The following is a 72,089-nucleotide window of genomic DNA, read 5'->3' as shown; positions in this document are numbered from 1 at the left end:
TGTCACTCCTCATGGCATTAGCTGTAACCTCCATCCTATGTTGCGGTGAGTCCCATTCGACCGAAACCTGATGGCATTGACACAAGCATTGGTGTCAATGTTGTGAGTTTTGCAGGCCCAAGTAGTGATCTGACGTGTTGCCTTCGTGGAAGTCTTGACCTACTCCACGATCTGATATTCCTTCATGGCATGGTGGCATACGACCCCCGTGACATGCCTCAACTGTAATCCTCCGACGGTGCTAACTTGTGAACTAATCTTTAGCGTTTGTTAACATAAATGGTTTGATACTTATAGTATTACAACCATATTAATAGACCTGCTCATCAACCTTTGTTGTTGACTTGGTACTCGATTTCCCGTCGATGATGGCGTGTATCAGGTCGTGATAGAACCTCATCCAATGACTTGTTGAACTCTTACCAACGCATCTGCATCAGGATGCCATAACTCTGCTATCCATTCTGTTTGCATGGCTAAAAAATCCACGTTGGTGACCAACCAGATCTTTGATCCTTTGTTGGCATAGCTGACTTGGTGCATCCTTCATTGCGTTATCTTTGGTGCAGTCACACAAGTTCTAGTGCTTCCCATCTGGCCAGATCCCTGTCCATGAAATCCTATTGATTATTCTAGTGTGATTGTTGATGATTTGGTGCTTGGAATATATCCACCTTCCGTAGTCTTGAACAACTTAACTGCCTGCTAACCTGTAGCTGACCTTGTAGCTAACCTCCACTTTGTTGGCCTGGTGTAACGATATTTGAATTCACTTTTTAAACAATGGACTCTGTCGTGGCTTTTGATATACCCATTACATTTCGTCATATGTATTTTAAAATGCCATTTAAATGACATAATCCAATATGACATTTGTCTTTTGCATATGGTTTGTAAACTAAACATATAGTTTATAATTCTTTTAACAATGTGCTATGTTAAAAGGGTAATACAACGTTATGCCACTAAGGTTTTTACATATGCACTAATAAAAATTTAAACCATTCTCACCATTGCACTTAGGTTGGATAATAATATTTCCCACATCAAACTTTGTAGGATGGTTCATGCTCACCTTGCCTTAGCTCCATATGTTTTGGCCTTTTACTAATGCCCCATTATTTTAAAACATAATACAATGGCCATCATAGCATTAGGGTAAATGAAACTTAACTTAATGTTTTGACATCATTAACATAATTGACCCTTCTAACTTGCACCAAATATCAATGTGCCAAAACCATTAATCAACAGTTGTTTCTTACAATCATTCTTTTATAGGAGTTTGGAGATAGGATTCTACTTGATGCCACGTGTCAAGAGATGGAAAATCCGTATGACCATCCAGGCCTCTTTTACGCTTGTGCTTCATAAAATTTGATGGATGATTTCTCCATCATCCGAAGTCCAATTGAGAAAACGTAAGAAGCGTCATATTTAAAATGACAGCCACTTCAACTTGATGCTATTTTCGGGATGATATGGGATTGCCCATTTTCTAAACAAGTCGATAACAAATTGCTACATGGGACCATCTTGGTCGTTAAGCAAACTTTCGACTTAAACTACAAGATCCATTTTGGATCACACCTCCAAACAGAAATAACTTTTGGTCCTCCAAAAATTTATTACAAACATGAGTAAAAATGCATTATTTTACAAAAATCATCTAGATCCTAGTTATAGACTCTACTAGGTCTACTGAAAATTTTACAGATGCTTTTTTTTTTACATAAAGCATGAAATTTGTCCAGTTCAAATCTTGAGACTTGCCTTCGGCGGCTCCAGGTGCTTTTACTTTGTGGATGTTTATGTTGTCTCCCAAGGTAGCATCGGACATTTTCTCATCGACTGCCCTTGCAGCTTGCAATGTCAGAAAACTTGTTCTCTGGAGTTTGTGCTAGCTGCCTTTTTATTGGAATCTCTCGCACTTTATATGGAGGTTTCGAAGTCCTTGTCTGATTATAGTAATATCTTCCCTAGATGCTTCTTTACTTGCAACGCTAAATCAAATGTACGTGGTTTAGTCCTTACTGCACCCACCTTTTTTTTGAATGCCTTCTGCTTCCATCATTCTTCTACACAATGTGAATGACTACCACAAAATTTACATGGGTAAATCCTCTTTATAACTTTTGCCATAAAGTTTTGACTAGAGGACTCACCTTCTGAATCACTACTTGATTGATTCAGCTGCTTACCTTTTTGGTCCTACAACTTTTTCGGAAATAGTTTAGGATGTAGAGACCAACATCGATCTACAATGTGACCACTCTTCCCACAGTAGTCACATATCAATTGGTCGAAGCCTAAGCCTTCATACTTCAACCTCTCCTATACTATAATCGTTTGAAGTTTGCCCTAGCCTTTCTTGCCAAGACCTTTTCCTTCCTGGTAACCCATCTTCTCCATGAGCTTCATACCCATTCCTTTGGTATGCCTTTCAAATGCCCCAATTTCCTGCTCATTGGAAGACTCATTCTTCTCCAAGTCTTTTCTTGGTGAGGCGGTGCATAAGAAGTTTCATTGGAAGGTGAGGAAAAACTTCCAATAGCTTCTTCTGCCCACTGATTTTTTGGAGTCGCGGATAAAGATGAACTGTCTCCATCATCCAGATAAAGAGGGGATACCTCTTTCTTCCCTTCATTGGATGCATTGTGAGCTGATGGATTGTTTATCCTTTGACTCTTTTGCAATTCTTTAGTCTCTATCTGAAGTTTCTTCTTGTCCTTCTCCAGAGATTTCACCATCCGTCGCAAAGCATTGTTTTTCAAAGCTTCAACCGTTGTTTGGAGTTTTTTCTTGTCTTTCTCCAGAGATTCTACCATTTGTTGCAAAGCATCGTTCTCCCAATTGAGCTTATTTGAACTCTTTTCCATTATTTCACTGGATGAGAACCTGCTCTAATACCAAAATATGATCTGAAAAGTAGAAAATTAGATCGTTCTCTCAATGTGTGCAAAACTAAAAAAAATGGAACTGGTAGGTGATTGATGCACGAGAAAGCTTAAACATACATTATACTTTAAAACCGTTAAAGTAGAAGACACATAAGCATCAGTTAAAAAGATGCAACTCAATTTGTTGACGAAGTTCGTCCCTCCTGGACTACCTCTCCAAGTGTTAGGTAAACTTGACTCAGTATAGAGTCAAAGTTGACCAGGTTAAACAGTGATGGTTTTGGGGCACATGGTATTGTGCACCCATAGTATTTTGCCCGTGGTATTATCTGTAATGGAGCTTATAAAAGGTTGGAAGGACTTCATTGTAATGCAAGACCTGGAGGTGAGCGGTGAGGGCTCACTTGGTCGAATTGGCCAAGCTTTTGGCAAATGCTAATGAGATCTTATTAGGTTGGGTATTTCCTGGGATTTGGGGTTTTCCCGGATAAACATTTGTGTTTATGTGTTTATGGTTGTTGCTGGTTATTTTTATATTTATTCCTCTGAGTAATTATTTATGTTATGCAATAAATTTCTTAACAACTGGTATCGGAGCCAGATGTTGGCTTCAAAGGGATTCTTTGATGCCAGGGGTTTATAGTGCCTGATGAGATCAATGCAGCCTTTTTACAGATCTGGGTTTGAAAATAATGGTGGAACAATCGTACGCGGAAGAACCTCGAGGAGAATGTGTGGAAGATAGTGTCGTAACTGCCAAAGATCGTAGTGCATTTGCGATATTTACTGGTTTGGAACATGCTGACGAATTGTTCAGGATTCATGCGGCTATTTAAAGAAGGTCAGTAGAAGAAAATTGTTCATGCGGCTTCAAAAATTGTTCGTCTTCTGCTACGTGAGGCCATCGGTGCTGGAATATACGATATTCTCGTCGGGCTCACAGTTGGAGTGATTTGATAGAAGTTTTTGAGCAAATCAAATTGAGAGAGGATGGATCAGAATCACAGCAGCAATAAAAAAAATAAAAATTAATGAAGTCAAAATTATTGCATGTAAATGGGCATACTACTGTAAGAACTGGTAAGGCATGTGTACCCCGCGGTGATCACCAGTAAAGTCTGGTTAGACCTAGATGATAGGGGGGATGTCGGGTTAATAATACCCTGGGTAAAAACTCTGAGGGGGTTAAGGGCTAGAGTGAGTGGGATTTTCTCACTTAGCAGGTTTGGCTAGAGTTAGTCAAGGAACCCCAAGTCAAGTTTAAGGGGGGAATTGTTAGGTAAACTTGACTCAGTATAGAGTCAAAGTTGACCAGGTTAAACAGTGATGGTTTTGGGGCACATGGTATTGTGCACCCATAGTATTCTACCCGTGGTATCATATGTAATGGAGCTTATAAAAGGCTGGAAGGACTTCATTGTAATGCAAGACCTGGAGGTGAGCGGTGAAGGCTCCCTTAGTCGAATTGGCCAAGGTTTTGGCCAATGCTAATGGGATCTTATTAGGTTGGGTTTTTCCCCGGATTTGGGGTTTTCCCGGATAAAAAATTGTGTTTATGTGTTTATGGTTGTTGCTGGTTATTTTTATATTTATTCCTCTCAGTAATTATTTATGTTATGCAATAAATTTCTTAACACCAAGTCCGCTTTTATTTGAGCATCCACTGTATTAGGAAGGTGCTGAAAAATTTTCTTACAAGGGAATCCAATTGAATCATTCCGTTTGACATGGTTGGCTTTGTCTAATGAAAATTCTCTTACTCGGCTTTCTGACGACCAACTTACAACAACAAGCTTACATCAACAATCTTACCACAACAAGCGCCGAATTGGAAAAACTATGGCTGATTTCTTTACACAAAAATTGATCCAACTAATACAAGCTGGAACCATTGGATGATGTGTTAAGATGGCTCTCTGAATTGTCTTTCTTTCGCTTGTCTCTGTGCCCAATTTGGCTTCAAGATGACCAATCTATTCCAAGTAGAGCTCTTAACGCTCTTGAGGACTCTCACATTGAATATGTGATCTTCACAAGTGTGTCTTATGCTTTAAACATTCAAAGCATTTATAGAATGCAGAATGCTATTTTTAGCATAGTTTGTTTTAACAAACTTTATGTTGGCAAATGATATTTCTCGGCCCTTTATGAAAGACCATATGGTAATAAAACAAAACCCTTATCCTAAGTTTTGTTTAATGCATAGCACATTTGGATTTTAATGTCATTTGATTACTGGATCGTGCTATAGAAAATCCATTGAACTTTAATCGTTGTTCTAACTTTGGCGCATAGCAAAAAAAAACTTAACCAAAGTTTCAATCTACCATATATCATGGCACATTTCCCATGGCCCGATAGGTTATGTCACTCCTCGTGGCATTAGCTGTAACCTCCATTCCATGTTGCGGTGAGTCCCATTGGACCGAAACCTGATGGCGTTGACACAAGCATTGGCGCCCGTGTTGTGAGTTTGTTGCAGGCCTCGAGAAGTGCTCTGACATGTTGCTTCGTGGCAGCATCAACCTGCTCCACGGTCTGGTATTCCCTCGTGGCATGGTGGCATACGACCCCCATGACATACCTAAATTGTAATCCTCCTAAGGTGCTAACCTGTGAACCAATCTTCAACGTTTGTTAGTATAAATGGTTTGATATTTATAGTATTACCAACCATATTAATATACCTTCTCATCAACCTTCATTGCTGACATGGTACTGGATTTCTCGTCAATGATGGCGTGTATCGGGTCATGACAGAACCTCATCCAATGGCTCGCTGAACTCTTGCCAACGCATCTGCATTGGAATGCCATAACTCTGTTATCCATTCCATTTGCATGGCTAACAAATCCACATTCGTGAGGGACCGAATCTCTGATGCTTTGTTGGCATAGCTAACTTGGTGCATCCTTCATTTCATCTTCAGCGTAGTCACACAAATTCTGGTGCTTCCCATCTGGCCAGATCCCTGTCCATGCAATCTTGCTAACGATTCCAGTGTGATCGTTGATGATTTGGTGCTTGGAATATATCCACCTTCCAGTGGTCTTGAGAAACTTAACTGCCTGCTGACATGTAGCTGACCTTGTAGCTAGCCTCCGCTTTGTTGGGCTAGTGTAACGATATTCAAATTCGCCTTTTATACGATGGACTCTACCTTGGCTTTTATACAATGGACCCATTACATTTCATCATATGTATTTTTAAAATGCCATTTAAATGACATAATCCAATACGACATTTGTGTTTTTCATATGATTTGTAAACTAAACATATAGTTTGTAATTATTTTAACAATGCACTATGTTAAAAAGGTAATACAATGTTATGCCACTAAGGTTTTTACATATGCGCTCATAAACATTTAAACCATTCTCACTCTTGCACTTAGGTTGGATAATAATATTTCCCATTTCAAACTTCGTAGGATGGTTTGCGCTCACCTTACCTTAGCTCCATATGTTTTGGCCTTTTACTAATGCCTTATTATTTTAAAACATAATACAATGGCCATCATAGCATTAGGGTAAATGAAGCTTAACTTAATGTTTTGACATCATTAACATAATTGACCCTTCTAACTTGCGCCAAATATAAATGTGCCAAAACCATTAATCAACAGTTGTTTCTTACCATCATTCTTTTGTAGGATTCTAGAGATAGGGTTCGACTTGATGCTGTGTGTCAAGTGATGGAAATATGATGTCGAGCGATGGAAACTCCATATGACCAGCTAGGCCTCTTTTTCTCCTGTTCTTCATAAACTTTGACGGATGATTTCTCCATCATCCGAAGTCCAAATGAGAAACCGTAAGAAGCACCAAATTCAGAACGACGGTCACTTCAAATTGTTGTTGTTTTTGGGATGATCTAGGACTGCCCATTTTCTACACAAGTCGATAACAAATTGCTACATGTGACCATCTTGGTCATTAAGCAAACTTTCGACTAAAACTACAAGATCCATTTTGGATCACCAGTGGAACATACGACCGAACAAAATGTGAGCCCAACATGGAATGGATCGGCCAACGGTGATGGGCTCACACTGGATCGGTTAGTAGTGTTATCATATTGGGTTGTATTAACCTACGAGATGGATGTTCTATGAGACGCATGTGAGACATTCCAAACGAGTTGTATTTGGTGATATTTTTTGGAAGCTTTTCCAGTGGGTTTTTTCGGTCTAATTTCTCTAAAATCTGGCAGGAATTTATTGAAATCAGAAGTTTGATGGGTAACACTTGAACAATTGAAGTGCTCTAGGGGTTTTTTAGGGAGTTGAATCCATATATAAAATCAAAAAACCAGTTTAAATAACACAAATCAAGATTTCACCTCAATTTTTCTGTTAGAGTCTATCACCGGAAAGTCCAAACAGTCGCATTAAAGACAACTCTCATTCCAAACACCAAAAATCCAAAGGCCGGAGTTGGTGATGGGACAGGTTACAATGATTTTTGAACTTTTTCGGTGCCTGTAGTTGGAGCTACTGACGAATTCTATGTATTGACTAGTATGAGGATTGAAAACCAGTATAAATGACAAGAGAACTTAGGTATTGGAGCCTTACGAAATGACATAACAATAGATATTTGGCATACATACTCTACTCTCTCTTGAACTCTTACAAGGAAACACATGCCCTTAACCATTAGCCCCACTCAAGTTGTGTTAATGGGAACTAATGCATGATATTTTATAAGATTAATATTAATTTATTAGATCTTAAAAAGGAGTAAGTACTTTACTTGGTTAGGTTTATAATTTTATTTTTGAATTTAAAAGGTTTTAAGAAAAGTATTCCTAAATCATTATAGTTTTGTAACAAATATTATAAAACTAAGATTTAATGGGAGTATGTAGAACCCTTTAACAGAGAGTGTTACTAAACTTCAACCTTCATATTGTCACAAAGATGATAAATTCTTTCAACCTACAACGTTTTAGGAATTGTTGAATGCCCTACCTCACTATGGCACACATGGGAGTTTTTTCTTACATTAATAATATTGGTTTTCTTCTTACACATTTGTTTTTGTGAATCTAAGTTTGTATTGCCTCATAATATCAAAATGTCAAATACATTTTCCATTTGTTCATGTGTTTTCAGAGTTCTTCAAAGGTGGTCTCAATCTACCACAAGGGAAACTAGATATATTGATCGTCTTCTGAAGAGATAGTCATATTAATACAAAAAAATTGAAAGTAAACCCACCTATCAACTATAGAACTAGAAAAAGGAAAATATCACGGAAGTACGTAGTAGATAACCACGAGTTCGAGGAAGTCACTAGAGTAAGATCTTTGGCACGAGAACTTGAAGGCTGGAAGTTTATTCTTGCACTGGATATGGATCTCTAAATGAGCTAGTAGAGCATCAAGACTCTCTAAGCATGAATGTTGGGACCTATATGCATGCGTTTTATCATTTAGGGAAGAAAATATGTCATACTTATCCTCTTGCTTCTCCTTCAACACTCGACCAAGGATTTTTTTCAGCTATCAGTGAAGGCTAATTGAATTAAGATATTGTTTCCTTGTTCCCCTGGTATGACCAGGGTCAGGAACCCAATGGGAAATGTCATCGAAGATGTTCAAGTCAAATAATACGCGAAGTTCATTAGTAGAAAGAGACTTAAGGTGATGGATATCAGCAAAGCTACTAGGGTGGACAGTAGAATAATAAATGCTTGTGACTTCTTGTGCATGTATTTGGGTATGGAACATCAAATTCCAAGGCAACTGCGCATGTGCTACCGAGGCATGGAGCATCAAATGAAGAGACACTAGGAGTAAAGAGTGAGAACTAGAAAACCAGAGGAGACAAAGTATAGACAAGAAGCATCCAACAAACAACGAAGGAGAGAAGCTTTGGAAGGTTTGAACACAAAAACAAGGCAACAAGTTGGGAGGGTGGGTAGGAAGAGTATAATAGCAGAGGACTTCCAAACATAATGAACATGCCATAAATATTGGGCACTATAATCAATAGCTATAGACCACCTACTCGAGTTGGTGCCAACAATTATGTTATCTAAGGAAAAAGGAATAGATTTGGAATTCACAAAAAGTACCACCAGTAAGGAAACACACAAAGGCCTATGGGACGAGACGAGGTGGACGACTGAAGACATAGCTACTATAACAAGAGGAAGAATTAGAGGCCCGATGACACAATTAACAACCATAAGTCGAACAATGCCACTATCTATGCTCCTAAAATCTTGACTCCACTCTCATGTGAGTACTACGAGATAGATAATTCCAAATTCAAATAATGTATAGAGCACCAGTCGTGCACCTCTTCCTAGAGTGAACTAGTCTAGTTCCGGAGAAAATTGAGGAAACAATGCTAGAAAAACAAGAGAATTTCCTTTTGGAAGTCCCTTGACACAATAAGAATCTATCCAAAATTCCATTTGTGCCAAGGGGGATTGATTCACAACATTTATTACTTGTTGCAATAATGATATAAAACTAGAATGAGGTTTGGGGCAAACCACACCACCACCCCCCCCCCCCCCCCCCACCCCCTCAATGTTTCATGAGGAGGTGGGGTGGGATTTCCCCCTATCAACCAACCCATCATTCCTCTCCACCCTGATCGGGTAAAATTTATCCTCATTCATGATGCATTGCAAAGGATTGTGCCAATTTTCTTGAGATCTAAGTGGCCAATGGACATCAAAGAATACATATTTTGCAAGCAACCAAAATTAGCAAGGAATCTCTCTAGTTTGTTGCTTGTTCTTTGTGAGTGATACGTAATAATATAATTGATGGATAGAAACAATGATTAGATACAAGAAATGCAATGCTCAAGTCTCCAACTCTTAGAGTAGTTTCCTATTGGGGTACCATGGATAATTTTGTGGGTAGTCACAATGAATAGTTGAGAGTCTCCATCAATCTAAAGCTTAGAGTAACCTACAGAGAGAGCTAGCCTAGACCTCTTTCTAAAACTAGAAATTCTACAACATTGTACTTATTATACCAAAATTGATTGCATAAATATTCAAAGTATTGTGGTTTGAGTCATGAAGTATTCCTCCGTAACCAACAGGCCTTAGGTTTCCTTATGAAGCTCCATCAAAATTGAGTTTTATAAATCCCCCCTGAGGAGGATAATAGCATGAGGGAGAGGATAAATGAGTTAGGGGTTTTAGAGAGGAGGGAGAGATCATGGAGCATGAGAGTTATAATTTTCTTAGGATTGTGGCTTCTTGATGATTCACTTTCCAATATTCTTGTGACTAGATTTCTGAGAGTATAGTTTTGTGGATATTTCATTTAATGATATGCCACACTTCATATGGTGTTTCTTGCTGGTTCCTAAATATCATCTAGTTCATTTCTTTCCACATAGACAACAACACAAAAATTACAGATAATATTTAGGCTCGATTCACCACCAAAATGGAAAATAGGTTGAATCTCCATTGTGCCAATATTTCTACTAGGTTGTTTAGAGTGTGATTTAGATGACTGAAGAGAGCTAATATTTTAGACCAAATTACCTTAGGAATAGAGTAGGCATTCAAAATATGTTCCATAGTTTCTTCCTGGTATCTACAAAATTAACATAGAGAAACACTGTGTCCCTTCTTGGTGAGTTAGCTTTAGTGACACTTGGAGAGGGTGATTTTGATGTAGTGATATAAAGATTATGCATGTCAGACTTATGTATATGCTTGAATGCTATAGACTTGGTTTGGGTCACATGGTTGCTATGTGCTTATGATAATATCTATGGTTGTGCAGATAAGACTGATTTTAGTTAAGTTCATATCATCAAAGTTTTCTCTTTTGATATTTTAGTTTTGACATAGGTGTATGACATGGATGGTGATCCAAGATTGAGACACATAGATCCATGGATGATCATGATTATGTGGACCATATGGTTAATTATGATTTATGGATGATACATGATTTGTATGATTATATATGTTTAATATTGTACTAAGCATGATGTGGTAGGGTACTTGGTCATTTGCCAACAAGGATGCTCAAATTATAAATGACTATGGTAGTCATTTCTTCAAAAACAAAATGACTGTGGAAGTCATGCATGATTCTTGGTAAAATGTGATTAAGTTAATTTCATTACGAAATTAATTTGATTCCTTTGATTTATGAGATTGTGATGTGTGCATGTCTTGGAACAAGAACTTACAAAAAAACCATAAGATGGGTATGAGCTCACAATCAAAACCTTAAGGTGAAGCATCGAATTTCAAAGCATAGTAGATGAGAAGCCATGGAAATAAGGGCATGGAGTCCTAAATCCATGAAGGATACAGACATGGAGCCTTGGATCTATAATAAAAGGTTTAGGGCATGGATTCCTGAATATTTAAAATATCAAGGTGTGGGACCTTGGATCCTTGGAGTAGATTAGGGCACGGAGTCCTCAATATACTAAGGCACGAAGATGCATGCAATAGGGGTGCAAAATCCCTATTCTCCGGAAGAAAAATATCACTCATGGGTGTTGGAGATTGGCATCTCAAGGATGAATTTCATTAAATAAAATCTCGTTTCTAATCATTCTGGAGTGACTTTATAAAAATATAAATTCATGTCTACCATCTCCAATATGACTTTCCAAAAATAGTAAATCACCTTGCATCAATTGCTAATCAAGTATAGTTGAAGGAAAATCACTTCTCTAATCAATCATAATAGTTCAATCTTGACTTTATCATCAATATTATTATTATCCTTTATTATCCTTTATAATCATTATGATATTATTATTATTACAAGTCACCTTTATCACCTCAATCACTTCGCACCTCTCTCCATGACGACTCACATGGATCTACTGAACTCTCTCTCTTAATGATACATTACGCTCTCTCTTACGCACTCCTCAAATACATGGAATATTCCTCTTACACTCATTGAAGGTATGTCATAAAATATTCCTCCTACGCTCTCTTTAATTCATATTTTTCACTTTCCTTAACTAAGACATGCATACCTCTTCTTAATGGCATGAGTTACACTCCTCTAAATGGAATATGTTACTCTTCCTCAAGGCATGAAAATTACTACTTTATGATAGGAATTGGTTTCTCCTCCTATATATGTGTCTCATGTCTTCTCACTTGAGGGGGGAGGCGAGGTGCATTCTAATACCAAGAGTTGGAGAGACTTAAGAGGATCATGAGAGGGAGATACTTGGAGAGTAACCAAACGTTGTCGAAATGAATTTGAAATTCCTAAACTAAATTACTAAGTAACTCTACCTGGTGAAGTTGACCATGAGTGGTATTGAGAGGAAGTGAAACTTATCTTCCCCTTCTTGCCTTGTATATCTCTCTACTACTATATTTTGGTATTGCTTGTGAGGTCTTATAGCTTGAGGTTCAAGAGGGCGAGGGGGGGGGAAGTTCTCCCTAGATATAGTTTGGTGGTAAACCAGATGGTCCAAATGAGTTGGTTAGTAAATATAACATGGATCATATTCTCAGTGATTGGAGTTATATATCTAATCAGGTATAAATTTAATTTTCCTAAAACTTTAGTATAGCGTTAGGATAAAAAAAAGTAGAAATTTAAATTGTTGAAAGCATCTAATTTTGGTTTAAGATTATGTTATATGGAATTTATTGGTTAGTTGAAAATGTAAAATAAGATTGGTCTATATGTATGGATTGTTGGGTGTGGAGCCTGATTATCTTCTATACTCAAAGGTATCGCCACATAGGACCCCAGCTCAAAATGGGGGCGGCAACGCCGCCCGTAAAATGTTCACTGTAGGGGGGTCCAGGGGGGGGCGGCTGCGACCTTTAGGAGCCCCCCCCCTGGTGGGGGGTTTCGGGGGAAGCGCCCCCGAAGCTAAAAACATCTGTAAAATTGCCTTGTAAAAGTATAGTAATTTCTAGTCAATCTGGGCCGTTCATTAGGCGGATAATCTGACGGTAGAACTTATGTTTAGTTTAGGGTTTTTTGCCCTAGAAGGCAACCCCTCTCTTTGTATGAGGGTATTGTATTTGAGGCTGTGTGATAGATTTGTATTCTGTGTGCGAGAAACAGAGAGGTGAGACTATGAGAGAAAATAGAGGATATTACAGCGGATTTGCTGTAGGTTGTGTCTCTTCATTTTGCTGGATAATAAAAAGGAAGGACTGGCTGTTCGGGGTGGACGTAGCCCAAACTGGGTGAACCACATATATCTGTGTCTCTCTTGTTTTGTGTGTTTTCTGTGTTTATATTTCTGCAATATTTTATGTGTTCCATTGCTCCGTAATATATAATTTTCTAACATGGATGTTTATATCTCAAGTTGGAATTATTATTGGTGTATTTTATTGTACTAACCTTGGTATTGTAGCATTTGAGAAAGAAAAGCCAAATATTGATAAACATAATTGCAATAAACATTTGTCAAGGGAGTTGGGTAAGACTTTCATGAGTTATATTTTGTTTCATTTTAATTGAAATATGTAATTAGAGGCATGTTTTAGAAAGGGTTTTAAGATATGTTGGCAAGTGTTTGGAAAAATCCTTGAATGGGAAATGCTATTATTTTTATTATATATGTAAATAATTGTGCATGAATAAGTGCTAACATGCAACCTACTAGAGAATTAAGGAAATGGACACATCCCCAAAAATATACCTGGAGAAATCACTGGATCAACCCTTAAAATAAAAATGCAAAAATAATGGTAGCTAAGAGTTTTAAATAAAATAATTCGGGTAATTTTCAGTTATTATGTGCTTGCAATCCTTGCAAATGTAGATAACAAGTAAGGGTACATAATACATTAAAAAAATCATCATTGGCTAACTCGTATTTTGGAGTGTTTCTCTATATGTATTACAATAGCTCAGAATGCTTGCCATGTGTTTGCGGGAATGATTGAGTGAAAATAATGCTTGTTGAATCTCAAAAACCTTCAATTCACTTACAGTAGATGAAATGGTTTAGAAAATCAATTGGAAAAAACATAATTACTTTTTTCTTAATTCTATGTTGTTCGAATTCAAGATTTTGTGATCCATAACTGGTTAATTAATGTGTGGTTGTAGATTTAAGTTTTCATGCCATATGTTTGACAAAAAATCTAAAAATGAGATTCCAAGGTCAGGGTCCTTGCTATTTTAAAGATTTACATCCATGAGTTGTTTCATAATGATCTAAAACAACATCATGGGGTATTCTTACCAATTGGACCTATAACCCCCGATTTGATTCCAAAAGAAATTCTTTTCAAAACCTAAATCGTAAATATGGCAATTTTACATATTGTTGATGTCAATTATGTGTGCATGTTGACAAGTTTTTGGTGAAAGATTGAAATGATTTAGTCCTTGTTTTAATATGCCAACATTTGAAATTTCAATTTATGAATTTTATGAGTTAAATAGGTTGAGGAATAATCTTAGATTCATGTTGCTAATGGTTGTAAAAATTGCCTTAAGAGATTATGACTGCCAAGTGTTTGACAAAATGTCTCAATGGTTGTAGATTGCATGCTTGCAAATTGTTTGTCAGAAGCCCTCAACGGTTGTAGATTTTATGGACATAAATTGTTAGAGTAAATGTCTTAATGACTGTAGCTTTATATACTAGAAATTTATGAATAGATTATTCAATGGAGGTAGCTTCCTATGTGTGCAAGTTTTTGTATGAAAATGAAAATGAATTTAATAAAGTTGTTGAAGTGTGAATATAGAATATTTTAGTAGGGAAACTGTTACTTTTATCATCTAAATCTATCATGTAAAAAAAGGGGTTGTTATTGGAAACAATTTTACAGTGACCAATTCTGTAGGATTTAATTACTTGTGCAAGTGTGCATAATAAGTTTTGTCTGAGTCGCATGTATTCATGGGTGTACTACTATGCTTCAATGACTGCAACAAACAATTATTTGTGCCCAATTTTGGAAGGTCTATTGTTTTACTTGGCACTTTTTGAAGAATAATATGCTTTTGAATTTGCAATAGTGCCTGTTCTTGTTGCAACATTCATTATACGAGTCTCATGATTGAAGCAAGGCCATTTTGAAAATAATTGTTCTGCCTTAATAATTTGGATTGGGAAATTTTAATTGACGAATATGGAAATGTTGTTGACTCAATATCTTTTGTGATTCAATTTCCCATTTAATAAATATATCATATTTATTAGATTTTCTAATAGAAGCATAATATTTACGACTTAAGGCATTCCCCTTTGAAAAGAACTCCCTAGATGCCTTCCTGTCATAATATGTGCCATTGGATCTTTTGTTAGATGATTGGGTTATGATTACCAATTGATTTGACTAGCGCCCACCATGACAGTTGCGACTGGGTGGTTAGATCCCATAATTAACTGTCAACTGACTTCTGCTCGACTTCCCTTCATCATCTTCAGTGGTTTTCTTTCCCTTTCGACAACGAATTCTTTCTTGGGTTCACCATCTCCTTCCCCCTGATTGCTAGTTGCAGTCGCCAAGGCCTTGAGGCGCTTATGATTTGGTTTGTCTAACACCTGATTTGTTTCAGACTTTGAGAGATCTGATGGATGAATGCGTGAACGCAGTTGACAACTCTTATATTTCTGCAAAAGAGATTTTCATGACTCTAACTTAATCCGGTTCTTCACTACATGATATTTTTCACATGATTCTTTGATACCTGATGAAACTGAATCCGAATGGTTTAGTGAGGTCAAATTTATGCTCTATCATACATTCGTATCCGAACAACCATGGCGACTGGGGTTTGCTGAGAAAAAAAAAATAGAATGTAGTGGTCTGTCTTCGGTTCTAGCTTGGATTCTTTCTCAAGTACAGGTAATTCGCGAAGGTGTGACACTTCAGTGAAGTTATCCCCATTCTTGTTACATGTATTTCTTTCTTCTTCTATAAGAGTAATAAATTTGGATGCCTCTTTGAACAGGGGCTCTAAAGCATAGTTATAATGTTTTGTCTGATGAATTGAAGATTTGTTTTCTCTACTTTGTTGCCTTTCTCGAGGATACAAAAATTAATGCAGAGACACTGGTGGAAATTTTGGTCATGGAAAGTGTGCTCAAGAGTAGAGAGACAACTTATTTAATGCATCTTGGGTACGAGTACTTAGATCAATTGGTAAATAGGTGCTTGATTTGAACACAAACCAATGAAACTTATGCTTCTAGATAATTTGTATAGCTCACTTACTCTGACTGTGTCTGCGTTTGTGCCTCTAAATCTCAAAACAATGCCTATATCCTATATAATATATTGTTTATTTTCTACTATTTTTTTTCCTTGAAGAAAATCATGAGACCTCTTCCATGAAGCTCGAAGCATTTCACCATTTGAACTAGCCCATAAAACTATATTCTCTTATTACCTATCTGATGTAAATTTTCTTCATAGATAAAGTTGGCATAATGTTGTCTTGGAGAAAAAATAAGACAAGTTAAGCATCATCTATCAAAAGAGTTTTATGATCAATAATGTAGGTCGTTCAATCTCTATAGTAAAGTTATTTGTTTCTTGCAACTCATACAATACATCCAAGTACAAGCAAGGGAAATGATTATTGAAACTACCTTATCCTTTCAACATTCAAGATACGTGGATGGTATTAAATTATTCGGTGCAGTAACTGTGATTGAGTTTGTAACAATCTTTCATATAAATTTTTAGTGTATTGAAGAATTGTTCCAGCTGCTAGCTTTTACTACATCAATTACTATACATTTTTCCAAGCAAGCTATGCAACTGCTGAAACTGACTTTTATTTTGTCAATGGATCCAATTAACTTAACATGGAAAACTTTTAAAAATGTTCCAATTTAGAGATTTCAAATAGAATTTAATGTATTCTTAATTAGTACATGAAAAATATAGTTTCTAATGTCTTCAATGCGATGATTGATTTTCATGCAGCTCTGGCATTAATGGAAAAAGTGATGCAAGAGCATCCGAATGAAGAGGCAACAACTGGGAAATATTTTTGTTTTGTTTTAATTTGTTTCATTTAAAATTAAGGCTGACTCAGCCATTGTTAGTTCTTAAATTAGGAAAATAGATTAAGTTAGGATTAGTTAAGAACTGTTTGAAGAAACTGTTGAGCAACTGAAAAATAACTGAGGAACAGTTCCTCAACTGTAAAAGAAACTGCTAATAATGTATTGAAAAGAAAAGAGAGAGAGGGAGAGAGGGGTTCTTCTTTTTTTTTTTTAGCCAGATTAGAATGTGTTTGTAAGCCTACGGGCAGAGTGTAAAAGAGGCCACTAGTATTAGAAGAGCAGGCCAGAGAGAGAGACAGAGTCTCAATATGTGATCCTTTGTTTATTTGTTAAATGCAGAGATTAATTCAAATCAGTATAAACGTGTGTTTTGAGTGATTGAATGATGAATTTAATGTGAATCAGAGTTTCTATACAATATATATATATATATATATATATATATATATATATATATATATATATATATGTGCAGGCGAATTTGGCGAACACAAAGAGGAGAGCGAATACATAGAGAGGAAAGAGTGAGAATGAGGCAGAGGATCATGATGGATCATTGAATCCATTCGAAGGAAGGACCAAAGAAATTCTTGAAGCATTCGTGATTAAAGAATCATCGAGTTTAAGCTCAGGAGAGAAGAGTTGCACGGCAGAATAGCGGAGGGCCAGAACCATTGAGGAACTTGAAACCACAGAGAAACATTGGGGAAGTGTTATAAGACCCAAATAATAGAGGAGCGAAAGATTGAAGAATTGGTGCTCAGGGACTGTTGGATCTGACCGATCAACGGTTGAGATCTAATCACAGAGAATGGGCAGAGTTATAAATATCGCATCGGAGGAAAACAAAGGCGTGAATAACCCCGACCTCAAGCGATTACCAATTACGATCAAGCAATAGAGCAAGGACCATTAGATCTGTGAGAAGGGTCAATGGCGGGGATTTAATCGAAATATTATTTTTAGGGAAGTGAATAGACCTTGCCTTAAAGAAATGCAACAGTGATGCCGATGCGACCAACGAAGTGATCGCATCGTAAACATTAGCAGTGATGTATCAGCGGAAAAGGAACATGACATGCGATATGGTGGACTCGATATATTATAAACACAGTGTATATGGTTTGAAGTCCGATTGCATTTATCGCATATCGAAAGTAGAGGGGAAATGTGTTAAAGCGACCCGCGAAAGTAGGCAACTTCGATTAGCGATAAAGGAGCCTCGAGAACTGTGCAAAAGCTATGGAATAGGTGGAAAAAGGTATAAATGACATGTTTTATGCGTATTTCCATTATAAAGGATTTATAATGAAATAAAGCAACGATACATGGTTTTCATGTGTAAGTCCAACTTTACCATAAGGAAGTGTGGGAACTGATTATATATGCAGCATAAGGTTTAATGGAAGGTTTATGAGGGTGAATGATTTCGATAGAAAGGAAAGGATGGGTTTTATCAAGACTGGGCTATTGTAATGAATTCGTTCTACCAAGGTTTATTTCAAGGGGCCTAACCATAAAATTTTGAAGACTGGTACACGTAGGTAACCCTGTTTCAAGTTGTACTATGCCATTTTTGGTATCATATTAGGTTTTTCCTTTCTCTTAGTAAAGATGGAGGGAGGAAGAAGGGGTCGAGGAAGAGCCATCAGAAGAGTAGCAAATGAAGGGTTAAAGAAGAGATTAGAAATTTAACTACACGTTTGGCAGCAGTGGAAGTAGGAAGGCATAGAGATATGGAAGGTGGGGATGACAGTGGGGAGGAAAACATAGCCACGACAGATGGGTCAGATGATGAAGGACCATAACTTAAGCTATTGAGGCCAGTTTTGTTGGCTAGTAGTAAGCCAAAACTGGAGCTCTCTAATTATGATGGTAGTTTGTCCATAGAGGCATTGTTAGATTGAATAAGTGAACTAGACAAATATTTTGAGTATGAAGAAATCAGCGAAGAGAAGAGGATCAGGTTTGTTGTCACCAAATTGAAGGGACATGCCACATTGTGGTGGGACAGTGTACAGGCAGAAAGGAGGATATTAAACAAACCATTGAATAAAAAATGGGACAGGATGGTTGCTAGAATGAAGAGCAATTTTATGCCTAAAGATTATCAAATTGCCCTTTATAGACAAGTACAGAACCTAAAGCAGAGAATGATGGCTGTGAAGGAATATACTAAAGAATTTTATAAAATTAACCTGAGAGCTGGTTATGTAGAAGATACCCCTAATAAAACAATGAGGTTTTTAAATGGTCTATGGATGGAGATCCTAGACGAGATTAGCATTCTTTCTCCTAGGACCGTGGAGGAAGCTTATCATAGTGCTTTGAAGGCGGAGGAAAAGATTGCTAGGAAACAAAATGCCAGAAGAGGACGTGGTTCTAGTAGAGGGCGAGGATGGACCTTAGGTAGAGGTAGGACTACCAATAGCAATGAAGAGGGTAGTAGTTTGAAGACTTCGGGACAGAGTGAAAGGGAGAGGAGGAAGGTCATACCAGCGAGGAAGAGGTAATGGCAGAGGCAGAGGAAATGCCTATCAGTGTTACAAGTGTCACAAGTGGGGACACAGGTCCTTTGAATGTGCTGAAAACGAACAAACTAGGCAGAGGGGAGCATATGTCGCTCAGGTTGATGAAGCGGAGGCACCACCACAGGAGGTGGAAAATATGCCAGAAACCGGGGAAGCCTTGGTGTTGAACAAGGTACTACTAAAACCAACTAAGGAAGTAGTTGATCAGACACAGAGGAAAGCATTGTTCCGGACTGTATGTATGTCACACGGAAAATGTTGTAAATTGATTATTGATAGTGGGAGCACTGATAATTTGGTAGCTATAGAGGTGGTGGAGAAACTAAGTTTGAAGAGAGCAAAACACCCAACTCCATACAAGGTGTCGTGGTTGTATAAGGGACACCATTTGTTAGTTGATGAACAATGCGAGGTAGATTTTCAGATAGGCAAGTACAAGGATAAGGTGACTTGCGACATAATGCCGATGGACGTGTGCCATATTCTGCTGGGTAGACCATGGCAATATGATAGGAAGTTCGTCCATGACAGGGCAATAAATTGTTACAAGTTTGTTAAAGATGGGATTAAGCATACCCTAGTGCCCATGAAGGAAGAGGATGCTACAGAAACCAGTGGAACAAAGGCACTACTGTTAGGTGGAAAAGAGTTTCTGCGACAAATGGAGGATGATGAAGTGAAGTATGTAGTTGTGCGAAGGCCAAAACCAGTATTGATCCATACTGAAGTCACTGACTTACCAGAAGAGATACAAAACATACTGCAAGAATTTAGTGATATTGTGGTAGACGATCTACCAGACAAATTACCACCGAAACGGAGCATTAGTCACCATATTTATTTTATTCCAAGCGTGAGTTTTCCAAACAAGGCTACCTACTGGATGAGTCCAAAGGATAATGAAGAAATCTGGAAGCAGGTGCAGGAATTGTTGGACAAAGGACTGATTCGGGAGAGTTTAAGCCCTTGTGCAGTTCCAACTATTTTAGCTCCCAAGAAAGGAGGTGAGTGGAGAATGTTCATGGATTCCCGGGCCATTAACAAGATCACCATACAGATTCCCTTTACCTCGGATGGATGATATGATGGATTGTTTAAGTGGAGCAGTGTACTTTTCAAAGATAGACCTAAAAAGCGGCTACCACCAAATCAGAATTCGAGAAGGTGACGAGTGGAAGACAACTTTCAAGACTAATGGAGGCTTGTACAAATGGTCGGTTATGTTATTTGGATTGAGCAATGCCCCTAGCACGTTCACGCGGTTGATGAATAAGATGCTGAAGGAATTCATTGGGAAATTTGTAATTGTATATCTGGATGATATATTTATATTTAGCAAGAAGAAGGAAGAACATTTTCGACACATGAGGTATGTATTGGAAAAACTGTAGCAGAATAAATTACTGATAAATTTGAAGAAATGTTCTTTTTTCAAGAAAGAGTTAATATATTTGGAATTTGTGATTTCTGAGAATGAACTAAAAATGGATCCGGAAAAGGTTGCAGCCATAGTTAGCTGGCTGTCTCCCAAAAGTTTGTTTGAGGTACATAGTTTCCATGGATTGGCGAGTTTTTATCAAAAATTTATTAAAAATTTTAGTTGGATTTGTGCACCCATGTTGGACACCATTAAGAAAACAAATCAGCCTTTCCATTGGACAGAAATGGCAGAGAAGAGTTTTCAGCTGCTCAAAAGGAAAATTACCGAAAAACCGATTTTGAGGTTACCAGACTTTAACAAACTTTTCCAAGTTCGTTGTGATGCCAGTGGGACAACCATTGGTGCAGTACTCAGTCAAGAGGACAAGCCAGTAGCCTATTTCAGTGAGAAACTAAATGAAAGTAGGCAAAAATACATGTCCTATGACAAAGAATTTTATGCGGTGGTTCAAACACTAAAGCATTGGAGACATTATCTGTTGGCCAATGAATTTGTCTTATTTTCAGACAATTTTGCATTACCGTATATTATGCAATAGCATAAGCTAAACCATAAACATGCCAAGTGGGTGGAGTACTTGCAGAGTTTTACATTTGTGTTGAAACACATCAGTGGTCAAGCCAACAAAGTGGCAGATGCGTTAAGCAGGAGGAATTTGATCCTATAGGAAAGTACAATACAAGTACTAGAATTTGAACATCTTAAGGACTTGTATGAGGCAGATGCAGATTTTAAGGAAGCCTATGAAGCTTGCCAAAATCCATTGTTGAGAGATAATAGTTCATGGTTGGACTATAATATGTAGGAAGGATTGTTGTTCAAAGGAGGGCAGTTATGTATTCCGGAATGTTCTGTGAGAGAGAACTTAATCCAGGAAAATCATAATGGAGGTTTAGCTGGGAATTTTAGCATAGGTAAGACCTTGGATCAATTGAGCCACTTTTACTGTTGGCCAAAGATGCGTAGAGATGTACAAAGGTTTGTGACTAGATGCAAAGTGTGTCAACTTGAAAAGGGACACAACCAAAACATAGGGTTGTATACGCCCTTACCCATTCCAAATAGACCATGGGACTTAGTCAGTTTAGACTTTGTCTTAGGTCTTCCAAAGACACAACAGGGATTCAACTCCATCATGGTGGTGGTGGATCATTTCACCAAAATGGCACATTTCATTCCATGTAGGAAAACCAGTGACACCACACATATAGCACATTTGTTCTTTCCCAAGATAGTCAGATTACGTGACTTGCCAAAGTCTATTGTTTCAAATCGAGATGTTAACTTTACAGGACATTTTTGGTGAACCTTATGGAAAAAATTAGACACCAAGCTAAACTTCAGCTCAGCTTATCATCCGTAGACCGATGGTCAAACTGAAGTGGTGAACCGAAGTCTAGGAAATTTAATGAGGAGTTCGGTTGGAGAAAATTGTCGAGAGTGGGATCGTGTGCTTGCACAAGTGGAATTTGCTTATAACGATTCACCCAACCGAAGTACAGGTAGTAGTCCTTTCCATATACTATATGAAATGCACCCACGTGGAGTACATGAGTTATGATATTTGGGATAGCTGGAATGCAAGAGTGCTGATGGTGAAGATTTTGCAAAGGCAATCAACGATCTTCACGAACATGTGAAATTAAAATTACAAGATAGTAGCCAAGGATACAAGCAGAAAGCAAATTTAAAAATGTGGGAGGTACAATTCAATGTAGGAGACCTGGTATTAGCACACCTACGCAAGGAGAGGTTACCTACAGGCATATACAACAAGTTGAAATGGAAACAAATTGGGCCTTGCAGGGTTCTTCGGAAGTTTTCTGCGAATGCTTACGAACTGCAGTTACCCCCAGGTATTGGAATTTCACCCATTTTCAATGTAGAAAATCTATACCCCTACAATGCAGTGGATGACGAAGACAATTCAGAAATATGAACACAAGACACCCAGAAAGAGAATGATTCATGGATTAAACAAATTCCCCCAGCAAAGCCTCTAGAGATCGAAAAGATCCTAGATACCCAGGTGGCCAGACAGACTCGAAGGAAGGAATATTTGTAGTACCCAGTCAAGTGGAAGGGTCATCCTATCAAAGATAGTTCTTGGTTAGATGATGGCCATATTCAAAGCGCCGGGTACCCTATTGAAGAGCTCATGGACAGGAGCCAGGAATTTAATTTACCCTAGGAGCTTGATGCAGGAGCATTCGAATGAAGAGACGACAACTGGGAAATATTTTTGTTCTGTTTTAATTTGTTTCATTTAAAATTAAGGCTGACTCAACCATTGTTAGTTCTTAAATTAGGCAAACAGATTAAGTTAGGATTAGTTAAGAACTGTTTGAAGAAATTGTTGAGCAACTGAAAAATAACTGAGGAACAGTTCCTCAACTATAAAAGAAACTGGTAATAATGTATTGAAAATAAAAAAGAGAGAGGGAGAGTGGGGCTATTTTTTTTTTTAGCCAGATTAGAATGTGTTTGTAAGCCTATGGGCAGAGTGTAAAAGAGGCCACTGGTATTAGAAGAGTAGGCTAGAGAGAGAGACAGAGTCTCAATATGTGATCCTTTGTTTATTTGTTAAATGCAAAGATTAATTCAAATTAGTATAAATGTGTGTTTTGAGTGATTGAATGATTAATTTAATGTGAATCAGAGTTTTTGTACAATATATATGTGCAGGTGAATTTGGCGAACACAAAGAGGAGAGTGAATACACAGAGATGAAAGAGTGAGAACGAGGCAGAGGATCATGATGGATCATTGAATCCATTTGAAGGAAGGACCAAAGAGATGCTTGAAGTGTTTGTGATTAAAGAATCATTGAGTTTAAGCTCAGGAGAGAAGAGTTGCATGGCGGAATAGTGGAGGGCCAAGAACCATTGAGGAACTTGAAACCACAGAGAAACATTGGGGAAGTGTTATAAGACCCAAATAATAGAGGAGAGAAAGATTGAAGAATCAGTGCTCAAGAATCGTTGGATCTAATCAATCAATAGTTGAGATCTGATCGCAGAGAATGGGCGGAGTTATAAATATCGCATCAGAGGAAAACAAAGGCGTGAATAACCCTGACCTCAAGCGATTACTGATTGCGATCAAGTGATAGAGCGAGGACCGTTAGATCTATGAGAAGGGTCAACGGCGGGGATTTAATGGAAATATTATTTTCAGGGAAGTGAATAGACCTTGCCTTAAAGAAGTGCGACAACGATGCTGATGCGACCAACGAAGTGATCGCATCGCAAACATTAGCAGTGTTGTATTGGTGGAAAAGGAACACGACATGCGATATGGCGGACCCAATAGAGTTATAAACACAGTGTATATGGTTTGAAGTCCAATTTCATTTATTGCATATCGGAAGCAGAGGGGAGATGTGTTAAAGCGATCCGTGAAAGTAGGCGACTACGATTAGTGATAAAGGAGCCTCGAGAACTGTGCAAAAGCTATGGAATAGGCGGAAAAAGGTATAAATGACATGTTTTATGCGTATTTCCCTTATAAAGGGTTTATAATGAAATAAAGCGTCGATACGTGGTTTTCATGTGTAAGTCCAACCTTACCATAAGGAAGTGTGGGAACTGATTATATATGCGGCATAAGGGTTAATGGAAGGTTTATGAGGGTGAATGATTTCGATAGAAAGGAAATGATGGGTTTTATCAAGACTGGGCTATTGTAATGAATTTGTTCTACCAAGGTTTATTTAAAGGGGCCTAACCGTAAAGTTTTGAAGACTAGTACACACAGGTAACCCTGTTTCAGGTTGTACTGCGGCGAAAAGATGTAGTGGCAATGGTAGGACCACAATTCTCTGCTCTTGCGCATGTTGTATCTCATATAGGAAATGAACTTCAAATACCACATTTTTCCTTTGCAGTGACAGATCCAGCTCTGACATCATATGAATACTCTTATTTTATCCATATGACCCACAGTGATGCTTCTCAAATGGAAGCAATTGCAGTTTTTGTGGATTATTGTGGTCGGAGAGAAGTTGTTGCTGTGTATATAGATGATGAGTATGGGAGGAATGGAATTTCTACATTATGGGATGCTCTGACAACTGTGGGAGCTAGGACTACCAATAAGGCATCTATGACTCCTGGAGTTGGCTGAAGCAAGATGGGTGATGTCTTGGCAAATTTGGTTTCAATGGACACACGAGTTTTCGTAGTGCATATGTATTCAAATGTTGGTCTTAAACTTACTTCTGAAGCTAAGAACATTGGAATGTTGAGCATCGGCTATGTTTGGATAGCCATGGATTGGCTATCTTCTATTTTAGATTCTGCTCTACTTGAAGCTGACAACATGAAATCACTTCAAGGGTTAATTAGTATGCTTCCACATACTCCAAATTCAGGAAAACAACACATATTGAGAGAAAGGTGGAAAATTTTACAAACAACCGATATCGTTAATGTCTCCTTGAATTCATTTGCACTGTATGCTTATGAAAGTATATTGATGATTGATCATTCTATAAATGGTTACTTGAACCAAGGAGGAAATATCTCTTTTGCAAAAAAATCTACTCTATCAAGTTCGAGAGGAAGCAGTTTGGAACCAGAGGCACTAAAAGTCTTTGAAGGAGGAGCACAGTTACGAAAGACAATACTACAAACTAGTTTCAATGGTGTTGCAGGTCCTGTATAGTTAGATAAATGAAGGAAATTGATGGGTTCTACTTTTGATATTATCAATGTAGCAAGTACAAGCTTCCATGGCATTGGTTACTAGTCACATCAAATAGGCTTATTAGATACCCTTCCAGAAAATATAGTTGCCATCAGTGATACACAATCTTATCTAAACTTTAAAGCCAAACTTCTCTGATATTATATGGCCTGGGGAAGGAAATTCATTGCCACAGGGTTGGGTGCATGGCAAGCAACTTGTGATTGGTGTTCCTAGAAAGACATGCTTCAAAGAATTTGTAGCAGCAAATGGTAGCGTCATGGTGATAGGATTTTGCTTTGGTGTGTTTATTGCAACAATGAAATTACTTCCTTATAAGATTCAGCACACATTTAAACCCTATGGAAATGGAAATTCAACACCCAATTATGATGATCTCTTAAAGCAGGCCGCTTTATAGGTTGGTATGTGTTAAATTTTAATGAATCCTTAATTGGTTGGTAACCTAATTGAAAAATTATTTCCCTGGTGGTTACCTCTCAACTAGTCTTACACGCCCTCGGATAATTTAGCATGTAGTTTGGAAATAAATATATGCAGACTACTTTAGTGAAACTATTCATAGTTGAACTCCTGCAAAAGTTTGATGTAGTCATAGGAGATGTTGCAATTGTGGCTAAGCGGTGGAAAATTGTAGACTTCACCCAGCCTTATGTAGAATCAGGTCTAGTTGTGGTAGTCCGTGTTAGACAAATACATTCCAATGCATGGGCTTTCCTGCATCCATTTACACTAGAGATGTGGTGTACGACTGGTGCCTTTTCCCTCATCATAGGAGTTGTTGTATGGATTCTAGAGCACATAAGTAACCAAGAGTTTCGAGGGCATCCAAAAGAGCAAGTTTGCAACGTTCTCTTGTATGTGTAGTGTCGTGTAGCTTTGTGTAACTTTAATTTGATTTCTTGGTTGTGATGCTCACTTGACATGATAAATATTTGATGGCATATTTATAGTATATTACAAGTGTTGGGAAAACTTAAACCTTTGGCTTATAATATGCAACAATTTATCCTACTAGGACAAAAGTTGGAAATCCCAAGTATTCAAGATTTAATTTGTGCTAATTGTATTATGTTTTATACTCCACAAAGTTTGTAATTTGAATAATGCAAGAAGAATGTCCTTTCACAAAAGATAATCTAGTGATATACAAGGTTCTTAAAACTCTAGAGATTAATTCATTGGAGAATAAACCCTAATGTAGAACATGCTTCTAAATGCAATGGAAAGTTGGGAATCTCATTCAGTCAAACAACATGATATACCTTGTGTAACAAGAGTTGACAAAATATGCTACAGCTACATTTGAAATAGTATTTTTACATGGAAAAGATGAATGACTTACCTTACCAAAATGTAATATTGTTTCATGCAGGTTTTCTTTCTCTATGATGTTCTTTTCACATGGTGAGTAATCTTTCTTGTCATTGTGTTTGTTACATTGCTTGCTTTATAATTTCATGGGATTAATCAACATAAAAATAAATGAATCTTACCAAGATGATGAAGTTTCACTAGATCAATTTGGAAAGGTATTTATCAAATATGTATCTTACCAGTATGGTGAAGCTTCACTAGGTTTAATATAAGGGAAAGGTGTTTGTTGAAATGAATTCATGCACGTGTCTAATGTAGGTTGTGTAAACAAGTTTGTGAAAAAGAAATCCGATATGATGCAGATAAATATGGCATTGATGCAGGGGACATTGTGAGCACGCTTGGACGAGCAATGCTTATCATATGGTTATTTGTGGTCTTAATCATTAATTCAAGTTACACAACAAATCTATCAACAATTCTCACCACACAACAGCTTTCACCAAAGATTCAAGGAATTGATGACTTAATAAGAAGCAATTCACCAATAAGATATCAAACAGGATCATTTGTTAGAAACTATCTATCATAAGCGTTCAATATAGCAAAATCTAGATTAGTTCCTTTCTATTCACCTGAGAGCTATGTTAGAGCATTGTCTCTGGGACCAAATGAAGGAGGTGTAGTGGCAATTATGGATGAGCTTCCCTATATTCAATTCTTTTTATCCAAGCACTGAGGATTTACAATTGTGGGTGGAGAATTTACCAAAAAAGAATGGGGATTTGTATGTAGACTTCCTCTAACCTTTGTTTGTTATTTTATTCTTCTTTATCAAAATATGAAAATTGTGATAAGATATAGTTGCCTTCTTATCCTAATCTGTGCCATTGGATCTTTTGTTAGACGATTGGGTTATGATTACCCATTGATTTGACTGGCACCCACCATGATAGTTGCGACTGGGTGGTTAGATCCCACAATTAACTGTCAAATGATTTTCAAGTAATGATTTTTATCTTTGGTAAATGTGCTTATGTGAACTTGGCATTTTTTGATGCATCAAATTATATACATAGAAACAATCCAAAAATTGTGATTGCTCATCCTTTTTGTTTGATGATTTTATTTATGTTGATAGTCTAGAGAAACAATAGTTGATTATATGTTAGGAAGAATACTAGCCATCTTCATCTGTTGAGCTCCCCTATTCATTGGTTGGGGATGGTCTTTAATCCCTGCAACCCTTTTCCTACCAAAGAGAATAAAAGTTGATTCCAAAAAGTGAGAAAATAAGAGATTTTCAAAATAATTTAGACATTTTCCATATGATTCATGAAAACTATGTTTTGGAAAATTGTTTGAGCTCTATTGTTGATGACAACTATCCATTTTCCTAGCAAACTGAACACTCATTGAAGGTAGATGATGCCCTTTATAGTTCTTCACTTAATTATTTTCATCTGTCCTCTTCACCAACTCCTAGTACTATGCCTTCAACATTGTTTACTCCCTTTTCAAATGGTAATAAATGCACGAGTCTCTCAAGCAGTCAACCATTTACTTACTTTAGTAGTGGTGCATCTGATGGAATTTTCAACATTATGCCTAAAGCCAATGGTTCAAGTCAAATTAATGGTGCTAATGATGATAAGGATCTCTCACGGATGCTTGAATTGCTAGGGGTGAGCCTTGTGCCGGAGCCAACACAACCAAAATATTTTGCATGTAAAACATTGGCTTATAACTGTGGTGTCAGTCTAGGTATACCCGAAATTTCTTTTCACAATGTTTGGGAAGGAGATACCTTAGCTAGTCACCAAAATTGGGATTCTCAGTTTTGGTATGGTGAAAATTGGTATGGTTATGCTCCACAAAAAACATAATATAATTCTCAAATTTCAGGTGGTTCAAGCTGTTATTATATGCCTGAAAAGATAGGACCCAAAAATTTCTCAGGTGATTTTTCCTATAATGGTTTATTACCCGAAGGTTTTGGATATGGTGAGGATTATCAAATTTTAGTTGGGTCACAAGGACCTCTGAGTTACTCCACTGCATGAATTATCACTTCATAGATATGCCACTGACAATGGACACTTTCAAGGATTTAATAGCTCACATGAAACCACTGCTTATGATTTAAGATAGTTGAATAAAATTTTGTTTACTATTTTTTATCTACAATGGTTTTTTATATGTCACGATGCTTCTCAAATTTATTTTAACCATTTTGTTTACTAATTTTTATCTTCAATGGTATTTTATATTTCACGATGCTTCTCAAATTTATGTCTTACGTCGTTTCCTTTGCCACACCTGATGCAATTGCTAGTTTAGGTTCTTGTGGCATACTTTTGTTGTTATGATGTCAAGAGTCAAGAAATGGAATTTATTTAGCAGTTTTTAGGAGATCAAATAGATTGATCTAGCTTAATGCTCACACATGGCATTATGGTGGAATTTATTTCCAGTCTTACTTAGAGCTCACGTATAAGTATGAAAAGAAAACATGCTTCTTTTAAACTTGAGGAGAATGCGTTTCGGAATTAGTTTTAAGGGAAAGTTATCCTTCACTTCTTATGTTATATTCTTATATTGAAATAGATGAAGGAACATGATTACATGATAACTATGTTAGTTATGTTATGAGTTAAAAAATAAAAATAAAAATAAAATTGACTAATAGTGTTCAATGTGACCTTTACTTCTCTATATTATTGATGGTCGGTAAGGTGGGACCTTATAAGAGGGTCCTTGGAATCCTTTTTTTCCTGACATGGTCCCACATCATAATCTTTGATCTCAACACAAAACAAAGAAATTGAGCAACCTTAGGCCAAAATCCATTAGTCCAAATATTTTCTTCTTTATAATATTAAAATAAAGATTCTTTTAATTTTGTAGATTAGGGTTTAGCGAGTCCTTCTATTTTCTTAATTTTCTCTTGTTCCCTAATTCTTTATGGCATCACAATTTCTTCTTCGATTTAAATGTCATATTATTTTTAATATTATCGTTATTCCATATAGTTACCTCTTCATTGATACTTCAATGATTTAGCCAAGACATGGTATATTTATCCCAACCTCTCTTGAGCCATAAATGGGTTTGACTAGAATTTGAAGCAATCTTAGGAATTCTCTTGTCGTTCATGTGATTCATCTCATTTTTATACATTAAGTAGCTAGTTATAAGCATGATTTTAATGGGTAAATACTTCTATGAGGAGAATATGATAGGGTATGTTTCCTTTAATTTTAAGATTATAAGCTGTAAATATTTTTGGATTTGCTTTATTTTTCTCCACAATTTTCTAGAAATGTTGTAACCCCAAACTTCACAACCACGTAAGATAACAATGATGAGATTCTCAAAGAAGAATTCCTTCTTATCCCAAATCCAAAGGTTAATGATTTACAACTATTTTCAAGTCTAAAATAAACTTTCCACCCTCTATTTATCTTTTCCTAATATTATCATTTTAATTAAACTTATAATAAAAATTAACTATTTTGAAATATTTACATCAAGATTGAAAAGAAAATTATTATTATCATATATAAAATTAACATAAATAATTTTTATAAAATAACTGCATAATCATAAATATATATTATATATAGATAATATACAACATGGATAACAATGTATTGATTCATAGGTTATTAGGAAAGATAATGTTAAAGGTAATGTTTTTGATACTGTGATATTTCATAAACCTTATGCTTAATGTCAAAATGTGTCAAAATTATATTGAATAGAACCATGGGTTTCATAATGGGTACAATTTGGAATCAATACTTTTAAATTTTTATAAAATGGATGAACCATAGAAATTATATTGAATAGAACCATGGGTCTCATAATGGGTATATTTTGGAATCAATACTTGTTAAATGTTTAGAAAATAGATGAACCATAAAAAGGAAATTTTTAATATTGAAAGTAAATATAAGCAAGAGTTTTAAAAATCAGAACTTTTATAAATAGTTATTTCTCTCCTAGAGATTTTTTCTTTTTTTTTTTCTAGAGAAAAAGGTAAATTTTTTATATTCCTTAAAATAAAAAAAGTACATGATGGAGCAGATAAAACTAAGTTTTCAAAACCTTACAAATGGTTGCTAGAAAGGGAAACACTAATTAAAAAGTTTATATGTAACTGAAATATTTTCTTGATATACTGGTTCCATAAAAAAAACCAATATAAAACTAATATAAAATTGATTTATTAGTATAAATATGATATAAAAGTTAGTATATTGTTACATAACTGATATAAAAATGATATAATTCACTTAAAGTGTTGCAAAATGTTTTGGAAACTCTAGGAAGTTTGAAAAATGAGATCTAAAGTTTATTTTCCAAAAAATAGTGGTACTGTCATATTTTGATGACCCGGAAAGATGTAACATAAATATAAATTGCCTTCAAAGATATTGGAGAGTTCAAAGATAACCATCTAGTCTATTGGAATCAAATGTACACTTTGGACTATGGCACCATCAGGTTCTTCATAATGTATGTGTCTAGGGCCCAATGATAGAGTGTTTTTTGAACTTCAATCTATTGTTGTATTGAGCTCCCTACAAATATGGTGAAAATTGATCTCCTTAAAGTGTTTCTTTGTCTCTTCAATTATGCTTTTCCAAGCTGCCAGCTTTAGGACCTCCAATTGGCTATTACATTCCAACTAGTCAATTACACATTTGGAATCACCAAGGATTTGAATGCATTAATATTTTTTAGCATAGCTAATAAAAGATGAGCCCAAACAATAATTAGTTCATATTTTGTGTTTGTTCCATTTCCTAGGCTGATTCTGAATTGCACATATTTGTTCCCTGTCATTTTATTCGTTCCCTCTAAGAGATCATGTGAAATGCAAGGGAATTGTATCCTTATTAGATTTTTCATGTTTTTATTTGAGATGTATTCCTTGAAAAGTGACACATCTCAAATGATTGATGTAAAATGAAAATACTAGCATTTTTTAAAATGACCCTGTTCCTCAGTAACCAGATGCCCTAGGCACCAAAAAATTAAAGAGGGAAAATATTCTTATACTTCTCCACCCAATGATATAGGAAGTCCTCAAAGAGGTCTGCTCAAAATGCTCTCTAATGCCCAAGACCAAATGAACAACTTGCCAAATTTTATGTGAAATAAAATAGCCAATAAAAAATGGTCAACCATTTCTTCCTGTTGCCTGCAAAGACAACATAGGTTTGGTCCAGCAAAATCTCTTTTCTACATATTTTCCCAGGTCAGAACTTTGTTATGAAGGACAAGCCAGGAGAAACATTTCATCATATTAGGTATATTCCATTTCCATATAAATTTGTTCCACTCGCTGGATTCTTGATCCACAACATAATTGGTAATTGCTTCATAAGTAAGATTTTCTTTCACCCTACCAGAGGAAGTCTCCCAACTCTAGACCAAAAAATCCTTGGAATTTTTTGAATATGCCTCGTTGATGTTTAACTCGTTGATGAAGGAGCTCCACTCCTTGGCCAATGTTCCAACTAGTCCCATCTAGGCTAAAATCAACCAATAACCCTTTGAGGAAAGAGAAGAGTCCACTCTTTTTACATTATAAAGGTGGAAGTAGTCTTTGGAGTTCAAGCAATGAATCAATTCCAAAGATAATTTGGAAACACGGGCACCATTTATAAAAAGGTCCTTTCCCAAAATCACCTAATTGTTGTTCCCAACTTTTCAAGAAATCCAATTGAAGAGGAAGGGAAAATATTCAATGAGGCCTTTCTAGACAATGGAGCCCTTGTTGATAGTTTTTTTGTTACTCCTCTAAGCCATTCCACCATTGAAAACATTTTTAGAAACTTCTCCTTAATAACCTAGCTCCAAATTTCCCCACTAAATAGACCTCTCCACAGAATTTTCAGAGCTAAAGCTTTACCAAACCAAGATAGGTTCTTGAAACCCCACCCACAAATATTTTTTGATTTGGGAAAGGAGTCCTAGTTGGCTAGGTGAATCCCTTCTTTACTATTTTTACTAGTCCATAGCAAGCTAAACATATTTTTCCTAATATTGTTGAGAACTGATATGGGAATCTTAGCTATATATAGCTAGAAGACTAGGATGTTTTCCAACATTGATTTAACTAAAAGCATTCCTCCCCAGGGACAACCAGTTGTAGCACCACAAGCTTATTGTATGTTCTACTTTCTTGAGCATCCACATCCAGTCTTGTTTATGATATCCATTTGGCTTTAAGAAGAATCTTAATTATTTAAAGCCATTTTTCATAGCTTCCATCTGCAAAGGAAAATAGGACTGAATGAACAAGAGGGTCTCAGAACTAACAACATTGTGATGAAATGAATATTTTTTTGCATTAATCTCCATTCCAATGGCCTAGTAATATAAGTGTATAACCCTATGGAATACCTGTCATTTTGAGACAGTGCCAACCCACATTAACAGAGCATCGTCCACAAATAGTAGGTGTGTAATATATTCTTTATAGGAGATTTTTATGTCTTTAATATTACCTTTGTGTTTTTATTTCAACAAAAGTAAACTGAATCCCTCCATCACAAGCAAAAACAAATGGGGAAACAGAGAAAACACATGCCTAAGTCCTCTGGACCTAGAAAAGTTTCTTGTGGGAAAGCCATTGATCAAAATGGAGAAATTTCCTAAGGTCACACAACCCATAATCCAATTGGTGACCTCTAAGCCCAATTCGATCTATAATAGGACTAATCTAAGAAAAGTCCACTTCACTTTTTCAAAGGCCATATTGAGGTCCATCTTGAGAACTAAGGCTTCTAGATTTTTTTAATGTTATGGAATGAAGGACTTCTTGAGCAATGTGAATGGCATAATGAATCTACCTATCAGCTAGAAAGAAAAACTGATTAGGAGACATATTTTCAGCTATAGCATTCTTAATCCTATTTGGATAACTTTTCAAATGATTTTATAAACTAAATTACTCAAGGATATGGGTCTGAAGTCAAGTAAGGTCCTATATTTGGAGCTTTTAGGTATCAAAGCTATATAATTAGCATTAATGACATTTGATACCTTTCTTAACCTTCTTTATTTCTCCAATTTGCGAATATTGGGCCACATGAGGTAATAAAAAGATAGAAAAAGTTCCACAATCCAACCATATGGTCCCGGACTTTTGTATTTGGAGAAATGCTTCAACACCTCTTTAATTTCATCTAGGGAGACAGGGCTACCAATATGTATAGATTCCTCAGGGTTGAATAATCTCAGGTAATTTTGGATGAGTTGAAGCTAAGAGCTAATGTTGCAAGTACCTGGATCTCTAAAAGGCATGGAAAAGTAGGTGGAAGCAATAACTTTTAAATCATATTGACTAGTAGTAATCTTCGCATCATCTAGCTCAAGCTCCAAAATAGAATTAATATTTCTTTCGTGATTGGAATAATTATGGAGAAAATTAGTGTTAACATACCCCTTCTTTATCCAAGTCACCGTACTTTTTAGTCTCCATGTCTCTTCTTCCAGATCTAAAATCTGCAATTTTATGGCTTCTAAGGAGCTCATTCTCTGGGCTAATTTTGTTGAAAGTAAAGAGAGCTAGAAAACATTTGAGAAATATTTTCGTACTCAGTTTCTAGAGCCAAATGTTATTAATTTTTTTCCTTTTTTCTATTCTTTTCCCATACCATAATCACCTTCTTAAGCTCCATAAGTTTTCTAACCAAAGAGTCCATAGTAGAGGAGCTATTTTATAACTGAATAGTTTTGCCAAATACCCATCACTAGAGATCTAAAAGAATCTACTTCCAATGATGAATGATTGAATTTGAAGGGGTATTCGTTTATGTAAGCTTCAAAATCCAATTCTAGAAGGATTAGCATATTATATGATAATTTGTATTGAGATATCCAAGATTTGAGTCTCCCCACTTTTTCCACCAATTGATCGGTCGTCAAGAATCTATCAAGGTGTTTTGCAATAAAATCCTCACTAGTCCTATCATTTCTCCATGTGGGATTTAATGGAAGAGGGGAAATATCATGGAGATTGAAATTCTACGACATCTTCAAAAAGTAAGAAGCTAAAGGATCTAAGTCGGCTCGAGAACCCCAATACTCCCACGATGAGGTAGTAAAGTTTAAATCTCATACTAAAAGGAGGGAATGGTCTGAGAGAAAGTTGGTAGGTTGGATCTTATCTCAAAATTCTCACCTTTCTCCATAGGGACCATAATAGTTTACCAACTTGATCGAAGGGGAAAGCCCCTTGTAAACCCTTCTAATATGATACTAACAGAAGAGGATAATGAATGAAAAGAGGCTAATTTTGGATCCCATAAGGAGAGAAGTCCTCTACACAGGCTAGTGGAATCCATTGCACAAGAAAACCATCCTAGACATAGATGTTGAAAGGCCTCCCTAGACTTCTCCCCTAGAACCATAGTTTCTTGAAGCAAGATAATAGAGGGTCAATAGTTATCTATCAATCTCTTGAGGGAGATAAATTTAGAGGATCCCCTAATGCCCCTAATGTTTAGGGACAAGATAATCATTTTGAAAAACCCATTGAGCAATTTTGTGCTCTAAAGGCCCTTGAAAGAATATCCTCGTTATAAGGAAGAGTCAAACTTAGACCTCCGTAGATAGCCTTTGGATGATTTCCTGCTCTTGCCTGAGATTATTTTTTATGCTTTTCTTTCTAATGGTTACATTTTGGAATGGTGAGCTAAGATCAATTAAAATATTTTCAATAAGGGATGTCCCTAAGAACACAGGGATAAGAGCCATATTGAGGGAATCCTTATAATAGGGGAAAATAAGAGGAATTACAGGATTGAGAGGGACAATGGACCCTTCATTCAGAGATAAAGAAGGTTGAGTGGGGTTCACGAAGAGATTTCTCCTGGGTGAAATATTTGGCATGGATTTGGAGCATCCTTTGGAAGAGTCGAAGGGACATGTTTTTTAGAAAGGAAAGAGTCCAAAATGATCTTGAAGATCGCAGTCATGGACTAACCTTTTGATCTCAGGACCGGGTTTTGACAAGGCCCTAAAGATACATATAATTTTCTATCAAGTGAGGTTGAATAAAAAAATTTGTTTCAGGAACAAGGTTTGGAATGTAAGGAGGAAGAGAGGATGAGATTGTGCATTGTTCTTATTTATTGAGGGCATTGTTTTCTAATTGATCAACAAGAAAGGAACTTCAAAAGATGGGAATTGGATAAGATAGTTGGTAGTAGAGAGAGACTTACTGGCTATTTCATCGCTTCTAGGAAAGGGTTCAATCGATTGAGATTTGACATGTCCGTTCAAGTTAGTGAGCTACATGAATTTTATACCATCCTCCATAGCTTTGTCAATGTACTTTACTGTAGAAACCCCATAGAAAAGCAGTTCACCAAAACTTGGGAAGGTGTCAAATTCCTTAGGGATGATTCCAGACGCAAATTCTTTCTCCTCAGCCAAATCAACAAGACTTGAATTCTAAAACTTGACAATACCATTATCAACCTCTTTCAAAGCCTTAGAAGATATGGAGACCAACCGAAAATCCTCTGAGATCACCTGGGAAAGAGAGGAGGGATTTTGAGACACTGACAAAGCGAAAGGCCATGCCAGAACTTTACGGAGATTTTGAGTCCCATAACCTTGATGAGAATGAGTAACATAGGAGGCACCAAAATGTCTCACTTTTCTGCAGTTCATCCATCTAAATGGAGTTTTCCAATAATTGAGGGGATGAAGGATGACTTTCTCTCCCCACTATAGTTTTAGAGTCCCAGGTAGCCCCTCCGAGACATCCATTTCCACCAGTAACCATGCCATTCTCTTTTCCACTGCTATCTTTGTAATATTAATAAAAACCTCTTTGGACTAGAACTCTAGTGGGAAACCAGGCAACATTACTTGCTAACTTTTGTGATTTTTCCACTCAGTCCTCAGACAGAATGTTGGGTGCCATTTTTGTAGCCACATAATTCCTCTGCCTATAACCCAAGGCTTGCTAAGGGTCCGATCCAGATCAGTTTCTGATATGAAATGTGAGTGTATCCATTTATTCACCAAGATACTCACTATCCAAAAGTTTCCAAGACACCTTTACATAGGAAAGGATTTATCTATGGGTCATAGACATGTAACTAAATTTACCCGCTAGAGCTCGCATGGACAACGATTCAACTATGTCCATGTTCACATCCAACCTGGGAGTTAATTCTTTCATGGTAGAAAGGCCTTGTAAGATTTCTAGCTATTTAGCTTTCTCTCATCACTAACTCTGACTTTTGAAGTTTTGGTATTTAGAATTGATTTGCAAGGAGTCTCACCGGTATTCTCCCCTACACACTTTCGTATAATCCCTTCCCCCCCCCACTCCAAACTCCAACAAAAAATCCTGGGCAGACTACTCCATATTGATATTCTAGTAAAAAAACCTCAACAATCCCACTGACACCAAAGGTTCTCATGAAGTTCCCTCGAAAAATTGTCCCTCTCTGACATGGGAGGGAAGACCCTGATTTGCAGCTAAACCATTTTGAAACTAGGAAACATGGAAGTGGCCCTCTGGGACCTCTCCTGAAGGCCTAGCCACATGATTCAAAATCTTGGGGACACTAGTCATTTGCTTGCCAATGAGTACCGACACCCAAAAACCTTGTACAAAACCTTTGTCTCTCGAGAACAAGACCTACTTTAGGAACCTCAAAAGATATCGATATGTCAGCTGTAACCTCCAAACATTATTGACAGGCTACCCTAGATGCTGGTTAGAAGGCGCCGAAGCGAAAATGGGACTAAGGAGTTATAGGAACCCAAGCTTGGCCGATCAATACAGAAACCCTGGCCTCCAGTAGAGTTTTTTTACGTTAGAATTACTATGTTGTTTCATATTTATGATCTCTTTTATGTTGCATTAAGGATACATGTCTAGCGTTTTCCTCTCCATAGGCAGCGGGAAGATCACATGTGCTTCCATGGAACATGGAAACATATTTATTCAAGGGATTTATTTTGGAAAATTAAAATGGTTCTAAAATTATTCTCAATGTCTTGAGATAAATAAATGTTCGTCACCAACTCTGGCTTGTGGAGTTTTGGTGTTTGGAATCGATTTTTGGTATTTGGAATAGATTTGCACTAGTCCCACCTGTCAACCTTAAAAATGTTGAGATCAATAAATATTCAAACATTTTTAATATTTATTTTCATTAATAATTAAATAATAAAAAATATCAATTTCTTTTTAGTAAATTTGGTTTTGGTTTTTGAGTTTTGCATGCTAAATATAATAATAGAATACTTATATATTTTTTCCCTAAATCGATTCGATTTATCTTTGAGTATATATAAAATAAATTACATGTTCTAAAAAAGATCTAGCATATAAAAGACAACAATTGAAAATTTCAAAACCATGTGCTTATTACTCAGTAACTTCAATGGTAGGGTAATAAGTTTGAATGCAACAAGAGATTTTATCAGTTTGAAATTTTTTATGATAAATATTAAAATTTTCATTTTTCATTTCAATATTTCAAAACCCCAATTTATCACAAGTCAATGTATGTGTGGACAGAAGGAAGAGGAGAAGAATTTCTTCTTTTAAAATCAATTCTCAGAGGATATTAGAGAGCATTTTTAGGATCAGTGCCTCAGATTACCCTAAAGCCAAGTGTTTTTACAACAAGAACATGGTATTATTTATAGTTAAGAGAAAATATTTAAAAAGAACTCATAATTGATGTTGCCCTACTTAGTTGTATTGCCAACTATTTTGCTACTATATTGTGCACATGAAATAGTTTCCAAGTGAATGAACACATATTGGAAAGGCTTGATTTACAATGAGATAAAGTTGATAGAGCAATGGAAAAGCAATGATATATATGGTTGATAGATAGAGAGGTAGAATAATTAGTAAAAATGAACTTTTTTGTTTCGAAATTGATAAGTATCATCTTGAAACTTTAGGATACCAATGGAAAAGAATTGGGTTGATTTTCTCCTCAAGTTCAAGGGCTACAATAGAAATGTTTCAAAATCATTTTCCTTATCTTTTGATGGCAATTTCTCTCAATTGATACATCTTACCATCTATTTGTCTGAGTATGTATTAAGACAAATTATAAGGTTCCATAAGGAGGAGAAAAATGGTTTCAAATGTAGCATTTACAAGGTAAGCCATGGACCTATTTTAACGAGAGATAAAGGAAAGATCCAAATTGGAAGAGAGGTATGTATAACAGTTGATTAAGAAATCCATGGGATGAAGTTACTTTTACCATATAGAGGTATATAACAAGTGATGGTAGATTTATTCTTATCTACCTTTATCACATTAGGATATTGTAGTATTTGAAAGGATAAAATACCTTGAATTTTCCATATTATTTACTCAAGAGTCTCACTAAAATTTCCAATATTGCACAAAAATATTTAGAAAGTGACAAGTATATATATCATCATGGCGTAATTAAATTGATTATAGAGTGGGAACTTTCCAAGACTCAAGAATCTTGGGAAATGTTTCTTAAAATAAATCAAATTGTCACAATGGAAGAAAAGGAGTTGATAGAGGAAGAAGATAAACATAAATTTGAACTTGAGGATCAAGATGAAGAGCTAGAACAAATATATGAATAAGAATAGACATCAAAATAATTAGTACCGAGGACAATGACCAAATCTATGACTAAATAGGTGGGAAGAGAGTAAGATACAACTACACTTCTTCAAAAGAAAAAGGAGCAAAGAACCCAAAATCCTCCTTTTGTTGAAATAGAATACAATGATAGCATTGACATGGACCGACAATCTCCTTATGACTATATAGAATCTTTAGAGGCTGAAGAAAAATAAGAATAAAAGACTATAGAGAGAAAAGTTGCCTAAAGAATGTAGCTTTGTTGATGAAGAAGATTAATACACAACTACGGAGGAGGAAATAAGAAAAATTATAAGAAATCAATCCTCAAATCAAGTTGAAACACCTTATGTTCCCTCACCATAGGATGTTATATCTCCTCAAGAGAAGTCCCTTGCAAAGAAGACGAGGAGAATTAAGAAATTGAAGAAGATTGTATAGGGAATGCAAGTATTTGAGAGTTACTTGAAGACACATAATGATTTTTTGAACAAACATAACCTCACCTTGATAAATGAAATCAAAACATTCAAAAGGAAAACAAGAGGTTACAAGAAGAAAACAACATGATCTCTACATAGGCATATATGTGGTATGAAAGGAAGAAGACACTTAAGGATGAAAAAAGAATATGAGAGTTAAAATTCTCATGAAGAAGCCCAAGATAGAGGGACAATCGTCACATTATCCTAAAGAAAATGTAGACCTTTTGTTATAGGCAACATGAATTAATGTGATGTAGCTAATGGCGGTATTTGGAACAAGTATTAGGACATACTTCACCTTCAATTTGGGGGAATGTTAGTTATCTTTTTTTATCAAGAATTTAGCTATGGTTTTTTACTTCTTTAGCTCTAAAAATACCTCTTTTATTCATGTGCGATAATATTTTCCCATGTTTTCCAATAGTAACACTTTCCCAAGGTATTTTTATTGAATTTTTAATTTTTAAAATTTCATGTAGTTAATTGTATTGTAAAAGAAAATTGTGGATTTTAGTAGATTTTGTAAATAATTATTCCTTGTTGTATTTGTAGGAGGTCTGGGTAAAATATAGAACATGAGTTTTGATCGTGGGTATCCCAAGATGGTGATTTTTCTACTTTCTTGACCCTAAACAAGTTTGAGACCCTAGATCAATGAGTAGTCAACCCGAGCATTTTGGTAGCAAAAACGCAATACATATTGCTAAATTTGCAAAATCCAAATTTTATAAATTAAATCCATGATTTATGTGCCCGACCAAGTTTATTGGATCAGATCTCATCCCTAGAATAGGTTGTAGTTAATTTAAAACATGATTTTTGGGCATGTTGTTGAATTTTTTCTTATGAAGGCAAGCACACTTAGTTTGCCAAGACATGTTATTATTTTTCAGAGCTTTTTGACTCGAGAGACTGGACTTGGATTTCAAACTTGTTCTTAGTAATTTTGATCAATTTATGGATTGCTTTTGAAGTTTCAACCTTTGATTTTAAGTTAAGTGTACTTACTAAGCAGTTAAATGGTCTCCACCCCTCAAGCTAGTAAATGCTTTCATTGTTGTGCATTAACCTGGTATATATTTTCTTTTTCATGTTGTTTATTATCATATTTTTCATTTTTATATGCTATGATTGCATCTTGTACATTCAAATTAATGCTGTTCATGAAACTAGTCTCATGGTCATTGTGTAGATATGCTTTAAAGTTAGTTTCAAAACATCCATTAATAAGTGTTCTTTACTAATTATTCCATGGTTGTATTAGCTATTTTCTAAAGCTTTCAATGCTTTTTTAGTGTATCTATATCAACTGATTCTTATTATAATTTAAGTAACCATTATAAGCCACTTATTACAATATTGCATAGCAACCACACTCATTTAATATTGCATTAATAGAATACATCTTTTGTTGTACTTTTAAGTGTGTTTACAAGTCTTATTAATCATAGATTAGTTGTTGTTTTAAGGATTAATATGATTGGAAAATGTGACCAAGGAACCAAGAGCATCATTTATCATCTTTCTAGGTGAACTTGAAGGCTCCAATTTCTTAAAAGCTTTTCCATTTAGTTGTAACAACCCTTGGCCTATGAAGGACCATGAGACAACCATACCCAACACATTTAAACCCACAACAACCACTTTGACTCAAGCTACATATACTGATAGTTAACAAAGTTATAGAGTGGGCATGAACAAAAAGAAGGACAATGCCCATCCTCCTCATAAGTCTAGGCCAAGGAGGGTGCCTGCCTCAGGAAGAGGAGAAGTAGGTCAACATGCAAGAGAACATGGGGGTGTGGGTGGTTATCACATGACGAGACTAGAGGAGAATTGATTTGGAGAGAGGAAGCCAAAAATAACATGGGTGGATGTGAAGAAAACGCGTAGGAAGCAAAGGAAAATCTTTGAAGAAGAATGAATCAAACTGGACTATGTGTGTCTAAGCTTGTATGGCCAATGGGAGGCTCAATGGAGAATTGAAGCACTTAGAGCTTGTCGAGTAAGTTGATAAACCACCTAATTCTTTCTAAGTAAGTTGATAAACCACCTAGAAAGTGATCTACAAGATCCTACAATTCTTTCCTTCAAAAACCAACTAATAAACCACCTATGTGGTGGATTCAATCTCTTGGAACTGAGAAATACCCTTGCAGAGTATTGGGTCAAGTTTTATGTTTTGGTTTCAAAATTAAGAGGATTTTTATGGTGCTTACTACCTATGGGCAGTTGATAAACCACCTGAACAATGGAATCCTCCTGAAGGTTTGGTAAAGCCTTTTTGTGAACTTATTTTTTCCTATACCCCTCGAAACTCTAGATCCAGCTAAGGGGTTGTCGGCAACAAGAGAAATTGTAGTGTAGTTTGCCTATGGTTGGGTGGAAAGTTGAATTCCCTCCTCTAGTTTCCAACCATTTCAATTCACTCATATAAGTATAAAAATGTGTATATTGGCTTGTAGGTTGTAATACCCATGTTTTAGGGTCGAATGTTACTATGATCATTCTTATTCATTCATGGATGTTAAATGTTGTTAATACACCTACTATTGGTTATCTTTAATTTTATGTTTCAATGACTAGTAGTGCCATGAAGCTGCTACTCTATTTATGATTTATAAATTAGTTATATGTTGGTAACTGAGTGCTTGTATGGATGTAATGGCAGGCTTATAACTTGTGAAATTGAATGAAAAACTTTAATTATTTCAAGTAATAACCTTTTTTTTGTTTTCTTGAATGAAAAATTTGTATGATTCAATGATAAACCACCATAGAGAGAAAACACACATAAACTTGTGAGAAAAAAGCTTCAAGCTCATTTCTCTCATGGAGGCCAAGGTTCATGCCTTGGTCACCTCCTATAGAAAAATTTGCATTTGACATGATGCCCTAAGTCTTAAAAAATTCTCCAATCATAACCTTAGTTATTTGATTGCGAGTAAGATTAACACAGTTATCTAGGCTCTAGAGATGGTAGGAACCACCATCACCATACATGTGACCAGATATTTAAGGGCTATATTTGTACATGGGGAAAAGGTCGGGGGGTGGGGGTGGGGGCGCACCTGCTAGGGTTGATATGCTAGGTGCCATTAGGACATGGCGGTGCTACATTGGTGCCACATGGTAGTATTGAGATGAGGTGGACCCCACATTACATTGATGTGGTGCTGCCACGTGGGCCAAGTAGGAACCACATAGATGTTACATAGTAGCTTCTTGTTGATGTGCAATGGAGGATATTGGAGTCAAGAGCGAAACCTGGTGTAATGGAACTCTACTCAGTGCTCATTGATGCTTACAACCCATTGGAATTTCACAATCGAGCGGTGGAAATAAACTAGTGGCAACGAAAAATGTATACTTTTTCGTTTGTTGGGGTTGTTAGATGATGGGACCACCCACCTGCCTTTATCCCTTGGTTGAAATTCAAATGTCGAATGCAACAATGCAATCGAGTGGTATGATGTCGGCCCAAGTGGTGAGATCCACCAAATTGACCTATTAGGATTACATGGATTCCATGAGGGTGCCACATATCCAACATGATGATGTGGCCTCTTATAATAGGTAAAAAACTTCAAATGATTGTATATTTTGACTTAAGACTCGGATCAAGATAAATTTTATACTATCAAAAGCTCTTAATGATATGAACGTGATGGCGATATCTGAATTTAATTCCACAAACTATGAAAAAGGAGGATTTCTTTAACCCTATTTTCATAACAAACATTAGAAGTCAAGTTAATGCAATAACTAATGCCTCCCATAGTCAAGATAGTATTGGGGGTGGTAAGGGGTGTTTAGAGTAGTATCAAAGCTTAGGTTAAACACTGGACCTAAAGAGGGTCACATGCAAATTTATTATAATGGTTTAATTAGTACATGTGCTAAATTTTCCTTATATTGGTAGTTGATGTAATTACCAACCTTGATAAAATTCTAATTTCAACCTACTATTGATGTTATTATTAATATGCTGATACGTCCTTTTTTTGTTGAAATTTGTGACTAACATGGATTTTTTAACATCAGATCAACATACTTCATAACAAAATGCTTAGTCTAGGCATAACATTGTAACAAGTTAATGTGTTTTTCTTTATATAACTAATAGTTGTGTGTGTGACATCACATAAGGAGACACCAAAATTAAAACAAGGGAATAAAGGAATGAGCAATAAGATGGTAGAATATAACACAGATAGATCTTAACAAAAATAGGAAGAGAAATCAGTTGGGAAGAAGATGGAGGAAAATTCTGTTGATTGGATGGACACCCTTAGAAGTGTAAGGGTGAATTGAGGAGTTGTAAGGCAGAAAATGAAAGGATTATTAGAGCTCAAGAAAATCAAGCAGAGGAGAATGTAGTGATTTTGCAGATCTTATCAAATCTGCAAAGGAAAAAGTAACACGAGCTTGGTGCTAACTATCTAGGAAATAAAAAAAATCCAAGAAAATCCCATCTAAAATAGGGAAGCATGGATTGGATGATAATAGGGATGAAGGCAGAAAGTTAAGAAAGAGGCATAGATAGGCAAGCGAAGACACAATGAGAGGAGGAACTCCACTCAACACACTAGAATGAGGAGTGGGAAACCATGAGAAACCATCTAGTGTTGCAACTAGGAGAGATCACTAGTGAGGGAGAAGTTAGAAAAAATTAATGCCAAAATAATTCAACAACGAAAATCCCCTTATATTTGATGGAGAGATTAAGAAGGTTGAAAAGGTAGAAGCTTGGCTATTGGGACTGGAGAAATACTTTAGCATACATGAATACTTTGAAAACATGAATGCTAAAGTAGTAATTTTCAGCCTGAAGGGAAAGGTTTATATATGATGGGAAGATTTAGGAAATGTTAAAGTCCTTAGAGAGAAAGAGTTGTCATGGGGAAATTTTGAGAGATATTTATAGGAGAAGTACTTGTCTGAGAGGTATTATGACAACAAAGTTAAAATAATTCCATTAGCATAATCTAGGGACACTTACTATTGATGAGTACACTAATAGATTTTTAAATTTTTCGAGGTATGTGTCATATATCAGAGAAGAGAAGGTGAAGGCTTGAAGTTAATATTGGGTATAATTTTTTTTTTTTTTTTAATTTAGAGCAACAGATCTAACTCTCACATTAATTGTCAATCTGGGTAGGCCTTTTTCTTTCAAGGCTATCACACAGATTATATACAAGGACAAATGGTTACTAGTGCTAATCAATCTCAAACTCAATCATTGTAATAATAATCTCAGCAATCCAACACTCTGGCTATTACACTCTCAAACCTTGCTCACACTTTTAGGAAGTAAACACAATGTAGAGTAAACTACTTTGTCACATAGTCACTCTTATTCATAAAGAATCAACACAACTAGAAACCATTCACTCAAGCAAATGCTAAAACACACATTCAAATAAAATAAACACACCATTAAACTGTAACAAGAATTAAATAATTGTCACGCTAATAGAGGGACTAGTCTAGGACCTATGTTATTACACAATACAAAGGTTAGAATTCCACAATCATTAAAGAATGAACAATATTAATAGTAATAGTAACAACAATCATACATAAATAATAGCTAAGAGAAAATAAATCAAATTTCTACAATACCTTCCTAACCAGTGATCCCGCTAAGAAGGAGGGTCCTTCCTTCCTAGCATGGGATGGTACACTACACAACACACAAGCTAGTTAGTAAAAAGGTATGGTTCCATAAATGATTGATATTTGTCTGAATAAAACATACATGATTATAACATTGGTTCTCTTTCCATATGTTCTTTCTATGAATCACTGTATCTATGTCTGATTCTGAACAAAGAGCGCACCTTTTTATAATTACAGATTACAAAGATAAGATCAACATGAGAATATCTCGATTCTCATGTGATATAAATTAAGAATAAATATTAACAGTTTGATAACAACTTCCATGGTTGGGACAAAGTTGTAACAACTTATCCAAATTACAATAATTCATCTATGGAAAATCCCAACTGTGTTTTCCATGAATATATCTTTTGGAGGTTGAACTGAATTTGATGAAATACTTTTCCAAATTGGTATTTGTGACTAATTAAAGGAGATCAATGCATCCAAAATAAGTCTTGTGTGTATTATCAATGTTCAGCGATTCCTTGTCCCATCCTTGGTAAGGAAAAACTAGAAAGTGTAATCATGTAATATCATCTCAACATACCACATACCCTGAAACAACCCATTTTTCAGTTTTATGATAAAAATAGCATAAAGTAATAGTTCTCATGCCAAATTACAAGAATAATTAGATCGTAAGGATGACATATAAAAAGAGACATACTTAGGTTGATAGTGTTTGTTACGGTGATAAAGTATGTTTTTGAGAGTAAAAAAGGGTAAAGAAAAGATAAGAAAACGGTTGCAAGAGAATGTCAATTCCACATCCCAACATCTCCCTCCAGCTTAAGGATTTGCATGTCCTCATGGAGACCCTTATAATTGGTTTCTGATGTGCTAAGAATGGAGTTCTAAGAAATTTTAAGCTCCTGAAGTACCCACTTAATCTGCTTTGTAGCCTCGAGAAAGAACCAATTCCATTTCCAATCATTTATCAATGAGATTATATGGATGTTGATACTGATAGGTAGGGATCCAAATAAGAAGAAATTTGAACCTAAGTCCAAGCCAACCAGACCCACTTCTCCTAATGCATTCTACATATTGAGAAACCCTAGAAAGTGCCTGTATAAAATTTAGAAAACAATAAGGGTCATCGTCCTTCAATTCCTTCCTACAAGCATCATGTTTCATCCCTTTGATACTTATGATACAACGTTCCAAAACTCTATTCTTGAATTACATTAGCATATTTTTGGTGTCAGAATATCACCATATCCTATTATATACCATAGAGACTCTTTTAGTAGGCCCAATTTTATTTCATATAGACAATTTCACCTTTCCTTCATTAGGTGTTACAATATCGCATCCAACCTTCCAACTACCTTGATTTTGCATAAAGGACACAAAATCTCTTAACTAGACATCTACAACATATGGTTTAAGGTTAAGGGTCCTTTCTCCAAAACAGACATAGTCATGCAAATATAATTCACACAATTAATGTTGTTCTAGAAAAGTGGCCTTCTGGAGAGTTTCTAGAAAGTCTTCATCCTCCCTCATCTCACACGGTCATTTCTCCTTAAATGCTACTAATTGAAAAAGAAATAATTTTTTATGCAGATACAGGGGATAGGATAGAGAAGGAAGTTTGCAACTCAATATATTGTCAACAAGTTCATACATGGACTCATTTTCTTGTTGTAACAACTTGTTGTAGTGGCTACAACCACCCTCCAAATTTTTACCTATACTTCGATTTTGGAGCCTTCCTTTTTATCTACAAGAGCTCATATTATACTGATCCAGGTATTCATGATTCGAATGAGACTTATATTTTCATTTTTGCTTGTGTTCGCTCACTTAGTTGATTATTCTAAGTCACAAGATGATCTCCAAACTTGGTCTCACAACAGTTATGGGCTTACCTCTAGAAACTGTGCAATCCTTAAAGGTAGTCTACCTTGATGATTAGAATTGTGCAGTTCAGATGGGAAGTTAGCCTTGAGCTTAGAAACTATGCAATCCTTAAAGGTAATCTACCTTTAGGATTAGAATTGCACAGTTTAGATGGAAAGTTAGCCTTGAGCTAAAAAACTATGCAGTCATCGCAGGAAGTCAGCCTTGATGATTGGAATTGTGCATATCAGACTCGCAGTCATCCTTAAGCTCGGAAACTATGCAGTCATGGAAGTAAGCCCAACACTCAGCCCAAAAACTGGACAACCCTCACTAAGCTCAAAAAATGCGTAATGCACATTGGGCCGGAAAGTTTCCTAGTTCCCCAAAACTGTTCAGTCTTGCCCAACATTGTGCATGGAAAGTTTCCCACAGAAAAGAAAGAAAACTAAAGGGAAAAAACCATCCCTAGGAATTAAATATCTATTATTAGTTTCTCGAAGGTGGCACATTCTTTTTTTAGAAGTTTCCACCAAATGTCGCTTTTGTCCTTGATCTCAGGCATACGCGGCATAAAACCTAATTTTCTCAAATCTAGTTAATCGACACCTCTAGAGCTCATTTGAGCATTCTATCTTGGAGCCATAGAATTCCATCAAGGAACCTTCAGTGGGATTGACGTCGCATTTCTGGGTGAGTTTTGATGTTATTGCCCTTTTCTGCCTTTTCTGTCGTTTTGCTTCTGTGAGTGTTTTTTTTCTTATTTCTCTTCATGGTTGATGGAATTTTTGTTGAAAATTGGCAACAAGAAATTGCTAAAAATAGAAGTGCTAAAAATAGCACTGCTAAAAATAGCAGTTTGGGCATCAGTGCTGGATTGGGCAACAGGGAATGAAAAATGGAAGTGCTAAAAATAGAAGTTCTATTTTTAGCAGTTCAAGTTGGATTCCTATTTTTAGACAGTCCCTGGTCTAAAATAGGAAGTAAAATTCGAATTTGGTCTTACCAGCAGTTTGAATATTAATTAATTAATTCTCCATGAGTTAATTAGTTAAGGAAAATCAAACTTGAAGTCTTTGTGAGAACATGCAATAATTTCTCCACTGATTGGGGAATGTGTCCTTGATTTGCTCCACTGATTGAGGAATTAAGGATGAGTTCTATATTGAGAGGATCGATTGACTTAGTTTAAGTTAGTCAAGTTCAATTAGATTAATTTAACAAATTTTTAAATTAATGAGATACAGTTTGTTGATGCTTGCATGCGTGTGACAACTGTTATTTTAAGATAATTGAGTATTCTCTCATGGATAATTGATGCATGGTAGTTCAGATAGAGACCAAGTTGAGATCAGAGAAGGGACAATGTACTATCAGTTGGATGAATATTGTTCCTATAAAGGAAGATCATCCATGATGAGGATTTATCTCCTTCAAGTTTGTGCAGTTAGATTACAGGTTAGTGAGTGTGTGAAGAGGCCAATTCACATAGGTGGTAGCACTGGACCCCAAGGAAAACTACACAAGAAAATAGGAGGCTTGGAGGATAGAGGAGAAGGTTTGTGAGAATCCTTTGATTGTCTATGATCAACAAAGGGATTGCAGAGAGATCAGGATAGCTTGTGAGTTGATTCTTTTTGTAATCCGGACTATATCTCCACGTGTATGATAATACAAAGATGGGGTTTTAGGCAGGTGCTTTCCCCGGGTAAATTCTTCTGTGTTATGTGTGATTGATTCCTTTTTATCAGTTATATGTGTTCTTATTGATGTTGCTCATGGTTGATTAAGCTTCCACTAAATTGTTTGTAGAAGTAGATCAAGTGTTTTTCTTTAGTACATTGCATTACCAAGTTGATCTACAGGTGGGAAATTTCTACATGGTATCAGAGCACAGGTGATCAAGGAAGAACAATATACTAGAGGAGATTTCAAAATTTTGAGTTTTGGGCCAAGAGTTTGTAGAGCAGATATGAAATTTTCCATACAAATTTTTCAGAAATAAATAGCAAATTTGGATTCCTTGCGGAAAAATACCCAAAAAAAAAAAAAAAAATCGGCTGAATCGGAGTTCAGATGAGGGAGATATCGCTAATTTAAAATCAACTCTTCTTCTAGAAAATTTCATGATGGCGGGAAAGTGGAAATAGATTGGTGTGCTAGCCAAGAACCTCTATGCACTTGAGGTACAAGATGCATGCAAAGCCTTGAGGAGCAAGGCAAAGGTTAAAGACTTGGTGGTTGAGAGGGAGAGTATAGTACCTCTCAACATGCAATGCCAGAAGAAGTATCTGACAATTGTGGAAGTGCCATGATTGGTGCAGCAACTTCAGGAGGTTGTGGAACAACCACAATAGGGGAGGCTGAGAGGAGATCGAGTAGAGACATCTGCTCATGCAAAGACCTCCAGTAGGGGGGAACTTTGAGCCAAGTGGGAAGAGGGATCACATGCAGCCATACCTCCAGGTAGGAGGTGGGGCGATGTGGAGTGATCATCCCATGGAGGAGGGGTAGGATCCTTGAGGTACAAAACCTCTTGGATGAGACCTTGCTACAAGAGCCCCGATGTGGAGTAGAAGGAACTGACTGATTGGGTAGAGAACGATGTGGATGGAGCGACAGAGAGAGCTACAATGTAGGGAATTCTAGGACAGTGCAAAGCATGCAAGTTGTAGCAATGCGAGAGGCACAAGTGTGTTGCACTGTGCAGGGTAGCACAGAGAAGGGTGCAACTGTGCGAGATGCATGGAGATGTTGCAGTAGCGCAGAGGTTAGAGAGGGAGCACATGTCAACAGTAAGTAGAGCTTCAGCATCAGAGTATGTTTCTAGCCCAACAAAGTGGTCAGTTGGGAGTTTTTTTTGTTCCGAGAGTTGCTAGAGCAACCACACTTGGTATATGTGTTGCATGAAGAACATTCCAAAGGTACAAGATCGGGTTCGAGAGGAAGCATTTCTTATTGAGAGGGAGTGTTGAAAATTGGCAACAAGAAATTGCTAAAAATAGAAGTGCTAAAAATAGAAGTTCTATTTATAGTAGTTCAAGTTGGATTCCTATTTTTAGACAGTCCTTGGTCTAAAATAGGAAGTAAAATTCGAATTTGGTCTTACTAGCAATTTGAATATTAATTAATTAATTCTCCATGAGTTAATTAGTTAAGTAAAATCAAACTCGAAGTATTTGTGAGAACATGCAATAATTTCTCCACTGATTGGGGAATGTGTCCTTGATTTGCTCCATTGAGTGAGGAATTAAGGATGAGTTCTATACTGAGAGGATTAGTTGACTTAGTTTAACTTAGTCAAGTTCAGTTAGATTAATTTAGCAAGTTGTTAAATTAATGAGATACAGTTTGTTGATGCTTGCATGCATGTGACAACTGTTATTTTAAGATAATTGAGTATTCTCTCATGGATAACTGACGCATGGGAATTCAGACAGAGACCTAGTTGAGATCAGAGATGGCACAGTGTACTATCAGTTGGATGAATATTTTTCCTATAAAGGAAGCTCATCCATGATGAGGATTGTTGGCATTATGGCACAGGTTTGAAGTTATGGCACAGGTGTTGTCCTTGATGGCAACTCTATTTGGTAATAGATCTCAATTCAGGCTTTCAGAATGAAGGAAAATACATATACGCAGGTTCATCCAGATGAAGACGCGTATACACGCGGGTTAGACATTTCAAAGGTGCGTATGTGTATATACGCACTTTCATGCAAGGAAAAGCGTGTATATGTTGGAGAACTTACCTTTGGTCCGTGGTAGTTAGTCCTTGGTATTTGAACCTATGGTTTTGGACCATGGTACCTCGTCAGAAGTGTTGATCCCAAGTATTGGGTCCGTGGTATTGGTTTATTATGGTTTTGGACCGTGGTATTGTGGAAGGCCTAAGACTATAAAAGAGGAAGGAGATCATTTGGCAAAGGATCATCGGAATTATTGTTGAATATCTTATAAAGTGCTAGATCTGGAATACTGGTAATTGGGTTATGGTGCAGATCTGGATCTGAATGAAGGAGGAACCTTAGCGCAAAGAGAAGGATAAGTTCTATTGATGGATCATAATCTTTAAGCTTGAATGATAGTATCTTTGTATGATTTTGATCTGTTATATGTGGCACTTGCTTGATCTATAAAACTGATAATCTGGGTTAATTAGAATATCTGAAAGAGCGAATTATCCTTTATAGATCTGTACACAGGTTCAGTGAAGTGAAGGCACGTATATACACTGGTTCAGTGAAGGCAAACAGTGTATACGCAGGTTGTTCCATATGAAGAAGTGTATGCACGTAGGTTTCAGGCTATTAAAGTAGCGTATATATTTTGAGTTGTGATCTTGCTGCTTCTGTTTATTGCTGCAGTGTTTTGGGTTCAGTTTTGGTGTGTGGTTACTGTTACTGTGATCTGTGTACAGTCAACAGAGAAGTGTTTATTTTTATTCAGTTTTGATTGGTGAAGAGGTGATTGGTTGATGCAGAAATTCTTGATGTTTGATTGATGTTATCTGTGGATCCAGTCTCAAAATTCATGAAACGTGGTCCTTGAAATAAAGAGAAGGTTGTAGCCTTCTGTAGGCCAGCACCTACGTACTAGTATCTTGGCTAGTGCAAGAGCTAAGGGGGTTGTAGCTCCCTTCCAGGAGAAGCTGGAAAACGAGAGAGGGTGTAGCTCTCTGCAGTTTGTAGCCTGCGTACTGGTAAAGGACTGCACCAGTACAATTGTAAAAAGAAGTTTCTAATTAAAGAGAAGATAGAGACGAATTGCAGCAGGTGGTTTTCACCCACATTGGGTTTCCACCTTATATCTTGTGTTCTTATGTGTGATTGTCTTTCTACTCTGTTTTACTGTTTCTGGTTACTGGTTATTTGATTCTCAAACACAGATTAATGATCATCATCAGAAAGATAAAGTCATTTAAAAGTTTGCATTGTATACGCGGGTTTCCTTCTGCATAGTTGCATATATACGCGGGTTTAATTAACTGAAGTAGCGTATATCATTTGATTTTGAAAAAAGAATATTTGACTTGATAATACTGATTCACCCCCCCCCCCCCCCCTCTCAGTATTATTTCCAACAATTGGTATCAGAGCCGGTCCTTCAAAAGAAGCTTGATCGCTTGAAGGAAGATCTTTCATCATGAGCAACTACGAGAGGGAAGCATCAATCAGGCCACCGATTTTTGATGGGGCAAACTTCGTTTATTGGAAGATAGGAGTTACTGCCTACCTTCAATCTCTTGGTACAAAAGTCTGGGATATCATAGAAACAGGGTATACTTTTCCATCAGCAACTCCTACAGATCTGGCTGAGAAGAAGAAATATGAAACAAATGCAAAAGCAGTCAATACTCTATTAGGATGCCTATCACAATCAGAATTTTTCAAGGTTATGCAGTATAAATCCGCTAAAGAAATATGGGACAAGATTGTTTTGAGCTATGAAGGAGATGATTAGGTAAAACGAGCAAAACTTCAAACCCTCAAAATTCAGTATGAAAATCTCAGAATGTACAATGATGAAAGTGTGGCTAACTATTTTCTTCGTGTAGATGAGATTGTTAATTATATGAAAAATTTGGGTGAAGAAATAAAAGAGGTTGTTGTGGTTGAAAAATTTCTAAGATCTTTGTCCCCTAGGTTTGAATCTAAAGTTTCTGCAATAGAAGAAAAGGAGAATCTAAAAAACCTTAAAATGTCACAGCTGCACGGAATTCTAACTGCTTATGAAATGAGGAAAGGAGGTCCATCAGACAGGAGAGAAGCTGCCTTCAAGGCTTCAGGCAAAGGAGAGCACTATGAGTCAGGACACGTGTCAGAAGAAGAAGAAGAATCAAATTTTGTCAGAAATCTTCAACGGGGTACTAGACGATTCCGAGGTAAGTTACCTTTCAAATGCTTTGCTTGTGGAAGAGTCGGTCACTATGCTGCCAAGTGTCCTCATAAGGATAAGATTGACAAAGGGAAGGAACCTGTTAGATAGAACAAGAAACAGAATGCAACTAAGAAAAGTTACTACACTCATGAAGATAGTGATGGCCTATAAAATCCATTATTACACTCATGAAGATGAACGAGGTAATGATTATAAACTTTTAATGGCCTTTGAAGATGATGATTACATGGAAGCTATAGATGCAGATGGTTTTTATGAAGAGATTTCTCGACTCAAAACATGTTTAGAAGAAAAAGATATGATCATTGATACTCTGCAATTCAAACTTGATGAAAAAGAAGAATCCCTTGAGAAGTTAGAATGTGAAATTGTTGGCCTTAGAAAAGAAATTGAGAAAACAAAGGCTCTTAATATTAAATTTGTTAAAGGATCTGAAACTCTGGATGAGATTATCAATGTACAGTGTTCTCCACTAATCAAGATAGGTCTGGGTTATAATGGAGAAACATCTCAAGCATCCACCTCAAAGAGTTATCTTGATGCAGCAAGGAGGAATGAGCAAAAGCCCAATGGAGATCACCAGGTAAAGCAGGGACGAATTACATCAAGAACAAGCCAAGGCTACCAGGTAAACCAGGGGCAATCCATCTTAAGGGTGAACAAAAGCTACAACCAGCCACAGGTAAAAACTTCTCAATTTGCTTCAAGAATGGATGACAATAGAAATTACAATCATTTGGTTGGTAGATTTGATAATCACAGAAGTTTCTTCAATGGCCAATGTTTCTCTTGCCATAACTTTGGTCACAAAGTAGCTCAATGTGTTGCCTATAAGACAATCATGACTAGAGAAGCTCAAAAACAAAGAAGTATGACTGGGATTGTGAGAAGGACCTATAACAACTTTTCAGCCCTTGAAAATGAAATTGAATGTTCTATTTTTAATAACTTCGGTCATGAAGATTCTGAATGCAGGAGCAGGTTTTGGTAGACAAAGGAACAAGCCTCAAGCACCAGAACATGGAGAATATAGGAACCACAACCAAAAAGATTTGGGATAACCTTTTATGCAGAAGGACAGGAAAATCTATGGTACATTGACAGTGGATGTTAGAAGCATATGACAGGTGATAAAGAAAAACTTGAATCATATACTGCTTAAGAAAAGGGAAAGAAAGTTTCTTTTGGAAAAGATACCCCTGCAACCATAAAAGGAAAAGGCACTGCTCAGTTGAAAGAAAAGGTCAAAGCTGGAAATGTTTTGTATGTTGATGGCTTGAAGCATAATCTACTGAGTGTCAGTCAGATGTGCGATCAAGGAACTGAGGTAATATTTCAATCAAATGGATGTAGTGATCATGATCTTGATACAGGAAAAACAGTGATCAAAGGTAGAAGAACTCCAAATAATTTATACATATTTGAAGAAGGACAACAACAATGCTATTTGAGCAAGGATGATGAACACTGGTTATGGCATCGGAGGTTGGGGCATCTAAGATTTTCAAAAATAAGGAAAGCATGAAAATACCAGGCAGTTCGTGGTCTTCCAGATATCAAAATTCCAGACAACACAATATGCAAATCATGTCAGTTTGGTAAGCAAACTAGAACTAACTTCCCTGAGAAGGAAGGATCAGCTAGCAGGCCTCTTGAGCTAGTCCATACAGATGTATGTGGTCCATTTAGGACAAGGTCACCTCGAGGAGAAGAATATTATTCATTGACGACTTCTCTAGGATGGTTTGGTTAGGACTTATGAAGCACAAAGACGAAGCTTTCGAAAAATTCAAATCCTTCAAGGCCTTGGTTGAAAACGAATAAGATCACAAAATTAAGTGCCTCAGGTCCGACAAAGGTGGGGAATTTACCTCAAATGAATTTTTCAATTTCTGTGAAGAACATGGAATAAGAAGGGAATTCTCTACAGCTAGGACTCCTCAGCAAAATGGACTGGTGGAAAGGATGAACAGAACGGTCCAACAAATGGCTCATGCTATGCTTGATGAATCTGGAACTCCTGCAACCTTATGGGGTGAAGCTGCATTTGCTGCCGTTGTTATTCTTAACAAAACAAATGTCTGAGTGAACATCACTCAAACTCCTCATGAGCTCTGGTATGGTGAGACTCCTTCGGTAAAGCATTTCAAAATTTTTGGAAGCAAATGCTATATTAAGAACAATGATGAACAGCTTGGAAAACTTGAACCTAGAGCAGATGAAGGCATTCTCCTTGGTTATTCTCCCCACAACAAGGCATATAAGTGTTACAATAAAAGACTTGGAAGAATTGTTGACAGCATTGATGTAGTGGTTGATGAAAAAGGATACATTCCTAGGCAAGTAAATTATGAAAATATCGAAGAGGATGAAGACTACTCTCCAAATCAGACTGATGATGAAGAAGAACCCCAAGAGGCACCAGAGGAACAGATAAGGATAGAAGAGAAGACTCCATCCAGGTACGTTCAGAAGAATCATCCAGAATCTCAGATTTTGGGGCAGAAAGAGGCAGGTGTACAAACAAGAAGAACAATTGCAGAAGCCTCAAGCTATTTGGCATTGCTCTCCTCCACTAAGCCACAAAATGTAAAAGAGGCATGCAAAGATGAATGCTGGGTCAAGGCAATAGATGAAGAACTTGAGCAGATCGAAAAGAACAACACTTGGGAGTTGGTTCCTAGACAAAAAGATAAGAATGTCATAGGGACAAAATGGATCTTTAAAAATAAGTTGAATGAAAATGGAGAAGTAATCAGAAACAAGGCCAGAATTGTGTGTAAAGGGTATGCTCAACAAGAAGGAATAGACTTTGAAGAAACTTTTGCTCCCGTTGCTAGACTTGAGGCCATCTGAATGTTCCTTGCTCTCTCAAGCTTTCAAAAGTTCAAAGTATTTCAAATGGACGTGAAATCAGCCTTTCTGAATGGAGACTTAGAAGAAGAAGTGTACATTGAGCAACCAGATGGTTTCATTCTAGGGAATGATCCAAATCTTGTATGCAGACTAAAAAAGGCTCTCTATGGTATTAAACAGGCTCCAAGGGCTTGGTACTACCGTTTGGACAAATATCTTCATCAACAAGGTTTTTCAAAAGGATCAGTAGATAGCAATCTCTATATAAAAATTGAAAATGACAAATTGCTAATACTTGTTGTGTATGTAGATGATATTATCTTTGGAAGCAATGAAGAAGCTATGAGTCAAAGCTTTGCCTTGGTGATGCAGAAATAATTCGAAATGTCCTTGCTTGGAGAGCTGACATACTTTCTTGGATTGCAAATCCAACAAAATGAAGGCGGTATCTTCTTGTCTCAAACCAAGTACCTCAAGCAGATTTTGAAGAAGTATGACATGGAAGATTTGAAACCAGTATGTACCCCCATGGTTACAGGATGCAGCCTCAGTGCAAATGATGAATCAGCAGCAGTGCATCAACCAACCTATAGATCTATGATTGGAATTCTACTTTATTTGATAGGTACCCGACTAGACATCATGCATGCAGTGGAAATAGTTGGAAGATTTCAGGCAAATCCAAAGGAAACTCATCTTCAGGCAGTGAAGAGAATTTTCAAGTATCTTCAAGGAACTCAAAACTATGGCTTATGGTATCCTAGAGATACATATCTCACTCTTCATGCTTATACAGATGCAGATTGGGTTGGAAGCATGGATGACAGGAAGAGCACAAGTGGTGGTGCATTCTTTATGGGTTCCAGATTAGTATCTTGGTTCAGTAAGAAACAAAGTTTGATTGCTTTATCTACAGCTGAAGCGGAATATGTGGCTGCTGCATCTTGTTGCACTCAACTTCTTTGGATGATACAAACCTTGCAGGACTTTCAAATCACTTGTACACCACCTATCTCCATCTTATGTGATAATACAAGTGCAATCAGTATTTCAAAGAACCCAGTCATGCATTCAAAGACTAAGCACATACCAATCAAGTATCACTTTCTCTGGGAACAAGTGTTGGAACAAAAGGTCAAATTGGAGTATGTTCCTTCTAAGGAACAAGTTGCTGATATTCTCACCAAACCACTGCCCAGGGAGACATTTGAATACCTCAGACAGAAGCTGCGAGTAGTTGATGCATCATCTTGTTGTTAAAGCTTGTCTGTTTTAGATAAAAATGGGTGTACACGAGTTTGATGAGGAGTATTCGCGTACATATGCCGGTTTGTGCAGAGAGAGTCACGTATATGGAGGTTTGATGGATATCAGTAGGGACAGGCTCTGGTTGAAGATATTCTGATATGGGTCTGACTGAGACCATCTGGCATAGGTTCAGGGGGAGCAGATAATCTTCTAATAATGCATTGTTGGCATTATCTTAGAAGCTTTGGTTCTAGATCACAGCTATTGTTGGTTTCAGGTGGAATAAAGGCAGAGGGAGAACAGAAGGAAATCTTGGTTGTTGATCTGAATGGTGTTTGACAGATGCTGCTGCTATCAGTTATTGGTGACTTTCATAAGTCTTGTTCTAGATATTTCGTCTCTATGTCATGTATCTCTTTTGTGGTATCTCTTTTATGGTGTCAAGGTCATGTAACGGCTTATTTTGGTTTCCCCACTATGCCTGGGATGAACATGTAATGAACTTGGTTTTCATATGTAAATTTCTGATGTATCCCCACTTGGTTGGGTGGATGATGCCCACTTAGTTGGGTGATGGACGTATGTATTGAGTATTTTGGTGATAGGAAGGTCTTTTATGATGTATAAGTCATGGTTCTTCTTGAAGAACATCTTTTGCAGATCTTGCCTACAGTCACGGGAGCATGGTCGCACAGCAGGGCAGAATTTTCAGCATGTACTCAGGGGGAGCACAACCCTTTGCCCTTGATGACAAAGGGGGAGAATGACTTTGAAGATTTTGGGTTGCCATCAAGTCCAAAGGGGGAGATTGTTGGCATTATGGCACAGGTTTGGAGTTATGGCACAGGTGTTGTCCTTGATGGCAACTCTCTTTGGTAACAGATCTCAGTTCAGGTTTTCAGAATGAAGGAAAAGACATATACGCAGGTTCATCCAGACAAAGACGTGTATACACGCGGGTTAGACATTTCAAAGGCACGTATGTGTATACATGCACTTTCATGCAAGGAAAAGTGCATATATGTTGGAGAACTTACCTTTGGTTCGTGGTAGTTAGTCCTTGGTATTTGAACCTATGGTTTTGGACCATGGTACCTCGTCAGAAGTGTTGATCCCAAGTATTGGGTCCGTGGTATTGGCTTATTATGGTTTTGGACCATGGTATTGTGGAAGGCCTAAGACTATAAAAGAGGAAGGAGATCATTTGGCAAAGGATCATTGGAATTATTGTTGAATATCTGATAAAGTGCTAGATCTGGAATACTGGTAATTGGGTTATGGTGCAGATCTGGATCTGAATGAAGGAGGAACCTTAGCGCAAAGAGAAGGATAAGTTCTATTGATGGATCATAATCTTTAAGCTTGAATGATAGTATCTTTGTATGATTTTGATCTGTTATATGTGGCGCTTGCTTGATCTATAAAACTGATAATCTGGGTTAATTAGAATATCTGAAAGAGCGAATTATCCTTTATAGATCTGTACGCAGGTTCAGTGAAGCGAAGGCGCGTATATACGCTGGTTCAGTGAAGGCAAACAACGTATACGTAGGTTGTTCCATACGCAGAAGCGTATGCATGCAGGTTTCAGGCTATTAAAGTAGCGTATATATTTTGAGTTGTGATCTTGTTGCTTCTGTTTATTGCTACAGTGTTTTGGGTTCAGTTTTGGTGTGTGGTTACTGTTACTATGATCTGGGTACAGTCGTTAGAGAAGTGTTTATTTTGATTCAGTTTTGATTGGTGAAGAGGTGATTGGTTGATGCAGAATTTCTTGATGTTTGATTGATGTTATTTGTGGATCCAGTCTGAAAATTCATGAAACGTGGTCCTTGAAAGAAAGAGAAGGTTGTAGCCTTCTGTAGGCCAGTGCCTACGTACTAGTATCTTGGCTAGTGCAAGAGCTAAGGGGGTTGTAGCTCCCTTCCAGGAGAAGCTAGAAAATGAGAGAGGGTTGTAGCTCTCTGTAGGTTGCAGCCTGCGTACTGGTAAAGGACTGCACCAGTACAATTGTAAAAAGAAGTTTCTAATTAAAGAGAAGATAGAGACGAATTGCAACAGGTGGTTTTCACCCACATTGGGTTTCCACCTTATATCTTGTGTTCTTATGTGTGATTGTCTTTCTGCTCTATTTTACTATTTCTGGTTACTAGTTATTTGATTCTCAAACATAGATTAATAATCATCATCAGAAAGATAAAGTCATTTAAAAGTTTGCCTTGTATATGCAGGTTTCCTTCTGCATAGTTGCGTATATACGTGGGTTTAATTAACTGAAGTAGCGTATATCATTTGATTTTGAAAAAGGAATATTTGACTTGATAATACTAATTCACCCCCCCCCTCTCAGTATTATTTCCAACAAGGATTTATCTCCTTCAAGTTTGTGCAGTTAGATCAGAGATTAGTGAGTGTGTGAAGAGGCCAATTCACACAGGTGGCAGCACTGGACCCCAAGGAAAACTACACAAGGAAATATGAGGCTTGGAGGATAGAGGAGAAGGTTTATGAGAAGCCTTTGACTGTCTTTGAGCAGCAGATGGATTGCAGAGAGAGCAGGATAGCTTGTGAGCTAATTCTTTTTGTAATCCAGACTATATTTCCACTTGTATGATAATACAGAGATGGGGTTTTAGGCAGGTGATTTCCCCAAGTAAATTCTTCTGTGTTATGTGTGATTGATTCCTTCTTATCAGTTATATGTGTTCTTATTGATGTTGTTCATGGTTGATTAAGCTTCCGCTAAATTGTGTGTAGAAGTAGATCAAGTGTTTTTCTTTAGTACATTGCATTACCAGGTTGATCTACAGGTGGGAAATTTCTACATGGTATCAGAGCTAGCTGATTTGTAGAAAAAGTTCTACATGGTATCAAAGCTAGCTGATTTGTAGGAAAATTCTACAAAATTCTACAATTTCCACTTTTTAACCATGTAGAAATATTGTTTAAAATTATCGTTTTCCTTTCACGAGTGTTGCATCGGTTTCTTTGTTTTTGCACCAATGGCCACCATTGCGGCAACTCCCTTCATCGATTTGATTATCTTCTTGATCATTGATTTTCTGCACTTGATTTATCATGATTCATTCACACTTAGTCATATTTTCACTCAAGCTCACATCATCACTCAGATCTTCTTGTTTTTCACACATCCCTTGGGCTGATTTTCACTTCCCTTAGCCAGATTTTGCCTTGACTAGTTGGGCACTACACAATCCTAAGGCTCAAGCTCCAAGCTTGGCCACTCAAATTGCATAGTGCGTAGAATAGCTTGGCTCCAACTACGCATTATGTAGTTCCAGGGCTCAGCCTGTCAACCTTGGCCATTGAGGCTACGCAATGCGCAGTCTCTCCTAGGATTTTCCAATGCTAAAATGTGCATTGTATAGTCTCAAGCCTTAGGTTGCACCCTTGGCTATTGGGACTATGTAATGCGTAGTTCCCACAGTCTGTCAGTCCCCCTTGTAGGTGAAAATTGCACAATCCCTCTCATCAGATGCTCACATTGCTACTTGATCATGCTTTGAAGTTAGATTTGCAAGATCTAATGTTTGCTTCCCATGAGTGTCCCATTTTATCCCATAGGTACCACACTCGTGAATAAATTCTCTCTAGTAGTCATTGTTATCATGGCACCAAAGAGAGTTTCTTCAAGAGAGACCACTAAAATCAGTATTGGGGAAGCAGTTGAGAAAGCGTCAGTTAACTTTCCCATATATGTGGACACTTAACTCTTCATAGGAAAGGAGTCAACACTAACATGGCAACAAGTCTAGCAGTAGTAGTTGAAGGCAACAAACTAGTACAAGATTAGGGAAAGAGAAAGTTGTTGACAGAATAGAGGGAGAACAAAGCTATAAAGTGAAATTAGATTCAATCTTCATGCAGGTAGCTTAAGCAGCAGAAGCAAAAGGAAGTAGATAATACAAAGAGCAGATCATAGGAAGAGAGAAAAGAAGAGCTTGCAGGTAACATAAATGAGATCAAAGAAAGAAAAACAAGAACCGAAGGAAGAACGAGCGATGGGGAGGAAAGAACAGGAAGAGAAGTAGAAGAAGGAAGAATAAAAAATGCAAGGTGTGATGATAGAGGAAACAATGCCGATAAAGGTAGAAGAGTCAGAGCAACTAACAGCTGAGAAGGAAGGTGAACAGATGCAGGATTGAAAGCTTGCTCAAAAAATTGAGTAATTGATTGAAGTGACGGACATGGAGTTGGAAAAGCAGTCGTAGCATGAAGATGTTTACATGATGCTGAGAGCACCATAGGTCATCCCTCAGTCTCCATGACCTCCATTAGCAGAGCCAGCCCTGAGCGAGTAAGGAGATGTTGTTCTCCTTGATGATGGTCCCATCATGGATGTGTACGATCTATCATTCTATGAGTCCCATAAGAGGATTGTACAAGCATGTAGGAATCACTTTCCATATGATCATGCCTCGCCTGCATTCATAAAGGAAAGGGTGATAGTGTCAGACACGAGGAAGCATCCAACTGCCATTATTGAAGCCAAATTGGCCTATGCAGGAGCAACAAGATCAAATGTTCAGTATTTGACGACTGAGAATAAGAAATTGGCACAAAATTTGAAGGTTTCCAGGCAAGATACAGTAGCGCAAAATGAATTTTCCGCATTGGGGGAGATGATAGCAGCGATACTTTTTGAAGTACCAACACTTGGAGAAACGATGCAGAAGCTCTATGATATATTTGTCATCGTGCATAAAGCAGTTGTCCGTTTGCATGGCCTACAGTAGCAAAGAAAAGAGTTTGTTAAACCTCTAAAAAACATACATGTTTCTATCACCTATGTACAAGAGTGGACAATGTGGTACAAAGGGGCCCTACTTGACTTAGTGAAGAAAATGAAGCCACAGGAAGAGCTGGAGAAAGTGAAGGTTCGTATGTTGATTCAGAACAACAAGCAACTCACCTCATCCATTAACAGTACACAGGCCTCATATGTGTAGTTGTACAACAGTTTGGATGCCTCGGTGAGAACACACTAGATCTCATCAATCAGTTCCCTCGCCAGAGCTAAACCCAAGAGCCAAGTCTAGCAGGAGGTCGATGTAACACCCTCCTCCCACATCCACCCAAGTAACCATGCCAACTAGGATAAACATGAGACAAGAGGCTACTATAATCAAATTCGACCTCCTATGTGACCTTAAGGAAGTGGAATCAATGGAACATCAGACACATTCATCCAAAATCATCAACAAAACCCATAAGAGACAAGTTAGCCACTCAGACAACCTGTCCCTAGGTCCCACTATTGTTCTAGATCTCTTAGGCCATAGTCACTCTCATGCTATGGACAAGGGAGCGACCAAAAACCTAAATTCACTATCACAAGCTTTACTACTAGTGACCAAAGACCAAAATTACAAGTTTTGTGCCATCGACCCTGGGATTTAAGCCACTTTTTTAGACCCAGAGCCCAGGCCAGTGCCCAGAATGGAGTGATAGCTTAGGATCCGTAAAAATACAAGGAAACAATGATGCAAAAGAAATAAATTAAACAAGACCATAACCAAACCCCTACTAGTCATGACATGCATTTCTTCAAACATATCATCAACATGTAACCCGTAGGTATAAACAACAAAATTAAGTGTAGGGATCTCATATTTATCTAGGAACCGCTATGAACCATTGTTCCCTCTTGTCAATTGTTGCATTATCCTCTATTAGATCATAGACACATTATCCATTCATATATAATTAAAAACATGCTGAGAGCCATACATAGTTGCTATCATAAAATATACATATAACCAGCATAATAGGAACATAAACACCATAAACATATTAGCCATCGAAATCCACATATACATCAATATATTTTCACAAGAAATCAAGGGAATGAATTTCTCATTAATGAATGCAATAAACCAAATGGAGATTGGACTACCACGTTCCACCCAACCATAGATTGGATAATCCAAGTCTCTCTTTTTCCAATCACCCCCGTGCCATATTCCAAGCATGAGTGTGGGACTCATAGAACTTTTCAAAAACACTAATCAACATTGATGCCACCAGAGTTCTCCGCCTACACAGTGAGGAATTTGAGTGCCTCCTAGTCTCTCAGGATTTACCATGCATCCACAGTCTAATCTAGGGATCACTAGGCCCTACATCGAGATTTACTGTGCATCCCATCCTGGGACCACTAGACCCAACAAATATAAAATTCACCTCTTGGCTTTACCATATATCCCGCCATTCCTCGGTAAGGATTCCTAGGCCCATCGAGGCACACAATTTAGCTTTACCGCGACCCACAGTCTGGTTAAGGGGTTACTAGGCTAGTGGCTTCGTGATCCTTAGTCTAGTTCAGGGAACACTCAGAACATGTGTTTGTCAATTCGGAGATCCACCCCACACAGCTTCGAATCTAATCTAGCCATCCTACATAGACCGAATGAGAGAACCCATCTCATCAAAGCTGCTAGGAAATGGCAAGGCTAGGCTGAAAATATAGTCACACCTGGAAAAACCCATGCCATGGTAGAAAAGAAACAGATGCAATGCCATGCATGCCAAATCTAGCAAGGAAAGTACACATGCAAGTCGATACTTGCAATGAAGCTTGTTGTAGTTGTTTGATCCTACCTTTCTATGCTTGATCTTTGCTTCCTCTTGCTTTCTTTTCCTTTTATGCTCCAATTCCAAAGTGCTCAAAGAAACTCTAAGTTTCCAAGAGTATGAGAGAGAGAGAGCTCCAAAAATCAACTGACAAAAAGTTACCAACTTATCCTTAGAAGCCTTTTTATGAATGGGGACTCTATTTTCTTCATTTTCCATTATTTTCCTTCATTTTCCTCCTCTCATGCAACCTATGACCTTTCACCTCCCTTTTCTCCTAATTTCCATTATTTTCATAAATAAATGTACCAAAAATTCCATTTTTCCTTTCCAAAGCCTTAAGCATTGCCTTTGCCAATTTCCTTAGCCATAAAAGACCAAATGAACACCTCCTAGAATGTCTTGCCCAACATTCATCTTGAAATAAGTGTCCCATCAACCGTGGTTATAGTTTTTAACTTTTATTACATGGAATTTTCATCAGGGTTGTTAAAGAACCCTCCGCGTTGGGAGACACTTCCCTCGGTGTTCAATCACACATATACCTTAGCAACCCACTGAAAAAAAGGCATACTGCTCATGGAGGTTTATAACACAACTCAATGTAATATTTACAATGAAATATTTTCTCAAAACAAAACTTCATGACAACATGATAACATACCGCATAGTGGAGCTTTATAACATAGCTCATTAAGGTATTTACAATGATCAACCTGCTGAGTACCAACCGACATGACACCATAACATCGTGATAACATAACCACATGATATCATAGTAACATGACAACATAATCATAATAACATGACACCCATACCACATAATGGAGATTTATAACATAGCTCATGGCGGTATTTACATCCATATACTGTGTACATATAGAAACATCACCAAAATATATACCAAAAACATAAGCAAAATCATATACCAAAGCATATATCAAAACATATACTAAACACCATATCTAAGCATATATCAAAACATCATATAGCATATGCCAAACCATCATAAAGCATATATCAACCACCATAAAGCATATACCCAACCACCATATCGAAGATGCTTTGCCTCAACTGGAAAACAAGGAAGGATACATAGCCTGCATCTAATCCACCATCTCCCATGTAGTTTCATCAGGCCCAAAGTGCTTCCATTGCACTTTAACCTACTCGATTGCTCGGTTCTGGAGCATGAGCACCTTTTTCTACAATATATACTGAGGCTCCGGCTGGAATTCTCCATTTGATTCCACCTACAATACAGATGAGTCAATCACATGATCAACATCCTTAACATACTTCTTAAGCAATGACACATGGAAAACATCATGGACTTTCACTGTCGGAGGTAGTGCAAGTCGATAGGCTACTGGCCCAAGCCTCTCAACAATGTTGAAGGGTCGACAAACCATGGTGCCATCTTGGCACATGATCTAATCTGTAAGGATCTCTTCTTCGGTTTTATGTGCAAGTATAGATGTTGCCTAACCTAGAACTCCTTGAACAAATCGTTCCTATATGCATAACTCTTCTGCCTATCCTATGCTGCCTTTAGATTCTTCTTGATCACCTACATTTCCTGTTCCATGTCCGCCAACATATCTGGTTCAATCAATACCCTACTAACTGGATCACTCCAACTCATGGGAGTGTTATAAATCCACCTATATATTGCCTCAAAAGGACTCATCCTCAATGATTCATGATACCATTGTTGTACATGAACTCTACCAAAGGGAGATATGTTTCCCACTTCCACTGTTAATGCATCACATACATCCTCAACATGTCCTCCAATATCATGTTATCCCTCTCTGTCTATCCATCTTTCTGCGGATGATAAGTTGTGTTGAAGGCCAACTCTGTGACCAAACCTGCAAATAACTCCTTCCAAAACTTGGAAGTGAACTTCGCATCCCTTTCTGACACAATCTTCTTCAGAACACCATGCTATCTAACCACATCTCTGATGAATACCTGTGTCACATCACTAGCTAAGAATGTAAACTTCACTGGAATGAATTGTGCAACCTTTGTTAATATGTCCACAATTACCATAATGGAATCATGTTGTTTCACTATCTTCGACAACCCTGTAATTAAGTCCATGGAAATGACCTCCCATTTCCACTATGGAATGGCAATGGACTGTAGCAGTCCACCTGGATGTTTACACTATGCTTTCACTCACTAATAGTCAAAACACCTCGCCACAAACTCTGCTACATCCCTCTACAAATTCGACCAATACTAGAATCTCTTCATCGTTGTCAGTTTCTTTTGATAACCTAGGTGACCTAAATAAGGTTTCACATGAAACTCCCTCAAGATCACATGCTTGAGCTCACTGCTATCTGATACATATATCCTATCTCAGAACCTGACCAATCCATCTAATGTAAGACAATAATCCATATCCTATGCACCTGTACTTGTAATTGTACACGTACTTGTACCTATACTACCACCTGTACCTGTACCACTACCTGTACCTATACGTGCATCTTGCTACAACTTGTGCACAATCTCCATATACTTGAAATCATGATGACCTGCCTACAAGATCCTCTCCTGTAAGTCCATCCCATAGGAACACATAGCTTCTAAGTGATGTACCTTTACTCGTCTACTGATAGCATCTGCCGCCCTGTTCTCTTTACATTTGATGTAACTATACCCTTCTACTGAGAGCATCTGCCACCCTGTTCTCTTTACGTTTGATGTAACTATACCCTTCTACTGAGAGCATTTGCCACCCTGTTCTCTTTATCTTTGATGTACCTGATCTTGAAATCAAACTCACTGATCATGTCCAACCATCTAGCCTACTTGGTGTTCAGATTCGGCTGGTCAAACAAATACCTCAACCCAATCTGATCACTCATAAGTACAAAACTCTTTCCAAGAAGATGGTGTCTCCACATCTTCAATGCATGTATGATCACTGTAACTCAAGATCATGTGTTGAGTAGTTCTGCTCATGCTCATTTAGTTTACGTGACTCATAGCATACCACCTGTCCATCCTGCATAAGGACTCCACCAGGTCCTCTCTTGCAAGAATTTGTGCACACTACAAACTCTTTGTCCGGATTTGCAATTTGTGACACTGGTGTGTGTAAAAAATTGCATAACATGCTCAAATCTAGCCTCACATTCCTCTGTCCATTCGAACTTCTTAACTTTCCTCTGCAATGATGTAATGGGATAAGAAATCTGCAAGGATTTCCTGATGAATATCCTATAATATCTTGCCAAACCCATGAAAGATATCCCCTCATCCACACTCTTAGGAGCTACCCACTCCATGATGGCCCTTATCTTCTTTAGATCTACAACAATTCCTTCCTTGGAGACAACATGTCCCAAGTAGTGTACCTCCATCTGGAAGAAACTACACTTGCTGAGCTTATCATACAATTGATGCTCCCTCAACAATCTCAATACTACAACTAAGTTCTCAGCATGGTCTTCCTCATTTTTAGAATATATCAATATATCATCAATGAACACAATAACAAACTTATCCAGATATGGAAGCAACACAATATCCATCAAACACATGAATATAGTTGGAGCATTAGTTAAGCCAAATGGAACAATAACAAACTCATAATGCCCATACCTGGTCCTAAACACAGTCTTATAAATGTCCTCCTCTTTGATTTGTACCTGATGGTATCTGGATCTCATATCAATATTCAAGAACACTGCTGCTCCCTTCAGTTGATTGAACAAGTCATTAATCCTCGACAAAGGGTACATGTTCTTGATAGTCACTTTTTTCAACTTCTTGTAATCAATGCATAATCTGAGAGTACCATCTTTCTTCCTCACAAACAAGACCGGTGTGCCCCAAGGTTATACACTTGGCTTAATGTATCCCTTGTCCAACATTTCCTTTAACTACAACTTCATCTCAACCAACTCAGGTGTGCTCATCCCGTAAGGTGATTTTGATGCTAGAGCTTCCCCTGGCACTAACTCAATAGAAAAGTCTATCTCCCTGTGAGTTTGAAACTCTATAATGTCCTCAAGAAATACATCTTTGAACTGTTATAAAACTGGATACCTGTTCAACATATATGCATCCTCAACCTCCTTACCCTTATCACTAGAAATGTGTACTGCAAATAGCTTGCACCCTTTCCTACAGCTACACTTTTCTTGCATGGTTGTCACCATCCTAACTAATGTGGCTTTCTTCTTACCCTACAAGACTCTTGGTTCCCCATTGTCATCAACACACTCGATAGATTTTTCATAGCAATCTACCTTGGTTATATGAAGATACAGTGAATCCATACCCAACAACATATTGTATGATCCCAATGGTAACACAGTTAGATGTGTTGTGGTAGGCATACCAATCAAATAAAATGTGCAAGCTCTTACCCAATGATGAACTCACTTCTTTGTACTTGTAGCCAACTGCACTAACCAAGACTCTGCATGCAATTCCTTACTCAAACCACACTTATCCACCAAGTCAGGACTAACATAGCTATAATTATATCTAGGGTCAATCAAAATAGAAATAACTTGATCACAAAGCTTATTATCCATCTCAATGATAGATTCCTGGTGTTCTTCATGCCTGTTGTCCACTGCTGCATAGATACGTGGAATAGTCTGACCAACATCCCTACATTCTGTGCCTCTTGTGCACTATATATCTTAGGCATTCCACCCTGATGTTGTGGAAAATCTCTCTTAAGGTGTTCCTCACCACATGCCCAACACTCCAACCAACCAGTGCCCTCACCTTTACGTTGTTGTTGTTGTGACCCATATCCCTATCTAGCTACATTAAACTTATTTTGTGGTGCCATATTTTCTTTTCCATCTGCATTCTGAGGCCTTGTTATTTTAGGCTTCCATTTACCTCTAGCTTTGTATTTTCCCTTCCATCCATGTTGAGATTCATTCTTACGCTTTCAATGCTCATATAAATGCTTTAATTTCCCAATGACTTCCTCAAGTGACCGAGGCTCATCATACTCAATATTATCTCTAAATATTTATGGAAAACCACTGACAAATATCTAAACTTTAGCCTTCTCATCAATAAGAAATGGTACATACCTCAATAGCTCCAGAAACTTGGTTGTTTACTCTTCATTTGTCATTGATCCCATATTTAGTTTGTAAAATCATTTATCCTTACTGTCGTAGTACCTCTCTAACAAGTATTTCTTCCTGAAAATCCTCTTGAACTCATGCCAACTCAAGTCATTCGTCCTGATATCTCTGACCTGTTTAACATCTTCCCTCCAGATGCCTACTTTACCTTTCAAGCTGAAGATAGATATTATGGCCTTCATGTTATATGTGTACTCATGCAACTCAAAAAATTTGTTTATACCAAGTATCCAAGCCCCTGCATCTTCCTAATTCTTCACATCTCCATCAAAGGTAGGTGGTTTTTCTTTCTTGAATTCATCTGCCAAGTATCCCTTATCATTCCTCCTGTAAGGATGATAGAGATTATGATCATGATGTCTATCAGAACCAGAACTAGAATAGTACCTATACTCATTGTCGCTCCTATCCAAAGTGTCCAACAACCTACCATCTCTCATTGTATCAAATATATCTGACTTGTGTCTACCAGGAGACCTACTGCCCTATGTACCATTAGTTCTTCCCTCTTGTCCATGGCTGATCTGAAGCAACCCTTGTCACTGCAATTCCGACAAACTCTGAAGAAGTATAGCATTAACCTCTTCTTGCTTCTCTTGTACCTATATGATCTGGTCATTATCTGCCTTACAACTCCTTATCTCTTCCTTTAAGCTTCTCAGTGTAACTACCAAATCAAGAGGATTCCCAACACCATACTAATCTTTGGATTCATAGGGAGAGTCCTTTTAGTCAACCATATTGCTATCAATTTGATATTTCTTCCTGCAATGCATAATATGTCAGATAAACCAAATCACAATAAATTGACGTACCTTATTATAGCTCAGGGAGGATACCTTGTTTGAAAGATTGCCAAATCAACGTGATATATGTATAACATAATCATAACTACATATAGACATATGCAAATAAATGTATCAACACATAAGCATCACTTTATCTAGGGTCCAGTCATCGATGCAAGGCCATATGAACAATGCATGTTATGACCTCATGCATGACAACAACCGTTACTCCATTGTACACATTGCCACGTGCAACCAACAATATGCATAAGAAATGCCTAGTCAACTATATATACACATAAATGCATGTAGTCGAACATAAGCGATCAATTCTTGTAATCAACCTACAAGACTGATACATGTAATCAAAATATTCAAGAATGTAACCTAACATACAAGGATGTAAGTAGGCGACATAAAATCAACATGTAAGCAACATATAATCCATATGCAACTAATCACATACTCATGACAAATACATTTCATGAAATCAATATCAAATTCTCCATAACAACCATAATCAATCATCAAGCCAATGCAACAAGCACATGAAATGCAAGTGTAAGAGACACACATGCAACTGACATGCATGCATGACCAACACATACCACCCATCTAGTCTGAGAGTTGAACCATGCTCTAATACCACTCTGTAACACCCTCCTCCCACATCCACCCAAGTAACCATGCCAACTGGGGTAAACATGAGACGAGAGGATATTATAATCAAATTCAAACTCCTATGTGACCTTAAGAAAGTGGAATCGATGGAACATCACACATAGTCATCCAATATCATCAACAGAACCCTTAGGAGACAAGTTAGCCACTCAGACAGCCTATGCCTGGGTCCCACTGTTGTTTTGGATCTCTTAGGCCATAGTCACTCTTATGTTATGGGCAAGGGAATGACCAAAAACCTAAATTCACTCTCATAAGCTTGCCTACTAGTGACCATAGAAAAAAATTTCTAGTTATGTGCCAGAGACCCCAGGATTTAAGCCACTTTTTCAGGATCCCATGCCACTACCCAGAATGGAGTGATAGCTTAGAATCAGTAAAAATATAGGGAAACAATGATGCAAAAACAATAAACTGAACAAGACCATAACTAGACCCCTACTAGCCATGACAAGCATTTCGTCAAACATATCATAAACATGTAACCTACAGGTATAAACAATAGAATTAAGTGTAGGGATCACATACTTATCTAGGAATCAATATGAACCATTGTTCCCTTGTGTCAATTCTTACATTATCCTCTATTAGGTCATAGACACATTAGACATTGATATACAAGTGAAAACATGTTGAGAGGCATACATAGTTGTTGTCATAAAATATACATATAACCAGTATAATAGGAACAAAAGTACCATAAACATATCAGCCATCGAAACCACATATACATCAATACATTTTCAAGGGAATGAATTTCTCATTAATGAATGCAATAAACCAACAGGATATGGGACTACCACATTCCACCTGACCATATATTGGCTTAGCTATGTCTCTCTTCATCCAATCACTCCGGTGCCATATTCCAAGCATGAATGTGGGACTCATAGAACACAACAAAAACACTAATCAACATGGATTCCACCGGAGTTCTTTGCCTACACCACGAAGAATTTGAGCGCCTCCTAGTCTCTCAAGATTTACCATGCATCCATAGTTTGATCCAGGGATCACTAGGCCCTACACCAAGACATACTCTCCAGGCTTTACTATGAATCCTATCCTAGGACCACTAGGTCTAACAGAGAGAAAATCCACCTCTTGGCTTTACTATATATCCTGCATTCATCGACAAGGATTCCTGGGCCCACCGAGGTAGACAATATAGCTTTACCGCAACCCACAGTCTGGTTAAGGGGTTACTAGGCTAGTGGATTTGTGATCCTTAGTCTGGTTCAAGGACCACATAGACCATGTATTTGTCAATTTGGATATTCACCCCACTAAGATTTGAATCCAATCTGGCCATCCCACATAAATCGTATGAGAGAACCCATCTCATCAAAGCTATCAGGAAATGGCAAGGCTAGAC

At 37.1% G+C, this 72,089-nt stretch overlaps 1 pseudogene; it reads left to right on the top strand.

The window, feature by feature from the left end:
• The first annotated feature begins 18,941 nt into the window (after positions 1 to 18,941).
• Positions 18,942 to 62,267, top strand: LOC149248816 (glutamate receptor 3.3-like; annotated as a pseudogene).
• The last annotated feature ends 9,822 nt before the right edge of the window (positions 62,268 to 72,089 follow it).

Source organism: Pinus tabuliformis, chromosome 7 (genome assembly GCF_031772625.1).
Source record: "Pinus tabuliformis cultivar Carrire ecotype Pingquan chromosome 7, CPIR1, whole genome shotgun sequence".
NCBI lineage: Eukaryota > Viridiplantae > Streptophyta > Pinopsida > Pinales > Pinaceae > Pinus > Pinus tabuliformis.
This window is presented reverse-complemented; position numbering and strand designations above follow the sequence as displayed.